The sequence below is a fragment of the Pelmatolapia mariae genome, linkage group LG3_W, assembly GCF_036321145.2.
Source record: "Pelmatolapia mariae isolate MD_Pm_ZW linkage group LG3_W, Pm_UMD_F_2, whole genome shotgun sequence".
NCBI lineage: Eukaryota > Metazoa > Chordata > Actinopteri > Cichliformes > Cichlidae > Pelmatolapia > Pelmatolapia mariae.
The window spans coordinates 15,384,500-15,456,588 of NC_086229.1; the positions used below are offsets into that span (position 1 = coordinate 15,384,500).

Consider the following 72,089-nt stretch of genomic DNA (forward strand, 5'->3'; position numbering starts at 1 on the left):
TTACAATTATATTAGCATGACAATTATGCAAATTAGGCAATGACATCATTCAGTGGCTTCTAGCGACTTTTAGGACAGCCAATAGCGTCGTGGGCTTTCTCACACCCGCCCTCATACTTTCACAAACACAGTCGCGCTGTGTGAATCAAACCGCGGATTCACAATATGTTCAAACAGCGCTCAGAGTCAGTGTGTTACCCTTCATGAGGAGCAGGAACAGCGGAAACAGCTTCATCCTCCTGTAAACACGCAGAAAACCGTCCTCACGCCCCGTTAAATCCACGGCGAAGAGGCCAGAAGAGACCGTCCGCACTGCTGTGTGTGCAGAGGAAGCCCCCAATGGTGAATCACCATTGGTGATGTGTCGGTCGTGAACGAAATGGCTCTTAGAGCCGGGTCTTTGACGTGAACGACGCGAGCCGGCTCCTTATCGCGAGCCGTGGGGTTTTTCTTTTCCTTCTCTCGCTCTCTCTCTCGCACTTTTTTCCGCTTCAATAAAAATTAATTAAAGCAACAAAACAACCTGAAGAGCCCCCCAGACACCTGTTTGCTCAGCTGTTCTTTTTAAGTGTGTGTGTGAAATAGAATACAATGTATTTGATAAGTTTCGTTCATATCCACTCATGCGTTGTTTCACAGCCACACTGTGACTGAAGGAGAAAGCAGCACATTAAAGATTATAAATGTCCCAAATTGTCAAATACAAATATAAAACAGCTAAGCTGGAGTGACTAAAGGAAGTGTCTCGTGTCCACGGACTCATCCAGTGTGTCTCTTTCTGAACATGTGTGCACATCAGTCTGTAAAGCAGTCTTTCAGGATTGTACTAATAAACAAATATGAATTACTATTAAACAGCGTAGTGATTGTCAGAGTTATTGTAGGGTTATTCATGTCCTGCATTTGAAAATGCAAAAAAGTAGAAAGATTTATAACCATGACAATTCGACTCAAATTCATCTGAAACAGAATTTTATTGGTAAAAACATGTTGCATTTTATAACTTTATATACACGTCATCCATAATAGATTTGTTGCAGATTCACCGTTTATAATTTGTATCAGACAACTGGATGAAATTCACAGCAAGTGCAGTTGTTTGCTTCTTTTATTTTCATTATTTTCTGCAAACCAGCGTGGCGCAGTGCAGACATCTTCATGTTTACTATGAAGGCACACACAGGCCTGAGGAGAGGAAGCAAGCAAGGGGGAAAGATGGATGTGAGGAAATAAACTAGGACAAATAAAACAGAATAAATACAAATACACTCACACACAGGAACAGCCAGCTGTCTGTACCAGAGATCAAACTCTGAGTATTACTCTGATCTCTGACATGAATAACTTTGAAACCTTTAACTGTGTTTGTTTTTGAACAGCTGTCTAAAAGCTACAGGGTCTAAAATGCAAAGCCTGATCATCACATTGTTTTTTATTTATAATATTTCATCTATATCGGTCTGAGTGGATCTACCCAGACAGCAGAAACACCAAACCCAGAACTGATCAGCAAACCGGGTCTGTACCAGATTCCACCTGCAGAGCAGGATCCAGAAGAGTTAAAGATGACAGATTCAGGCCACATCAGGTCTGCATCCCATTCAGATATTTAACTTATACTATTAACACAGAAACATATTTGCTGTAAGAGAGACATTACCCATTGGTGAAGGCTGATGTTACTTAAATCTACCAGTTGTTGCAGTGGAGAATCACCAAATCTCCATTCAAACTAATGAACTCAATATGATAGAAATAAAGAACAACATTACAAACTAACATTATAAAACTAAACAAAAGCAGAAATGAATAAAAACAAAAACAAAACTCAAAAATGGCACAAGACCCAGTATGAAGTCAAAAGACATACAAACAACACGTCACATGGAGGTAAAGTAAAATCACTGGTCTGCTTTGTGTGAGACTGACCTTTAAAGAGAAACATGTGGAGAGATCCTTTAATACTACAATGATGTGTTGTTGATTTATTGCTTTACTTCAAACATAAAAACAAAACAAAAAAATGACATAAATGTTCTGTTTCATTCTGCATCCATGGTGAAAAAAAAAAAAAACAGAGTGACAGTTTCCTGTATCTGAGAACTCTGACTTTAAGGACACCTGCAAACCCATTAATCTGACTTTGTACTTATACCATTCTGGTCATGTGATCATGTGGTTTGTACGAACGCTCCTCTTCCTCAGAGGATCCACCTGTGCTTCCTCTCCTCTCTCCTCCACCTGTTACAGTGAGGGAACGTCCTCCATGATGGAGGAGCTGCTGGAAAGTGCTGAGAGTTTCCTCCAGAGTGAGACCTCTGTCACAGTTCAGAGGATCTACGGCAGCAGAGACCTTCATGGACACTAAAAGTCTCAAACACACAACAACAACATCACACTGACTCCACTCTGACATCACTGATCAATAATCAAAGAACACACAGATCAAACTGATTGATCAGCCATCAGAGGAGTCGGATCAATGGAGCTGCTTCTGTTCCTGATGTCCCCTGTTTGATCCTGGACCTGAACTCTCCCTGCAGAGGAGACACAACACAGTCAGAGACACACACACACACACAAATATCATCTCTGACAACTGAGGAAGTTTGGGGTCTCTCCAGTGATCCCCGGAACTTTCTATGCAGGCGCTGTGGAGAGCATCCTGACACAGAACATCACATCCTGGTATGGGAACAGGCATGTTAAGGACCAAAAAGCTCTTCAGAGAGTGATCCGTACAGCAGAACGCTGCTGCAGGACTGCCTCCCTACAGGACATCTACACCAGTAGATGCTGGACTAAAGTAGCCCTGATTGAAGGACCTGTCACATCCCAGCAAAAAACTGTTCTAAGGTTCTTCACCGTCTGCGCAAAAACAGAGAAACTCAACAGTAGCTTCTATCCTTGGGCCATCTGTGTGTTACATCAGGACATAGAACTGTGCACATGACAACTAAAGAATCTTGCATCTTGAATCTTGAAATATGAACATGAAGACAGAGACAGACAGATACCTTTGACTTTAAGTGGGATTATTTTGTATTGGATGATACTGCTGCTGTTGACCATACACTTATACACTCCACTGTCTCTCTCTGTGGGCTGTTTCAGGGTCAGACTGAGGTCTCCAGTTCTTAGCAGGTCTTCATTCATCTCTGTTCGTCCTCTGTAATCCTGGTCCTGTTCTTCAAGCTGATCAGCGCTATTCTTATATACGTGGACCTTCCTGTCATCACTGTCCCTCCACACCACTACAGCATCTTCAGGCAGGTTTTCTGTGGTTTTGAAGGGCAGCTGGAAAGACTCCACCCCCTCATCCACCTCCACCTGACAGACTGAGAGGACAACAAACAAAAGATGAGCTGTACAGACAGCAGCAGCAAGTTTTCAGAGTTGTAGAGAAAGATGAAGGACAGAAGCAGATCAGAGCAGAAGGTAACAGGACAGAAAGTTAAAGGAACTTTTTGAGCTGTTGGAGATGCTGAACAAATGTATGAAGAGGATTTGTTAGTTTGTCTGTGGTTTCTTTGGGGAACATTTGTGTTCCAGACAAAGTTAAAGAGACTGAGCGAGAAATGTTCCCTTGAAACACTGTGGGAGAATATATGGACTCTACTGATAAACTGTTTTTGAGGAAGAGGGAATTTGAGTAATACTGTTAATTTTGCCCTGCTGACTGTAAAGGATTGTATTGTATATACAGTGGCTTGCAAAAGTATTCGGCCTCCTTGAACTTTTTCAAATTTTGTCACATTACAGCCACAAACATGAATCAATTTTATTGGAATTCCATGTGAAAGAACAATACAAGGTGGTGTACACGTGAGAAGTGGAACGAAAATCATACATGATTCCAAACATTTTTTACAAATAAATTACTAAAAAGTGAGGTGTGCGCAATTATTCAGCCCCCTGAGTCAATACTTTGTAGAACCACCTTTTGCTGCAATTGAAGCTGCCAGTCTTTTAGGGTATGTCTCTACCAGCTTTGCACATCTAGAGGCTGAAATCTTTGCCCAAACAGCTCCAGCTCAGTCAGATTAGATGGACAGCGCTTGTGAACAACAGTTTTCAGATCTTGCCACAGATTCCCGATTGGATTTAGATCTGGACTTTGACTGGGCCATTCTAACACATGGATATGTTTTGTTTTAAACCATTCCATTGTTGCCCTGGCTTTATGTTTAGGGTCGTTGTCCTGCTGGAAGGTGAACGTCCGCCCCAGTCTCGAGTCTTTTGCAGACTCCAAGAGGTTTTCTTCCAAGATTGCCCTGTATTTGGCTCCATCCATCTTCCCATCAACTCGGACCAGCTTCCCTGTCCCTGCTGAAGAGAAGCACCCCCAGAGCATGATGCTGCCACCACCATGTTTGACAGTGGGGATGGTGTGTTCAGAGTGATGTGCAGTGTTAGTTTTCCGCCACACATAGCGTTTTGCATTTTGGCCAAAAAGTTCCATTTTGGTCTTATCTGACCAGAGCACCTTCTTCCACATGTTTGCTGTGTCCTCCACATGGCTTGTGGCAAACTGCAAACAGGACTTCTTATGGTTTTCTGTTAACAATGGCTTTCTTCTTGCCACTCTTCCATAAAGGCCAACTTTGTGCAGTGCACGACTAATAGTTGTCCTATGGACAGATTCCCCCACCTGAGCTGTAGATCTCTGCAGCTCGTCCAGAGTCACCATGGGCCTCTTTGCTGCATTTCTGATCAGCGCTCTCCTTGTTCGGCCTGTGAGTTTAGGTGGACGGCCTTGTCTTGGTAGGTTTACAGTTGTTCCATACTCCTTCCATTTCTGAATGATGGCTTGAACAGTGCTCTGTGGGATGTTCAAGGCTTGGGAAATCTTTTTGTAGCCTAAGCCTGCTTTAAATTTCTCAATAACTTTATCCCTGACCTGTCTGGTGTCTAAATCCAAATCAAGAATCTGTGGCAAGATCTGAAAACCGCTGTTCACAAACGCTGTCCATCTAATCTGACTGAGCTGGAGCTGTTTTGCAAAGAAGAATGGGCAAGGATTTCAGTCTCTAGATGTGCAAAGCTGGTAGAGACATACCCTAAAAGACTGGCAGCTGTAATTGCAGCAAAAGGTGGTTCTACAAAGTATTGACTCAGGGGGCTGAATAATTACGCACATCCCACTTTGCAGTTATTTATTTGTAAAAAATGTTTGGAATCATGTATGATTTTCGTTCTCACGTGTACACCACTTTGTGTTGGTCTTTCACGTGGAATTCCAATAAAATTGATTCATGTTTGTGGCTGTAATGTGACAAAATGTGGAAAAGTTCAAGGGGGCCGAATACTTTTATAAGCCACTGTAATTGAAGACAGTTTGACTGCACACAAACTTCATGTTGTCAGTGAATTCACTGTGCAGTGGGAGTGACTGAAGTGACACCTGCAGATTCAGATTATAGCAGGCTGCAGACAGAGGTGGGAAGTGACAAGGTACAAGTACTTTGTTACTGTACTTAATTACAATTTTCAGCTATCTGTACTTTACTTGAGTAGCTTTTTTTCTGACTACTTTTTACTTCTACTCACTACATTTTTAAACAAATATTAGCAAACACACAAACTGTGTGTTTGTCTCGCAGAGCATTGCAGCTAAAGGTGGAGCTGCTGGACTTCACAGGGAGATAAAAGAAAGAGAGCTAACTTCACTCAGAGAGGAAGAAAGAGAAGAAAGACAGGAGAGGAAGAAGAGAGCTTAGATTTAAAGATAAGGACTGCTCATTTAAAGCTTACATGTAAGTCCTCATGTTTTTAAATCAGATCTTCGGTCTGTACATGTCACATTGTGTTTTTAAAAATAAAGAACAGTGTGTGCTTGGTGCACAGTGACCGTGGTTTCATGCTCACAGTTAGCTTACATCAAGTGTAGTAGAGATTCATATGAATTTTAGCTGATGATGCTGAGATTCATTCACTGATTTCCACCTGCATACCAAGTTTGTATTGTCTAATATAAAGACTATAAACAGTGTAGTGTCAGTGTAGAGGATGAAATCAGCCAGGACAGGCATGAAACATCTGCTGACATCTGGTTGAATTCAGTTGTGTACATCCACAGAGAGCAGCAGGTCAGCTGATCACAGCCTGCACAATAAAAAAATCTACTGGAGCTCTCAATAGAAATTAATGTGAGTTATGATTCTTTTCCAGACACTGAGACATTACAACCAATTTTAAAATTACGCCACCTGCTGAATCCACTTCAACCCCTGACTGTACATATTTTCTGTTTAGAGGCAAAGTCACCCCCTACAATGTAGCAACAGGAAATACAAATATATTTTTTTATTTTGCTTTGCAACCAAATAATAATAATAATAATAATAATAATAATAATAATAATAATAACGATTTCAAAGGACATTGTCAGAGTCAAAATTCACACTGACAATGTTTGAAACTTTGCATGTCAAAATTTTTTTTAAAGAATTTGTTAGAAAAATCTAAATAATTTCAGTTGGTGATTAAATGCCTAAACGTACCTGTGTTCTGTAAGCAGCATTTAACGGTTTGGAGTGTTCAAACATGTAAACAAATGCAATAATAATGTAATAATAATGTAATAATAATGCATGAATGATAAACATATATGTGGAGGACCATGAAGAAGACAGAAGGGAAGATTTGACTTTGTGTCATTCACCATTATTCTTAAACTGTGCAGTCACAATGACACAAATGTGCTGCCCTGAAACTGTTTTAAAGCACTATATCTTAAAATTGGGACTTCAAATCTGGCTGATAGTAAACTAAATGGAGCATTACAATTTGAAAATTAGTGTTGCCATTTTACTGTTTGGGTGACGTTAATTTTATTTTAATTTTATCATGATACTTAGGTAATATACTTATGCTTGCCTAGTAGAGATCATTCTGATCTCAGTCTGTGATATAGCATGACATGGTCGATTCATCATTTCACTCATGAAGAATAGATAATGCTTTTTGATTTTACTGCACTAGAAGGATTGTGTGGGATCATTCTCCTCCTGACAAGACGTAAGGCTGTTTAATGATGTCACTCATTGCTCAACAGCCTAGTGATGATTTTAAATTGATTACCACAAAAAACACAAGCCACAGCCTGTCTATCAATCCAGCTTAGATTTGTTTGCATACAGCATGAAAAGGCTTTACTCTAATCCTGCAGAGTAGTTTCTAGAATAAATAAAATGAAGTCATTCAGGAGGACAGCTCAAGTCCACCATTCCCAGTGTTTCCAATCTCTTCCCCTGGCCTTGATTCCTGAGCATTGCACCAGCAGCCAAACTGCTACTCCACATGTCTCTGGTTCCCTCCCCAGTCATACCAGGGTTGATATGTTTAGCTTGCTGACTGTCTGAGGGGTGTCCAAAAATGTGGGCTTTATAGATAATTGACAAACTTTCTGGAGGAAGCCTGGTCTTGTTAGGAGAGACGGCATTCATTCCACTTTGGATGGAGCAGCTCTCATTTCTAAAAATCTGGTCAAATACATGAAAACCTCTGAGAACATGCCCCAAAAGGTTGATTCTGTTCATCTGGACGCAGCGTTTTCAGTGGGAGAAACATTTAGTCACTCATCCAACTGACGTCTTCAGTCTCAGCTGACTTGTTTCCCCAATCTTGTAAACATTTGCACTGAAACGAGCCCACTGAATGACTGTGAGGTCAGTTCCTTGATCATTAATATGCCACTGTATAACGATTGATCAAAGACCACTGATCAATGATCAATGGATGTGTACATCCTCATCCTTGAAAGAGTGTCCACTGGCCTGTAGGTGTGAACAGACTGCAGAGTCCTGGCCTCACGAGGTAGCTCTTCTGTGTTGTGCCAGCTGCTTGGCCAGAGGTCGTTTAGTTTCCCCGATGTATAAACCATGACAATCCTCCTGGAGTGTTGGGGATATATTCGCACATGAACACTCGTGCACAAGGAATCCTGTTACCTCTATAATACTCCACACTGATTTGGGTCTAATGTGAAGATCTCCACATTAACTACCTGAAAACAGCGTGTTTGGTTTCACACTGCAAGGACCTAAATCATGGTCTTTCTTCCCCACTAATTACTTTCTGCAGAAGAAGTAATTCCCCAGCTGCTGTTTAAAACCACCAGTGTTTCCACTCATTATCATATTTCTGTGTGTCCTCAAAGCTTTGAGCTACTGCTGTCGGTGTGTCCTGTGTTCTCCACCTAAAGGAAACACTCGCCTGGCATGTTCAGCAAAGAAATGCTGCACTAACTCCATAAGATTCACTCTGACTCCAAACTCAAAGAGGCACTTTTGAATTTGAAGCCACTTTTACCTTCAATCAGCTTCTCATTAGCTGCCTGGAAACAGAAACAAAGTCAGAGGTCTGCAGCACTGACCTCTGAATTTCAGCTCCACTTGTTTCTTGAGGATGTTTCCCTCCCTGCTGCAGACGGTGCAGGTGTAGGTGGAGTTGTCTCCATCTGTGGGGTGTTTCAGGGTCAGACTGAGGTCTTCAGGGTGGTTGTTCCCCGTTGCCCCTGGTGAATCTATCTCATCGCTGTCTGAGTGGGTGGGGGTTAGGTGGTGTTAATTCTATCTTTCCAAATTATACTTTAAAAAGACTAATCTTGAAAATCTGCTGACAATTTTATACATTAATACAGTGTCACATATAACCATTTATGCACAAAATAAGATAAAAAAATAATATAAGTGTTTTTATGTAATTTCAAAATCAGCTGTTACATCTACAGGCACCTCAGAGTCACTAATTGGTCTAAACATGTGATTAGCTTAATTAGACAGTTGACAGTGTGAATAAATGTGGCTTGATGATGGACAGAAACACAGTGTCAGTGTTGCTCTTTGTTGGTCGGCCAATAAAGTAGCAGAACGTTGTTTAGTTTTTGGCTGAGAAGTGTACGAGGCAACTCAAACTGTAGCTTCTCAGAAGGAAACAGTTTTAATTTAACTGAAATGATCCATAAAATTTTAACATTTAAGAAAATAACAAATGTGTTATATATGGTCACAAATTGAGTTCCGGCATAGTCATGTACTAACCTTCAGTTTTCAGTTTTATTTGTCATATGCAAGTTAGCACAGGGTCAACATCGCAATGAAATGTGTTTGACGAGCAGCGGTCTCTCAGCAGCATGATACAGTAGGAAAAAAATATAATAAAATATAATATAATAAAATAAAATTAAAATAGAAAAATAGTAAAGAGCAAAATATTAGAGAGACATGGTAAAAGAGAAAAGATGACTAAATATATATGTTGACCTGAAGCAGTACTTTTTTTTCATTCCTAACTTCCTGTTTGAATCATCTGTCTGTAGTTCCTCTGAATGTTGGAGGTTCATCAAAAGTCCAAAGTCCAATATGTGTTCACAGAGCAGCTCCGATCAGAGCTCACTGTCTAAGTGCTAATTATGGAAATCTCAGAGGGGGACCACTATCTGGTTTTGTCCTGGAGGTCAAAGTTCAGCAGGTGTTTGTTTAGTCACACAGAACTTCTCATTTTACCCTCTGATCCTTAAGCACCCAGAAGGAGCTTTATCAAGCAAACAGCTGAAATAAAGATAAATCTTCCTGATTCAGTGGAAATCAGACTGAAAGGAAGGGTTAACCAGCTTCAACCTGTTAGCAGGTCTCTGTCCCAGGAAGCAGGATTAGATAAATCCTCTGAGTCAGTGTAAAAGTTCAAAGCAAAATAACTTAACTATGGAAATTTATATTTTTACAAACACTGAGATTCCAGTTAGAAGTTCATTTATTTTGTAATCAACATGGCTACTTTCATAACCCAACAGTGCTTAGGATGGAGAAATAAATTAGACATGCATTCATTTATTACAAAGCAGGCGCTGTTCTTTACTTAGCTGTTGATTTGTCAATTCTGAAGCTCGACTGATGATGGCTTTCTTGCTGTAAGCGTGAGTTTTCAGGAACATTGGTGTTCCACACAAAGTGTGAGCCAGACTCAGTGAGAAATGTTTCCTCCAAACTATGAAGGAGGAGAACAAAACTCTGGAGGCAGCAGATCCAAACTGTTCCTCTGCTGACTTCATGAAATACCAACATGTTTGCTTTCACACTGAAGGAATTTCAGTGCTATTGTTTCTTTCTGATCAGTCTGTCAGCTGCTCAAAACTTCTCTCTACAGAAGAATAAATTCTCCAACTGCTTTTTAAAACCACAAATGTTTCTTATGATCAGTGGAAAACCACTTTTACCTACGACTTAACTAAGACTTAACTTTGACCTGTGTCTGCAGCACTGACCTCTGACTTCCAGCTCCACTTGTTTCTTCATCAGGATGTTTCCCTCCCTGTTGTAGACGGTGCAGGTGTAGGTGTCTGTGTCTCTGTCTGTGGGGTGTTTCAGGGTCAGACTGAGGTCTCCAGTTTTCAGCAGGTCTTCATTCATCTTCGTTCGGTCTCTGTAAACCTGGTCCTGTTCTTCAGGCTGGTCAGAGCCGTTCTCATACACGTGGACTTTACTGTCGTATTTGTCCATCACCTCAACTTTAGCATCTTGAGGCAAGTGAGCTCTCGTTTTGCAAGGCAGCTGGACAGACTCTGCCCCTGAATCCACCATCACCTGGTAAACTGGACAACAAAAAACAACATGATGATATGAACAGCAGATGGGACGAGTCGCGACTTCCCAAAATGGGCTCGTTGAACGCAGCACGGATGAGAACTTCGAGGCTGTGGTGAGGACTCAGACTTTGCTCTTTGAGCGCAAAGTTGATAACATCTTTGAGAAGCTCACGGCTCTTAAAAGGGAGAATGAGAGATCAGTGACGGACTGTTAGATCGGCTGTGAAACTGACATGCAGTTGTTCACACTAAAGGAAAACCACCATCATTGACTGCAGCTGTAAACATTGCATGTGACAAATAAAAGGATTGATTGATTGAGCTGTGATGGTCACATGACCTCCCTGTCCCCTCCTTGTCTTCTAGTCTCAGTCAGATTGTGTCTCAGTTTGTTCCTGATGTGTTCCTGACTCGTTCTTTGGTAACTAGTCTGCAGCGTCCTGTAAAGTGCTGCAGACATGTTGGATGAAGAGCAGAAGAACAGACAGACTGAGCCTCCACAGTCGGCCATGTCTCACACACATCAGCACAGAGACCATAAAGATCTCATGTGTCTGCTCTGAACATCTGAAGCTCTCCACCACATGACTGAGCACAACTCAAGGAGGAACATTTACTGAAGCTGCTGCAACATTTACTGTCAGCACATGTTTCCATGTCAGCCTGCTGTTTACCACCACAGAAGAAGAACAGCTTGTCCACATGCAGCCTCTGTGTCAGATCAATGCAGTGAAGCACACACACTGTTTAGTAAAGTCATGTTGTGGAGCTGTTTCACTGATCAATGACTGAGTCTGAAGGAGGTTTTCTGACTGACAGGAACAAACCTGGAAGTTTCTCTTCAGCTCTCTGTATCAGCTGTTTGTAACTCTCAACTCTTTCAGCTTCTGGAACAAGTTTGTGTGAGCCACAGTCAAGGAGCCACCAGAGGACACTTGCTAACCATCGGCATTATGGGTAGTGTAGTAGGAGACGCTCACCTGACATGAAAAAGTGCCGGAAATGATATAAAAGACCTCCAGAAACCACAACAAGAACCAGGAGAACAAGGAGAGCCACTAGAACTTTGGCCCAAGATCGTTCTAAGAAGAAACAATAAAACAAGAAATTGAACTGTTACGCTCTTACTTGTAGCAGCGACCTCTGACCTGCATTTACTACACTGACCTTTGACCTGCAGCACTACTTTCTGTCTCAGGATGTCTTTGTCCCTGTAGATGGTGCAAACGTATCCTCCACTGTCTCCATCTGTGGGGTATTTCAGGGTCAGACTGAGGTCTCCAGTTCTCAGCGGGTCTTCATTCATCATCGTTCGGACTCTGTAAAAGCCATCCTGTTCCCTGATGGTGTTACGTGTCTTTGAGTACACGTGGACCAACATGAAGTCTACATCAGAGCGAGTCCACTCAACCGTGGCATCCTGTGAGAGGTCAGCTGTCGTTCTGCAGGGCAAGATGGCAGACTGCGACCCTTCTACCACCTTCACAATCACCTGCTGGTCTGAGAGGACAAGGAACAAAAATGATGACATATAGAAGCAGCAGCCATTAGCACAACACTGAACTACACTGTTATGTAGTATTTACATTCCTCTCCTCTGACTCTATCCTTCCAGTAGTGTTAATAAAGTATATAAATATCCTTTGTGTGGCCATTATCAGTCGATAGTGTGCTGAGCCTCGTGGAGTGGTGCACTGACACTTTTACATGTTTATTCACTGCAAAAAATAATACAAAATCACTCATTTGAAACTTTTACATTTTTTTGCATGCTAAATCGAGCACTCAGATGAAACAAACCTTGCACCCTCCTGATGAACTAACGGGTGAGAAAAACATATCAGGGTTTTCAAACTGTGCTAAAGAGCCAGCAACATGTGGCTAGCTTATCTAGGATTATTGTCCCAGACAAGGTGCCAGCTCAGAGTTCAGCTTCACGTTAAACCAGGTCAGTGGAATGAATGAATGTTTTGTTCAATGCTGGTGTTCTGACAAACCATCCTACTTTGACAAAATGTCCTACCGTAAGCAGTTTATGCACATTCCTGATGTCACAGAGTAATTCCAGCACAAATGTAAGTAGGAATGACGGTTTGCCACTTAACATTGCCCATCAGAATATGCTTGTAGCTCATATTCATAAAGCCAGGATGGTTTGCTACTTCATTTTACCCGTTAAAGTATGTTTCTCGCTCTTAATAACAAAGGTAGGATGATTTGCCACTGAATTTTATCTGTTAAAGTATGTTTATAGGTCACATTCATAAAGGTAGGACGGTTCGCCCTTTAATTTCGTGTTGTGCGCATACATAGAAACAACAGGTAGGATGGTTTGTCAGGTAGGATGGATTCCCAGAACACCGGTAAAACCTTTACTGCATTTTTATTGGGCCTCAGTGGGCCCAGAGTTACAGTGCAGAACAATAACTGGAATGTTTATGTAAGTAGGCAATTTTTTTAAACGAATCAATCAGGGTTAGTTGCTGACCTTTGACCTCCAGCTCTATGTCTGTCAGTCTACGTTCTACTCCATGGTTTCTATAACTGAGGGTGCAGGTGTAGTTGCCGCTGTCATACATAGTAATTTAGGAAATACCTTTCTTCAGTTAATCTCTGACATTTTTCTCCAGAACTGACTTATGACCAGTAATTACAACATTTGTTGCAGTTTTTCTGCTAACCTTTGACCTTCAGCTGGATGTCTATGACTCTCCGTTCCTCTCTTCCATCACTGATGGAGCAGCTGTAGTTGCTGCTGTCAGTCTTTGTTGGTTTTCTCAGAGTGAGGCTGAAGTCTCCAGTGTCCAGAGCGTCAGACCTCATTGATGTGCGTCTGCTGTAACGCTGGTTTTGTCCTGTCAGATCATCTCCTCCTTCTCCTCGTAGGTGAACAGATTTCAGATCAAGATCGTTGCGAGTCCACGTCACAGTGGGTTTTGTCTCAGGTATGATCCCGGAGTACTGACAGGGCAGCAGGACATAGTCTTCCCCCTCATTCACCTCCACCACCAGAGCCAGGGCATGCTGGGAAACTGTGATGAACACACAAACAGAAACACAGATTAACTGCTTGCCTTCAGTTTAGCACCGTACTGACATTTATCTGCAGGCATGAAAGAGACAACTTTTACAGTTAGTCTCTCCATGAAAAAACAGATTCAATCAGAGACGCTGGTGGTCAAAGAAATTACAGAACGAACTCTTAAAGTGTGACCTCATCACACATCTGTGCAGTACTCTAAGACTCATTTAATATCAAACTAAGAGATATTATTATAAACTACAGATCTAAGATTAAACAGCTGGAAATGCTAAAGTGATGAACACATTAAGTTGTTTATAAATGCTTGAAATACACTGTTGTAGCATTGCAGTACAAGTACAAACCTACACAAAATAAACACCTGATACTTTAATTGTATTCAAACTATTGTAAAAAATAATCAGAGTTTACTAGACTTCCTGATCCACTCATGAGAATATTAATGTCCACAGACGATGGGAGGCACAGAGCTACACAACAACACACAGCAGTCGTAGTACAAATACAAACTTAAGCAAAACAAACTAACAGTTTGCACGTTTCCAGGAATCTGATTTATTCATAGGAAAGTACAACAAACACAGGAAGCAAACACAAAAACACACACAGCAGCTGATTGTAACATGAGCTCATCTGAAAGCCACCAAGAAGAATCCAGTGATTTGAAAGTTGCTGCTTTGGATTGTTAGTTTGATCTGAATCAGAATCCAGTGTTTGATGGAAATCTCCTCCTGCTGCACTTCAACACATTAAAGAGAGAGAGGTGATGATGAGAGCAGAGAGAGGAAGGTGTACTTACCGTGCAGGAGGATCACAAACACCACAAACATCTTCATGTTCCTGTCAAACTCAGAGACTCTTTAAAAGCCCTTCAGGACATCAGCTCACAGCAGCTCTCACTTTCCTCTGCTGATCATCTACTGACACTCTCACACTGCTCACACTGTCACAGAGTTCAGCTTCACACTTTGTTAAAGCACATCTGTGGAAACAAGTCCAGATGCGCACGGATCACTTCTGAGGAAAGAGGAAGACGTTCAGTTTCCTCATAGTTTCACACCTGAGCGCTCTGGTTGGAGGCGGCTGCTGCGGCCTCACCCTGACACACACAAAGCTCCACTTTCAGTCCTGACACTGAAACATGCACTGAGGGAAGGCCTGAAGCTCAGCCAATCACAGAAGAGAATCAGGAAAGGTCTTGATCAGCTGAGAGCAGAGACAGTGATTTGAGGTTCAGCTGTCAGAGTGAGGCTACCTCACTGCTGAAAACAGTGGACCTGAACTCCTTTCCTTGTGTAACCTCCCATCAGTTCACAATAGGCAGTTCTCTTTGGGTCCTCACAAAAGCAAAGACCTCTAGAGCAAAGGTGAGGTATTCTTCCTCCCTGCATGTGACATACAAAGAAACAGCAGACAGTCCTTCGCCTGTACGTGTGTGTCATGGTCCTCCAGGCCTGCTGTGTCACTGCCATTTCTCTCTCAGTATGAATATGTAGTGTTTTGTGTTTGTTTCTTTACTCAGACCTGCTGGATCCAGGATCCAGGACCTTCACCCTCCTCCTCTAACCATGCTAGTGAACCAGCTCCCATCTGTAAGTCTCTTTGCTGTTGTTGCCTCTAAGTTTACTCATTTGTCATCTCCTCTGTGCAGCAGCCCTGGTGTTGTTTCCCTACAGAGAGAGAGCGAGCTGTGGAGTAGTGCTGGTAGAAGTGCATCGAGGCTTCGAAACGACCTGAAACCGTCTCCACAGTGACACCTGCTGGACAATTTGGCTATCACCACATCTTGATGATGATATTCTGTGAAACAGTAACACAGAGAGGAAAGACTGCAGCGTTCCCTGTAATAACCATGTGTTTGGGTCACTTTAGGTTTTCTGGGAGTTCATGTTATCAGGTTTGTTTAACACACTGTCAAGCAAAGCTAGAGGCTGACATAGCATTAGGTTGTTTTTAATGAATTAAAAATCACACTGCTGTGGATGTTTTATCCTGTAACACTGGCATGTTGTTTTACTGAGTCTGTGAACCTTCATTACTTCTGTTGTTTATGATAAATTCACAGCAGAAGCTTCAGTGGGAATGAAAATGGGAAAAGAAAAAAACTAATTTGCCATGAAAACAGATAAGAAGTAGATCACCTGTATTTAATGGATGTGTTTTTTAAACTTTTCTTTTTACAGATTATTTTCTTTCTGGCGGTGCAGTGTGTGAGTGTCAGGTTACAGAGAGGATGACGTCACTGTTTTATTTCCTTCCTGAAAGCAGAGAGCAGGTTTTTATTGAGATACTGAAATCAGTTTACAGCAGTGTTGCCTCCTCTCTCTCTCTCTGCTGATAGGAGTGAATGGAGCTCTCGCCCTGAGTGAGCACTTGCTGACATGAGGCCTGGGACTTTCTTCTCCTTTCAAGAGACTGAAAGGAAGCTCAGTCATGTGAAAGCCTGGCTTTCAACATCCCATTACTCCTGTCAACCTTCTTTATCTCTTCGACCGTTTAACCCTTGGCTCTACCTTCAGTTTTTTCAGTTCAAGTTCAGATGGTTCAACTTTAGACCTGAGAGGAAAACGATACTTCTGAACCAAACAAAGGACTAAACTTTAGGATGGAAATACAGGATTTTACACACTAATGAAATGAATGGGACTAGATGAGAGGAGAATTTAATGCAGCTCAAGTTCAGAATCATGAGGCCAGATTAATGGCATGGTTAGTTTTCCCTGTGGTCTCTTTTTTCTGCCTGCCTGTAAGATCAATCTTTAACATCCTTTGTCCAGTGTATCCACTGTCCCTCCCGTGCACATGTCCACACCGTCTCAGTCTTGTCTTTCTAACTTTGCAGCGAGTGCACTTCCTTTACCAGCCTTAGTCCTTGTGTTTAAAGTCTCTACTCTCACCTCCACAGTCCTGTCCTTCCTTCTGTCTTGCAGCCTCTGAACAGCTTTCCTCGTCTCTTCCTTTGTTCAGTTTCCATTAACACCCTGTTGGTCAACAGCACCAGAGGCCATCATCATAAACCTGGGCCCTGACTGATTCAGTACGTTTATGATCCGCATGTTTGATTTTCAGAGATTTTATGCCTTTCCTGATTTTACCTTCCCTATTCAGACACAGTCAGATGCTGCTCTGGTTCCTCTGCTTCCTCAGATCTGCTCCCAGCTGCTAACAAGAGTTCAAACTGTCTCACTGACATCGTTTCATATGTATGAATGCGTGATACAGTTTCTACTCCTGGATCAAACTATAATGTTCTCCATGCCAACGTCACTTTTTTTCTTCACTGTGCAGTTTTTGAGGACTTTTTGCAAAAATGTAACACATTTGGTGTGTATATAGGCTACATGGCAAGTTCTGATTAGTAAAATAACACAGTGTGTAACATCCTTCAGCATCAATTTAAATCTCTGGAACGCTTGATGTAACCCAACTCTGACGATGAACACCTCAGTCTCACCTCAGCTGTGCACCAGTCCAACACTGTGTTCTTTACTGTGTATTCACCACAGAGAGGCAAGCTAGCCTAGTTCTGCCCTGAACTGCTATTTTTATGCAACCTTTAAATAAGACAAAGTTAGTACACCTCCGATTGTTATGCAGGAGCATTCACAATATGAACAAAATATATAACTTCACATCATATCCTGTCAAGATTTATTCTAAAAGACACTTCTTCAGCTGAGAGTCAGAGAGTGAAGACACACACGCTGCAGATTTGACTTGCGTTCACAGAGCGCTCACATCAGAGTGGGGCCCTGTGAAGAGCGCGCTCTGTTCTTGCACTTGTCTTTATTTATACACAAGAAAAATGAAAACATTTGTTCAGTGGAATGTTGATACGTGAGCATGTGCGTATGTGATTGTATGTGATTGTGTGTGTGTGTGTGTGTGTGTGTGTGCGAGGTCAGAACTGCTTGTTCAGCTTCTTACTATCGCTGTGGGAAGATTCAGATAAAAATATCAGAACACGTTTTATAAAGAACAATCAGTTCTAAGCAAGGAAAAGGCCATCATGCAGTAATCTATCACATGTAAACTTATATCATTAAAAGCTTATACTGACTACTAAGTACAATTTTCCATTGACACAAAGTTTGAAGATGCAGAACATGATGTTCCATCATCAGACTGTAAACAAACATCCACCAGGCTTCTTTGCTGGCAGAGGTGATGATTCTCCCATCAGGGATCAGTAGAGTGTATTAACCTGTGGTATAAGCAGCAGTCAGTGAAATATTACTGTTTCAGATAAGAAATCTAGCACATAAAAGCCAGGGTGGGAGGGATCTCTGCAAACTGACTCACGTCTGCAAGTGTGAGGCTCAACAAAGATCTGACTCTGCAGTCACAGACAAACAAAAACCTGCAGCTGGGAGATAGAAAACGCTGTCTGGGTCTTGCTGGATGTTGCTGGTCAGAGTCCCACATTAGCAGAGTGCTGCTTGGTCCCACTGACCCATGTGGACAGCGACTGTGGAGAACTGTTCAGGAAAACAGAAAAGAGAATTAAAATGACAAAAAGCCAAACAGGATTTCCACAAAGACTATCTTGGAATCAGCAATCAGAAAATCATTGGTTCATATTACAATTAAATATGACCCGGCTCCTTAAATGTAAGCAGTTCAGATCTGATCTGATTTACATCCTTCACACAGCACATGTGTCCAGGCTGTCAGGTAAACATAGAATTAATCTCAGGTAACATGACTCAGAGTAGAGATTCAGTAAGAAAGATTGCCAGCTCTAATATTATTACCACACCAACAGCTCAGATTTCTAGAAGTATTTAAACAAATGTCTTCTGAATATTCAATTCATGTTCACAGTGGGAGGGTAAATAAAGTCTGCAACACAGAAAGAGCTGTGATCAAGCTATTTATTACTGCACGCAGGAGAGCCAACACACATCAAACATCACAGTTCAGTCATGTCAGCTCTGCCACAGAAGTCGTGCTCCTACTCCTTTATGCATTCCAAGGAAGAGGGAGGAAGTTACGAACTGATCATACCACACTTCACACGCCTCGCTATGAAACCTAACGGATCAATGGTTACGCTGTTTTGTACCCTTGGCGTTATCAGCACCTTTAAAGGGAGTTGTTTTCTCAAACTGCTGACGCTGAAGTAAGTTCATCTAGTTTTAGAAACTTTCACTGAACAGTCTATAACAGTGTCACAACTAACCATATGCATAAGCACTTAAATACTTTAAATGAGAATAATAGAAAATGTCTATTACAGGAGCCAGAGCCTGTCCCAGTAGTCACAGGTAGAGCACACCTGGACAGGTACCAGTCTGTCTGCAACCCGTTCTCACTCCCGAGGCGTAAAATACTGACGATTTGTCACGTCCCTTAACTTCTCATGCTGACGCTAAAGGTACCCTTCCACGTTTTTATGTGACGCTGTGGGTTGTCAATTCATTCCAATATGATCCCGCTCGCGGCGATCAGAGACGCTTCAAGCAGAGGCTCCAGCCATCCATTTACACCAAATAATAACCCCGTCACGGCGAAACATGACGCCGTGAAGCACAATCTAACTATAGAACCGGGGACCCTCTCCGCGAACGGGTTTTTCTCCCGAATTTAATGCTTTCTTTTAATGACATCGTTAACATTTCTCAACAAAAACACATGAAAGTATCACTGATAATTCAACAATAAAATCGATTCATGTTGTGGCCATCACAGTGTTTTCCAAAGTGATTCACGATCTGACAGTGCGATCTGTTAGTTTTGGATGCGCTCGGCTCCAACCAATCAGACCAATTTATGCAGACAGCGCACTAATCCCGTAACTGCACACTACCCATAATCCTCAACCGCCGTTGCTATGGAAATGAAGATAACAACAGCTTGGTGCTACCCGTTATTCCTTTATTTACTCTAAAATAATAACCATTGATAATGCGAAAATAAACTGGCCCAGTGTTTAATTATGTAATTACAAATTGCAAATTTATTTTTATTTATTTTATTTTTTACAAATTGCAATATTTATCTACAGCGCGCCTTTAGCGACACGTCAACAGATCTTAAGCAAGGCGATTGGATGGTTTTTACTGCAATGCATCTTGGGAGTCGTAGTAAATGTATCTTTCAACTCACGGTCCTGCAGGAATTTTCCGACTCGACACAGATCTTAGCTAGGTAAGTTGTGATAAACTGTGGGTAATTTGCATGTTCACTGAAATATTAATCAGCTGATATTAAACTTGAATTTTTTTCACAGAGCAGTCTGTGTACCAAGAGAACTACTTCTGCAAAAGTTTATTTAATTTTTCTTTGTGATGTATTCCCATGTGTAAGACACTTGCTTAGCCACCCAGCTAATGTTAGTACTGCTCTATTTTAGCAATGTATCTTTTCTTTAATCAATTCAGTTTTTTTTTAACCCTATTCACGTAATTAACTCAATATTAACGACTTTAATCTCTAATCGATTTTTTTTTCTAAATATGGTGTAATAATGCCTCGTAATATAAGTTATTTCTTTGGTCATAAATTATTTTTGTAATCATTTAACCAAAGCAGACCTGCAATAATCCCTACATGTTACATTTTCATTTGCAGACATGACAAAACCAAAAACCAAACCATGCCCTTCCTGTCAGGCTCCAAACACCTGCAACAGGAAGACATGCAGTGGATGCCTGGGCAGCCTGAACGTAAAGGAGGGATTGAAAAAAAAACAAGAACAGTTTAAAAACATTAACTGGGCTGCCTCTGTTAAGAAAAACAGAAATGCGAGCAGGGTGGTTAATTCAGCCCAGTTGTCAGTAAGTTTAAAAGTTCTGATCTAATAAGTGGTTGGTCTGCTAGACAATTCTTTATTAATCACAGTTGTCAATGTTTTCTTGTATATCACGAAGTAAGAAACTAACAAGACAGGTATATACACATAAAAGAGCATAAATAAAAAAGTTATTCATATCAGAATAACATGATCACACTAAAGACATCAAACTACGAAAAACTTGTTAAAAACTATTTTTATTTAGGCTACTTCTGAATTTTAATTTAATCGGCTATTAACTGAGAGACAAAACATTTCAAGATGGATTTTATCATACATTTACAGGTTTGGTCACCATAAATACTTTTTAACTATCTACAACAATAAAACAACAAAGATGTGAAACTTAAACATCAATTTGCTTACAGACTGGCTGCATATGTTTTTCTTTGTTGTTCTTGCAGGTTTCCAAACTTCATGCCCTGGGCTACCAGCCTATTCTGTTTCTTGGACAGTTTGACCGTAAGGGCCGTATAGTAGGGGACGTGATCACTCAGATCGAACCAGCGGAAGGTGCTGCACGTGACATCCTCATGAAGATGAGGAAGCTTTATGAACACCTTCTGAGAAGTAAGATATGCTTTGTCCATTATCTGTAACCAGGTGTCCTTATCAGGTAGCCCATCCTCATAGGTACACCCTAGATAAGAAAGCAGATCATCACGGGGTACACAGAGACAAACAAGATGGTGAGGATGAGGATAGTTAACAGTCACCAGCTATTCTATTTTACTCTACTCTATTCTGTCCTATTCTATTCTATTATTCAGCCAAGGTTCAGACCAGTAACCGTCTTGCTGTGAGGTGACAGCTGCTCTACATGTCCTGTTGCTAACATGAAAATAGTGTTATATATGCCTTATTACCTCCCCATGTGGCGTTCACATCACCAAAGCTAGCCATCCTGAACCTCTGGTGTTACCCACCTGAACAATTTTGTATGTGTGTGTGTGTGTATAGTATGGTCTTTCACACTCATGTATATACAAATGTAATTTTAAAAATCTTCACGAAAACCAGACCTGATAATTCTCTTCGAGACTTTCTAGTATAACAAATGTTATATAAAGTTACCAATATGAACACCATTATTCTTAAATAACTTATATACTTCTTAAGAGGTTACCTGATTACCTTCCTTAGGTAGTTAGCATCACCATTGTACAAAACTCTTAAGTCACAGCACTAGCTTTAAGTGTCAAATGTTATGCACTACAAATTCAGATAAGTAGTGTCATCAGAGGAAAAAAATCATTAGCTATCTGGATTTATAGTCACACTCATTAATTTATTCATGTACAATGTAGAAAAGCACTACAGATGTCACACTACCCCCGAGGGCACTTGTACTGAATGATTTGGGTCAGTGAGAGTGTGTGAGATGACTTATTTGATGCCAATATTTACAAGTTGTAACTTTAGTAAAAACCTAACTGAAAACATGCAAAACACTACTTATTATGTGTTTATGTGTACTGTACATTTTTTCAACCCATTTTAATGAATGTGTAATATTTAAAATTTTGCAGAATTACAAGCTTCACCTCCTGCTGAAAGTTCTACACCAGCAGCTGGACCATCCTCTGCTGACAGTGTCGATGCTGGACCAGTCCCAGACCCAGAGGCTCTAAACGAGGAATTTATTCTTCATTTAGAGCCTGTACCAACATCTTCCCTCTGTCAGCCTCCTGCATCCTCCTCTCTGTCTCTGCTTCCTCCTGCATCTTCCTCTCTGTCTCTGCTTCCTCCTGCATCTTCCTCTCTGTCTCTGCTTCCTCCTGCATCTTCCTCTCCGTCTCTGCTTCCTCCTGCATCTTCCTCTCTGTCTCTGCTTCCTCCTGCATCCTCCTCTCCATCTCCACATCCTGCATCTCCCTCAATTTCTACGGTGTACACCTCTGATGTCCCAAACAAAAAAAGGACAAGGAAAGGTTAGACGTTATGGTATTGTAAATGTACGAAACACATGACAGGTTCGTTAACTTTGTTAAGATTTCTTTTTCTTAATGTTTGCATTATCTCCAGTTTTACAGACCTCATGTAAATATTTCATTTGTTATTTTTCAGAATGCCGAAAACACCGTACGCAGAAAATTTTCAAATATGAAGAGATAGTAGACAGGAGAGTTGTAAATGTAAGTAATTTAGCCTGCTGTTGTGCAGATTTGTTTGCATCTTTGGACTTCCTGGACTTGAACTGTGCCTGACTGACTATCCATGAGCTTTTGTGTTTGTTGAATCTACATTAATTTAGCCACTGAGTCTGTATTTTGCTCCAAATAGGACATTAAATAAGAACATACCATCTGATATGACCTGGTCGTGCTGCCTTCCTGGTGTTTACGTTCTTTAAAGTCCTCCTGACATCATGCTCAGAAGGAGTGATTGATGTGGAGGTGCTCCTTCCCATTCAGTAACATCTGCTTCAGTTAGTTTTGCTTGTGAGCCACAATGTAAGCAGTGTTGCTTTGCTGACATGCACTCGATGCTGGCAGTACAAGCATTGTAGTGGTTCTTATGTTTTTGTAAACTAATTGTATAATATATTGAGCCATTCAATAGTACATAAATGTTTATAAGCTCCTTTTTGTATCCAACTTGCATGTCTTTCTTAATTAACTGTTTGTTTATACCATGTTTTTCAGGAAAAAGAAGAAGTTAAAGTCAAGTGGAAGCCCTGCTTAACATGGTATGTAGTAACAACGGGAACAGACATTCATATTGTTGATAAATAGTTCTCAACTCAATTTGAATTCATGTATTTGAACTACAGTAAATTGAGAGCTTTTAGCAATCAAGCTGCTCTTCTGTGAGGAGCTTGATAGCAGTCCACCTCCAAAGTTCATTATGAGATTTGGAGGTGGACATGGTCAACACTTTTAAGAGTAGGCATAAGACTTTACTTCTTTATAGAGCTTATAGTTAGGGCTGGTTCAGGTCAGCCTTTAGTTATGCTGTCATAGGACCAGACTGCTGTGGGTTAGTGTCCCCCCCCCTCTGTCTGTCTCTTTCAGGGTTATGCAGGCTCACTATTGGTTGAAGATGCAGTCACGTCTCCTTTTACTAAAAACTCTCCCCCTCTCCCTCACCATCTGTAAGCATACATGTCTCAGTAATGCAGTTCATGCATGTTACTAACTAAACTTCTTCCCTGGAGTTTCTGTGCTCTCTCATCCAGCAGGTTCCGATGGCTCGTGGCTGCTGCTGTGGTCCTGCTTGACATCTACTACATATATTATTACTCTCTGACTTGATTTGATTAATTTATATTACAATAAAGGTGTATAAAGTATGACATGAATATAGAAGATATTTCATCCTAAAAAATTGTTATATGTCACAACCTAAATTATCCTATTTTGTGTGTGGTTGTGGTTGTTGTTTGTTATGTTTTTCTCCTGACAGTGGCAAAGTATGGGATGACACATGGGAACCGGCGCAGTTTTACACAGAGTAAACCAGGCACCACAGGTCGCAGAGATGGCACAGTTCACAGTTTGTAGTTCAGCATAAAAGTTCAAAATAAAATATTTTCTATACATTTCAACCAGTGCCAGTCTCTGTTTCACTCTCTAAGTGGCTTTTGTACCTAACACATTCATGAATCTGATCGATCAATAATATCTTCCCTGCACTCAATATCTCATAGTTTTACATATCAGCCAACATTATTGTCTACATTCTCATAAATATAGAAGTGACTTGCTTATTATAACATATTACAAGTTAAAGTAAATAACACCTACTGTGTATGGGAGCATAAAGCAAAGTTAACTGCACCAGTACCAGCTTCAGAACATATTGTATATTATATGTTTCTACCTTTTGCAATATGTCATGTTTAGATGCAGTGACAATTGCACATTTGGAGTTGTGGTCATATGTGGTTTTTATATACAGGGTATTAGAAAAGAAATTGACATTTTTTGCTATTTTTCTTGTTTGTTTGCAAATTATTATTGTGTACATATTACATATGTAACATTATTGTTAATATTATTAGATATCAAAGATACAATTTGATTAAGGGTTTTCCTGTCATAATTTCAATAAAAATGCAATTACACAAGTAAACAATAGGATCAAAATAAACTTTTAAAAAGTCTATTGATCTATTGAAAATGCTGATTTTCAAAACATTCTAGAGGAAAAAAGAGATAAAATAATCTGAATAGTAACAGTGATCTTGGATGATGATGGAGGCTTGAATGGATTATTCTGTTTCAATCAATAGGTTTGTATCTATGACAATAATTTGATAAGTTTAACAGGTTGGTTTAGGCCTGGCAATACAGCAAATATTCACAAACTTTGGTTTTTGACGAATGTTTATCTTTTTGGGGATGAATCTATCTGGCAAAATGATACAACCCTTTTAACCTCATCTTTATGTCTATCATGTGGCTATGATACTGGATTTTGGTTTGATGCATATGCAGGTTACAGCTGGGGAATGGCAGTATGTTGTGGGTTGATTTGGCATGTTCAACCATTGTTACACCAAACTCTCTCACTTATAACATGATCAAGGCCTCTTACTCAGTGTCATGGATTTTCTAGACTTTTGGGGACACAGGGCCAAAGTCTGAGGCAATAAGTCAGATCAAAGAAGGCAATGATTCTAAAATGGGAGTTTTACTTATGTCATTATATATATCCAGGAATATGTGCCTGAGGATAGTTGTCATGAAATCAATATTAAATCAAAGTATTACTTAATTACCACAGCTGACACGAGTTCTCCATAGCTGCCTGCTGTCTCAGGATCTGTCTCCAAAAAGGACCAGGGAGCGCTAACATGTTATGTTCTAAACCAGGGCTGCCCAATCCCAGTCCTCGAGAGCTACTATCCTGCAGCTTTTAGATGAATCCCTACTCCAACACAGCTGAATCAAATGGTTTGATTACCTCTTCAGCATGCCATCATGTTTGGCAAAGGCCTGATAGCAAGCCATTCACTTGATTCGGGTGTGTGGGAACAAGGATGCATCTAAAAGCTGCAGGACGGTAGCTCTCGAGGACCGGGATTGGGCACCCCTGAACTGATGAAGAAAATGCACATTAAAGATAATATAAACTTACTGAGTGAAGTAATATCAAGAGGATTCCTTTAGCTCCTATTGGGTTGGTTCCTTAATCAATGCAATACAGAATCATTAATCTGGTTTTATGTAATGTCCTTAAAACATGTCAAAATGAGGCTCACTAGTCTGTGTGGCCTCCACATGCCTGTATGACCTCCCTACAACACCTGGGCATGCTCCTGATGAAGTGGCAGATGCTCTCCTGAGGGATCTCCTCCCAGACTCCTGGACATTTTGTGGTGCAGTTGGTGGATGGAGCGAGACATGATGTCCCAGATGTCCTCAATTGGATTCAGGTCTGGGGAATGGGCGGGCCAGTCCACAGCATCAATGCCTTCGTCTTGCAGGAACTGCTGACACACTCCAGCCATATGAGGTCTAGCATTGTCTTGCATTAGGAGGCACCCGGGGCCAACCGCACCAGCATATGGTCTCACAAGGGGTCTGAGCATCTCATCTCAGTACCTAATGGCAGTCAGGCTACCTCTGCCTGACTGCCATTAGGTTGTCTTTCTAGATAAGCAATTTCATTTGCTCTGGGGCGAGTCAGTGGCTCGGGTGCATTCGGGGACTGTCAGCTCACCAGTGTGCTGGCATGCTTCTTAACAAACACACCGCTACAGCAAACATATCAATTGTACTTGCTGATTTCTTCGACAAAACACTGAACAAAAAAATTTACTTGTGAGTGTGCTGCCTCGTGCTTTTAAATTTTGTGATAATTTTGAGCAGCCCAGAAAGCATCCCATGAATTAAATTATGTTAGTCTATCTGAACATGTACACTAGTCATTAAATTACATGGGAAAGCATGATTATGGGTAAACAACTGCACCAAGGAAATTTCATTTTTCTTCTCAAAATGTAAAATGTCTGTTGAAAAATCACATTAAACAGAGATGTGATTAACTTTTTATTTTACCAAAAATAACATCAAGGATGACACAATCAGTCTTCATCAGAAGTGCTCAAATCACTCTCAGTGGCATCATCTGGAATGTCCTCCTCCTCCGAGTCCATTTCCAGGAGTGGTTGGTGGCTGAGGATTCTCTTGTACGTGTCCTTTACTTTTAGCATTTCAGCTTTCAGTTCACTTTGTTTTTTTAAAACCAGGCTATGGAGTCCCTTCTGTGCATCCTCCGACATGCCAACAAGGGAGGCTGTAAAAAGAACAAAACAAATAAATATGAGTGAAGTCAGAAAAACAAACAAAAAAAACAACAAAAACCCTCACCTCATAAACACAAGGAATTAGGATCCTGTAATTAAACTTTTTTTAAAGGGAGAAGGCAGTGTTAGCTAGCAATCTAGATATAGGTAAAAGATCCAGTAAGACTTTAGCATCTGCTGTTATTTTCAATCGATTTGTCAAAAAATGAATAAATAAAAGATGTGCTTACAGTCTGAGGAGATTGTCCCCAACACCACAGATCGCATTCGCAACACTGTCCAGTGATGCCGCATCTCCCTGCAAAGGATCATCTCCTCCTCTCTCAGGCGCCTCACAGCCATCACCTTCTCAAAGACCTTTCTCTTTGTCTGGAGGTCTGCAGCAGCTACAGTTTAACAACATCAGATGGGAAAACATAGTAGCACGTTATGACTCAAGAACAAAACATTCAACTACTGCTCAGATACTGGGAGTTTATTTAAAAAGGATATTTATAAATCAAGAGCTTACGTTCACTTGTGCTCTGCCAGGGCCAAATGTCGGTCTGGATGAGGGCATCACTGGATACGATTTGCTTTGTTGGTTCAGCAAGCTTGTTGTAGTCGTCAACAGCAGCCGCCAAGCGTTTCTTCTCATCTAAGATGACCTTGCGAATTCTGTGTCGCCTCTTGTTGCTATCTGTAAATAATCATAAAAAAATTCACACCTTCACATAATGTTTATATTTACATTTTAATCTACACTCATCAATTTGTTTGCTAGAACACGCATCACATCCAGCTTAAACAAACCTGGATCTGATTTTATTCTGTTTACAAAGTAGCTGTACAAGCTGTACAAATTAAGTATCAAACGGTCCATTTCAAAGAAACTGGGACGTACCATTTTGTCTGTAAAGACTTTGTGTTCGCACTCTGATGATGATGACAAGCTCCTCTATTCGTGCCTGCAACGCTCCAAGGCTGCCATCAGTTTGATCAGTTTCTAAGTGAGAGGAATATTAATCAGAATACAGGATGAGTAACAGTCACCAAACTACAGTGGACTCTGTAATCACTGACTTGATGATATTCATTATAAGACATCTGTAGCCTTCGTGTGCTGCATTATCATTAGATAACAAGTATGTCGGTGTTCAGGTTTATAAAACCAACTAGTACGACATCATTTCAACCCAGGTTCAATCCAATTTGATGAAACGCAACAACTCTGCCATAAATTCTGCTTGTACAAAACTTATTTTTCATTGTTTGTTGACACTGTCAGAAAGATATTAACTCTACCTTAAGTTCTTTAATGAGGCCATGGTGGGTCCTATGGTGCATTATATTGAGACTCACCTTCAGCCCATTTCTGCACATCGGCCACCCATTGCTGCAGTGTGTCGTCATCCACACCCAGCTCATTTTTGGTCGCATTCAGGCTCTCCACTTGTTCTCTAAGGATCCTTATGATCTAAGAATACATTAATAAATGTCATTCACATTGATGTTTTTAGAGTACAGGTGTTTTTCCCCCATTACCACACACATTTAAATGGTTTTTGAAAAAAAAAAAAAAAAAAAATCACCTTGAGATATCTCTGGCTCAAAGTGCGGCCCAGTTGTTCCACTTTCCTTTTGTTCCAACCCAAAGCCAGGAGGGTCAGCATGTCTGTTCGCCCTGCATTTCAATTAGTATACAAATAAGAATTAATGAGCAAGATACTGAGTGGAATCTCAGACACGAACACATACCTGCTTTAGACATGTACTTCGTTGTGATGGCCGCCCTAGACAGGAAACTGTTTACTTGTTCCACCTCTTCTCCAACTGTAGAACCGGCCCCATCCTGAAACGCACCTCCCCATTTGATCTATAGAAAGGAGGTCACAATACATGACTGCTGAATTCATTCAACCTTATAACAAAATGTCTCAAACTAATCCAAAACTACAAGCTGCAGTATACCTCGCATTTCCAAGTGTGAGCCTTTGCATGCATGACGGAGAGAAAAGGACGCATTGACAAGAGGTTCCTCAGCTCAGGGCACTGCTGAGCCACCTTGGTTAAATAGGGGAAATATTTACAGGCCACATCGGAGCAAAGGAACGTAATATGTCCTGGGACGTTAGCTGCCAACTTCCTCTGGAGAAAAAGGGGGTAAGCAAAGATCTCCCCTCGAAACATGTTCAATGCAGCTAAGAGGACTCCGTGGCGACAAAGAGCTATTTCCATGCCCTCTTCATCCAACTTCCCAGTGGACTTTTTGGACGACTCCTTTGCTGCAGTCCAAGATGAAGATCCGCACAACCCTTTCCCCGGGACCTATACACTCAAATATTTTAACATAAAAGACATGACATGATTAAGCCCTATCAGGGACAAACTTTTTCAAACAAATGCATAACAATTAGCTGAATTAGTGTTAAGCCACACAAGACCTCATATCTCCCCAGGACAGCACTGATAATACAAAATAAAAATCATGTTGTTTTTGTTTGATTTTTTAAATACACATGGTGACAAAAGAAAGTATACATTAAGATAAAGTAAAGTAAATAATATTACGACAACACCAAGAGTAAAATAAAATAAATATCCACCCATCCATATATGTATACACACACACACACACACACACACACACACACACACACACACACACACACGTGTATATGGTTATGGCATTAATGTCATTTTAACAAGATTAACGCTAACAGCACTAATATATATATGTGTATCTTACATGATTTGTGTGTCTCTGGATGTATTTCACAAACTCAGCAACGTCCTCATCTTTTTCAATGAAGACACCTTCAAAGTTCCCCTGCTCTGAAGTGCTGAACAAACACAGTGACAGTTGTTTGAAAAGAAACATTAAAATACATTTTTCTACAAATCCATATTTGATTTATGTACACAATGCATAACGTACCTTGCATTAGATTGAAAGCGATAAAGCTTACGGTTTCCATCAACTGAGACGGCAAGCATGTCTGGAGTGCAGGAAGGGCAGCTAAAGCATGGCTCCTTGCACATCCTGTCCACCTCAAACTTTACAGCACTCCACTCCAAGAAACTTCTACTGAAGGCATCAGCTGATATTCGGCCAGTCTTTTAATAGAGGGCATACAACAGAATATTCAAGGACAGTCATCATAAACATTGATTTGCACAATTTCCTTAAACTTGGCAAATTTAGAAACTCACCCTTCCAAAATGGGCTGTTCGTTCATCCAGCATTTTGACAAATGCCTTAAGTGACATCCCTGGTGCAGCCTTCTTAATGTCATAGAAAGACTGAAAGACATCCATTGAAAACAGGGTGCAGAAATTTAAGGTGCCAGGCCAATATCCACTACCCAGGATGTCCTTAACTGAGGGGGACCACATTAGGTCACAGCTGGAGCATCTCACCACTGGCAGTGCAAGGTTATAACAGCCTTTAGAAAGGATAAGGATAAATTCAGTCATGGCTCAAAGCATTCATTTTTTTTCATGTTGTGAAGATTTCATGTTTTCAAATTGATCTGGTAAATCCAAATGACCTTTGACAGGTGCCCACATACATACATACTGCGGGCCGAGGGCAATTCAAACCAAGATAGCAATGCACAATTTGCAATTAAACCTGCAAACACATCTATTGTGTATGTACTGTGTGACAAAAGGGCAACTTACCATTTATGGTTACAAGAGCCACAATTGAGCCGGGTGAAACCTCAACGTTACCTGCTGGGCAGTCACACACATGGTCTGGCCTTTGCACAGGCAACAGCCGAACTAACATTAAAACACACAATATATATATAAAAAGAATTGGAAATTAACCGATACACAATAAATATACAATAACAGCACCCACTCATAGTACATAGCAAGAAACGCATAAGACTTAAAAACCGTACCTATTGGCTTGTGAAACTCTGATGAAGGCTGCAAAAACCCTCCTGTTACTGCCTCTCTGTTGTGCAGGACAAAGCGTGTGTGAACTGCAATATCACACTCAGCACAAAGGAATGGAAGAGGAAGGCAGTCCAGACACCTCACAACTACTTGTTTGCCACACTGACACACATGGTGTGACTGTGGATCCAGAGTAGCTAACATATTGTCTATAAGACAAGGCCTGGCCTCTTTCCACTTTTGCGAGGACACCATATTTCTGATCGCCCAGTGAGTAGCAGCTGACTCAGACGACGTCTCACAAGTCATGGCTGCGTCCTCTTCTCCATCCTCCAACAACTGAAGGAGCTCCTGACGAAGCACCTCAGTTCCATACACTAACAGAAAAAAAAGAAAGAAAGGAAGAAACTCTTCCACATAGTGAAAAACACCCTAGGCAGTATGTTTCTTAGGACTGCACAAAAGCCCTGCCTAACTCAACTATAACAACAAATATAAAAGTAAACAGAAATCACAATATATACAAGAAGGTAAAGTACCTTTTGTTGGGTTGACACTGGTAACATAACTAGTTTCTTCACGTGGACATTGATGCTGATCTCTGGACACTGGGGGGAAAAAAGAGATTGAAGAATATTAATTACTGAAATTGTTTGGTGAAAACAAGTTGTGAGATAAAACCAATGGTTGTGTGAACACTGACCACGTGGCATGCAAGTAGTACTTCGACTGGTTGATGGTCTTTGAGGAATAAAATCTCCCTGTCTGTCACGTTTTTTCCAGCGCACTGGTCTTGGCTGAGGTTCACTCTGTGCATCATTCTACGCAATTAACAAGGAACAAAGGGAACACCTAAAATACAGTCTATGATTAAAGCAAAGATTATCAAACATCTTAAGTTAACCAACTTAATTTGACATAAACTTGTATATACACATATATAAAAATTTATTTAAAAAATTAATAATAAAATACAATTAAAATTAAATTAATAAAAATTAAAAATATAACGTTTACTTTACCTGCATATCTTGAAGGAGTTTGTCAGCAGCCTGAAGCTCTTCCTCCAGCTCGGGATCCTCTGAATCACTCATTTTCAAGCTAAAGAGGAAAGAGATTTTGCAGAACTCAGTGACATAAACACATAACTAACGCAACTCAAATGATTTTCAGTCTTGGTGCTCCGGTTAACGTTAGCAATTAACGTTAGCATCAGCCGTTTATAACGAGCTAGCAGAACTCTTAGCGCAAAAACTGCTTTACGCACCATGTGAGGGTATTTTGCAACACACAAGTCCTTTAACGTTTGTAATAGATTTAATCCATCGTTTGATTAAATGGCTAATGCTGCAGTAGCCACGTGTAGGTAGGTTACCTAGCAAGCATGCTGACGGTAGCTGTAGCCATTTTTAAATGCATTAAATCGTTTCCGAGATCAGTCACCTCTGTTTGTTTGAAGCTTTTACGAAAAACAAACTTTGAAACACACTTCAAGGTATTACTTTAAATATATGTATTTTTTACATACCTGCATTAGAATCAATCAGTTCCGCCTCATTTTCTTATTCTTATAAATGGGTCTCTCCGTTCTCCCATCATCCTTTGCTTACACCGGTTGCGTCTGATTGGTTGGAGCCGAGCGCATCCAAAACTAACAGGAGTGGTGAATTAATCTATAAATGTGTTTTACATGTGAAATGAAAATAATAAACCTAACAAAGGTTTATGTACGTTAAATCTGCGCACTTTCAGATCGTGAATCACTTTGGAAAACACTGTGTGATGGCCACAACATGAAGCGATTTTATTGTTGAATTATCAGTGATACTTTCATGTGTTTTTGTTGAGAAATGTTAACGATGTCATTAAAAGAAAGCATTAAATTCGGGAGAAAAACCCGTTCGCGGAGAGGGTTCGCCGTGACGGGGTTATTATTTGGTGTAAATGGATGGCTGGAGCCTCTGCTTGAAGCGTCTCTGATCGCCGCGAGCGGGATCATATTGGAATGAATTGACAACCCACAGCATCACATAAAAACGTGGAAGGGTACCTTTAGCGTCAGCATGAGAAGTTAAGGGACGTGACAAATCGTCAGTATTTTACGCCTCGGGAGTGAGAACAGAGGACTAACAGAGAGACAGACATCAGAGTAACAAATCGATTTAAAATTAATGTAAGCTTGCTGCAGCTGTATGTATGAACATGTGTTTCTGTGCTCACAGTCCACCTCTCAGGAACCTGCAGTTCATTTTAAGTCTACTTTAAACAGACCTCACAAAAGGCTGATGTGGCTGGATCAGTAGTCTGATTTAAGTACGATACCTTTGGCCAGGGATTAATCTGGTACATCTCTTCACTGCAGTCTTACGTATTTTCCCCACACCTGAATAAAAAATAATGATATTTACAAATAACACATTCAGCTGATGCAGCCTGACTCAATCCTAAATGTTCAGCACACACAGAGACACAGAGGGACTGTTTAAAGTTTAGTGTTAACCTGAGTCACTGATCATTTACAGTATTACAGAGTCTGTCAGTCTTTGCATGATGTCCACGTCACTGTAAGTTTCTAGCTGACTCTCAGGTGTGACAGGTGTGTGTTAAGGTTCAAAAATATAGGGAAGGAAACACAGGAGGAATGCAAGTAACCACACTGGTCCAAAGGGTAAAGACGATGATTTTAATGAAATGACACGCGTGGGAGAATGAGCGGACTCCGTAAGCAGACAGCCCCACAATCTCATCCTCCTAACATCAAAATACAGTTTTATATGCATCAGAGTATATTTAGTGACGCCCCCTCATTGCGTCATCACATACATCAGCTTCAAAACCACAAATGTTCTATTCGACAACCTAAGGCACAATTAAAAGTACACTGGCTTCCATCTTCTCCCCGGTGGTTTCCCGTAAGCCAGCTCAGCTCTCGCATCGTGCATCTACTGCTTCATCAGTCAACTCTCACCTACACCCTAACAGTGTGTGTGTATGTCTCTGCGCGTGCACAGAGTGTGCATCTGCTCTCTGCACCTTAGTTGACCTCACTTAGGCAACCAGGCTAAGGCCATCCTGTGTTGTGATGATCTTAACTTCTATGTAAAATGTATAAAACAAATATTTCAATCTACTACAACTACTTAAAACTTAATCAAAGCTTAATCAGACGTATAAATGCATAAAAGATGATAATAGCATCATCAAAACTCTGGTTTTGGTTTCACTTCCTGCAAAAGCATGTAACTTTTCGACTGAATAAATACCTGTCTTGTAACTCTGTGACCTGTAGATCTCCCTGTAACTTCAAAGACATATAACTTCCTGTCTTCTTTTAGCACAGAGTTACTCTTTCACCCTGCAGTCTGCATAAACATTAAAATTATACATTCCAAAGCACTTCGGGTTATAGATTCAACTCAACAGTTTAAAGTGGTTTTTTTACTGGACCTGTAATAAAGGCTAATATGATACCAATATGTTTGAACATCTGAATGCAATATCAATACCTCTTGTATCAATACTTCTTGTATACATATGCTTGCTACATGATTATGATGCAACAGTAATGACAGTAATAACAGAAATAACAAAATAATAAAAATAGAATTAACCAAAATAAAATAATAAATGGAAATAACAAAAATGACAAAAAATAATACTTCGTTCCCAACATGTGCCAGCAGGAAAGAGTAATAATAACCTGCATCCTGAGGTTTGTCCTGCAGGATTAAAGGAGCCAGGCTTTGTTCACACAGCTAGGATTGTATTTTACACTGACCCTGGGTCAGTCTAAGTATCATACAGTTTAAACGAAGCACTGAAACTTGCACACATTTATAACAGATGCATTGAAGCTAATCGGGATATTTACTGTCAATCTGTGGCTGCGATTAATCACTTTACTGGAAACTTTATTAACTAGTAACTTCATCAGTCATGACAGAAGCTAATATTTCTGTGCTAACATCGTTTAAACCAGTGGTTCCCAAACTTTTTTTGCTGGGTCCCCTTTGTTTTACAAGAAAAATTTGCCCGCCCCCCTCGTGCGCACAAACACATCCTCCAACCACACACACCTATGTTTTGCTCCATCGCGGTTTATTTCACACCTCAAACATTTAGTAAACAATTAAGCAAATACAAGTAATCTGCAGGTAGTAAGAAAATAAACTACTGACTCTTTTATGATGCATCCGCACCTACACGGGTATTTTTGAAAACGCAGCTGTTTCGTCCACACGTAAACGGCGTTTCGAATCACTGAAAACAATTTTTTTTTAAATCCTTTTTTGTGATATTTGAAAAAAAAGAAAACAGGATATAATCAGATTAGTTGTAGATATTTAGTAAAGGTGATCACAAGGGAATCCCACCGAGTAAAAAGCTATCAGTGCTGCTGTACATCTAATGCTACAATTGCATACCTGTGGGCGCAGCAGCAGGAGCTCAGGGACTGGGGAGCCAGGAGAAGCAACAGGGGATGCTCTGCTGCAGAATCAGTTGGTTCTATCAAGACAATATTAAATGTTAACAGGTTGAATACAATAATCATAGCGAAAGTATATACAGTGGTCCCTCATTTATTGCAGCAGGGGTTGTCAGAATAACTAGCCCCTCGCCACGCACTTTATACACTTTTTTCCCCACACACATGAACATTAGTCACAGTTCTCACAAGTTGATTCTCAAAGTGCAAACCTTTGTAGATTGCAAAACGTAAAAGTATTATTATGCTGCGTTTTGTCTTCATCTGCCTGCCACTTTCGTGCGCCTTTTTCCCTCGCGGTGCAGGTGTCTATTCCCGAATGAGGGTCATAGTTATGGGTGTTTTTGTGCTGTTTTATCTATTGGACGTGATGGTTATAAAAACAAAACATGATAAATTTGACAAGCGCAGGAGACACAGCACGGAGGAGATTTGTCAATCAGGCTGCAGAATGCAATGCTGTACTGTGCAAAAAAAATAAAAAACAGCGAAAAGCGAGGCAGTGACGGATGAGCGGGACCACTGTGTGCTGTTTATTAATAAACAAAATGTATTCCTATATGACAACATGCATAAAAGCAGAACGGTATTTGTACATCAGTAGGAAAATAGCGGTGGCTTGCTAGCTTTTGTGCGGCTTCCTCGGGTCAGTGAAAAATTTCAAAAGAGAAATGAATGAACTCACCAGGTTGCCCGATCTCTTCACATACAGTATCTTCCTCCAAGCTCGGTCCTTTTTATTCCTGTCTTGGTACAGAAAGCAGCTGGTGTCGTACAGCTCCGGGTTGTTTGATACAGCGTTGATTAGCCTTCCCTCAATTGAAGAATGAAGGGCTTTGGCTGGATCTGCCCCTTTGACCTAGGTCACAGCCACATCACCAGGCTCCTGATTGGTTGTCGCGGCGCGATTTGACGCTGGAGTTCAGATTTTTCCAACTCAAGTGGTAGAGGCGAAACACGCGTATGCACAAAATGCAACACAAAAACTGACGCGCGTGGTTTTATTCGCGAGCCAAAACGCGCCAGACGCGGTACACTGATGCCCGTTTCACGCGTTTTCGCGAGGCAAATCTGCTTCCGAATTTTCGCGGGACCCGCAATCGCGTGTCATCGCGCTTTTCCCACTGACTTTACATGTAAACCTGACGCTCTGTCCGCCTCTATCGCGTTCGGGGTGAACACACCGTAAGTGTTTAAGGTATGTGCTAACTAAAAATAAAGACAAGATGATAGTTCATTGAATTTAAATGAAATTTGCAGATTGTTTTGATGAAGTTTAATAAACTCAGCCATCTGCTCCTTGCTATCTAAAATATAACAGGACACCGGAGTATATTCTCGAGCATCTCACACTTCTGATAATCAGTTGTCTGCTTGACGTTTATTCATCCATCCATCCATCCATCTTCATCCGCTTTATCCTGGGCTGGGTCGCGGGGGAAGCAGCCCAAGCAGAGAAGCCCAGACCTCTCTCTCCCCTGCCACCTCCTCCAACTTATCCGGGGGAAAACCAAGGCATTCCCAGGCCAGCCGAGAGATATAATCTCTCCAGCGTGTCCTGGGTCTGCCCCGGGTGCTCCTTCCGGTGGGACATGCCCGGAACACCTCACCCAGGAGGCATCCTTTTCAGATGCCCGAACCACCTCAGCTGGCTCCTTTCAATGTGGAGGAGCAGCGGCTCTACTCTGAGCCCCTCCCGGATGGCTGAACTTCTCACCCTATCTCTAAGGGAGAGGCCAGCCACCCTTTGGAGGAAGCTCATTTCCACCGCTTGTATCCGCGATCTCGTTCTTTCGGTCACTACCCACAGCTCGTGGCCATAGGTGAGGGTAAGGCCGTAGATCAACCGGTAAATTGAGAGCTTCGCTTTTACACTCAGCTCCATCTTCACCCTGACAGACCAGTGCAGCATCCGCATCACTGCAGCTGCAGCACCAATCCATCTGTCGATCTCCGGCTCCCTTCTCCCATCACTCGCGAACAAGACCCCGAGATACTTGAACTCCTCCACTTGGGGCAGGAACTCATCCCCGACCTGGAGTGGGCACTCCACCCTTTTCAGGCTGAGAACCATGGCCTCAGATTTGGAGGTGCTGATCCTCATTCCCGCTATTTCACACTCGGCTGCGAACTATTCCAGTGCAAGCTGGAGGCCATCACCCGATGGAGCCAACAGAACCACATCATCCGCAAAAAGCAGAGATGACATTCTGAGGCCACCGAAGTGAAAGCCTTCCGCTACTTGGCTGCACCTAGAAATCCTGTCCATAAAAATTATGAACAGAATCGGTGACAAAGGGCAGCCCTGGCGGAGCCCATCACCCACCGGAAACGAGTCTGACTTATTGCAGGCTATGCAAACCAAGTTCAAACCAAGGGAACCTGTCATCCACCCATTCACACACACTGAAGACGTGTCAGTGGGATTAAGGATGTCCTCGAAGTATCCCTTCCACCGCCTGACAATTTTCCAGTTGAAGTCAGCACCGCTCCACCAGCACTATACACAGTGCAGGTAGAGCACCGCTTTCCCCTCCTGAGAAGCCTGACTGTTTGCCAGAATCTCTTCGAGGCAGTCTGAAAGTCTTTTTCCATGGCTTCTCCAAACTCCTCCCACACCTGAGTTTTTGCTTCAGCCACTGCCCAAGCCGCATTCCGCTTGGCCTGTCGATATCTGTCGGCTGCTTCCGGAGTCCCACAGGCTAACCAAGCCCAATAGGACTCCTTCTTCAGCCTGGTGGCTCCCTTCACCTCTGGTGTCCACTATTTGGTTCGGGGATTACCACCACGACAGGCACCAACCACCTTGCGGCCGCAGCTCAATGCAGCAGCTTCAGCAATGGAGATGCTGAACATGGTCCATTCAGACTCAATGTCCCCAGTCTCCCTCTGAATGCTGTTGAAGCTCTGCCGGAGGTGTGCGTTGAAGATCTTGCGGACTGGGGCCTCTGCTAGACGTTCCCAGCACATCCTCACTATACATTTAGGTGCACCGGGTCTGTCCAGCATCCTCCCTCGCCACCTAATCCAACTCACCACCAGGTGGTGATCAGTTGACAGCTCAGCCCCTCTCTTTACCCGAGTGTCCAGAACATATGGTCGCAGGTCTGGTGATACGATTACAAAATCCATCATCGACCTGAGCGTACTGGTGCCACGTGCACTTATGGACACTCTTATGTTCGAACAAGGTGTTCGTTATGGCCAAACTGTGATTTGCACAGAAGTCCAATAACAGGCCGTTCCTCCCAATCACGCCCCTCCAGGTCTCACTGTCATTACCCACATGAGCATTGAAGTCTCCCAGTAGAACAACAGAGTCTCCAGGTGGAGCACCTTCCAGCAACCCACCCAGGGACTCTAAGAAGGCTGGGTACTCTGAACTGCCACTTGGCGCATAAGCGCAGATGACAGTCAGGACCCGTTCCCCGACCCTAAGGCGCAGAGAACAAACCCTCTCATCCACCGGGAAGAACCCCAATGTACCGGCAGCAAGCTGAGAGGATATTAGAATACCCACCCCAGTTCTCCGCCTCTCACCAGGGGCAACTCCAGACTGAGACAGAGTCCAGCCCCTCTCCAGGAGACTGGTTCCATAGCCCAAGCCATGCGTAGAGGTGAGCCCGACTATATCTAGCCGGTACCTCTCAACCTCACGCACTAACTCAGGCTCCTTCCCCACCAGAGAGGTGACATTCCATGCCCCAATTGCCAGTCTTGGAAGCCGGGGATCAGTCCGCCAGGGCCTCCGCTCCTGGCCACTGCCCGGCACACAATGCACCCGACCCCTGTAGCACCTCCTGCAGGTGGTGGGCCTGCGGGAGAATGGGCCCATGTACCCTTTTCTGGTTGTGCCCGGCTGTGCCCCATGGACATGGTGTCACATCCGGTGTGGCAGACGTGTTGAGTTGAAGATAGGAGCCAAAATGTGGCAGCTCTGGTGCAGGTGAGTATTTATTGAACAAGAGATGATACGAACAGAAATGGCAGGTGAACATGAAACTGGAAAACCTAAACTGGGCAAAACTAACAAAACAAACCAGAAACGAAGATGCAGAGAGGAACTGGGAATACACAGAGAGACGGAGAGACACAGGAAGACCGAGAATAACACCGACGAACCAGCCACGAGGACGGGTGAACACACACTATAAATACACACACCAGTAATCAGGGGATGGGAAACAGGAGGGAAACACACCTGGGAGACATAACAGCTGACGAGGCAGGGGAAACGTAAACAGAACACACTGACATAAGACAGAGACCTTCAAAGTAAAACAGGAAACACATACACGTAATGACACAGACTCAGAGACGCGGACTAAACACAGAGACCTACTACACAAAGGGGATACACAAGCAGGGACGACACCAAACAGAGGGAACACAACTAAACCCTAGGAAACCCAAAACAACAGTCATAATACAAAAACTATCAAAAGTAAAAGTACACAACCCAAAACAATGGGTCACCGACCCAGGACCATGACACTAAGGCCCGGCCACCAGACGCTCACCTTCGGGAACCCTCCCTGGGCCTGGCTCCAGGGCGGGGCCCCGGTAACCTTATCCCGGGCAGGGTAAACTGTTCCCTCGATGTTTTTCTCATAAGGGTCTTCTGAATCGATCTTTGTCTGGTCCCTCACCCAGGACCAATTTGCCATGGGAGACCCTAACAGAGGGCAAAATCCCCCAGACAACATAGCCCCTGGGATCCCTGGGACACACAAACCCCTCCTCCACGATAAGGTAGCGTTTATTCAGCTGTGTAAAAACTATAACTTTAATCTCAGCCAAACCGATTTACTCAGGAACAAATAAAATACTGAAAAAAGCCAAACAATAACATTTTTAAGTTTTCTAAGTGACTTATATATCATGTTTAACCTGAGTATTGAAAGACGGCGGTGGGTTTGAAAACGATTTGCCGGGAGTCCGGTGTTCTCACCGGCTCTAGTGAGCCTTGAACCCCGGCTAGCTATCGAGCTGATGGGTAACAGACGTCTCCGAAAACGTCGGAGCGCTTTACAAAATATGATGTGTCTTGATAAACTGAGCAGATATTTGAATTTACACAGATGCATTCTCGCCTGAAAATATGTTAAACGTTTATTTTGTGACCCAGAAAGAATAATAAGAGTAATATTAAAACTAACTAGCTGCCGCCATTGTTGGAAACTGAGTAGGGCCGCATGGGCCGCGCTATGATTTCTGGGACACAGCTTCTTCTTCGGGAGTTTAACGGCAGCTGGCATCCTTGTACATGCAGTGCTGCCATCTTCTGTTTCAGTCCGTTATTACACTTTTAAATCCTACTACTTATTCTTTCATCTTTTGGGATCTTGCAAAGCTTCAAACGACACGTCGACTATTAGATTAGTCGGCAACGATTTTGATATTTGATGTAATCGTGACTGGTCGACTAATCGTGGCAGCCCTACTAGCATGTCTCCTGAACTTTTGATTTGGACTGACTAACTTTGAACTTGTATATAAATGTTAAAAAAAAGAAAAAAGAAAGACCCCTGGGCAGGTGAAACTCAGAACCTTCTAGCTGTGAGGTAACAGTGCTAATCATTGCACCATCGTGCTGAGGAAGTTGAGGTAAAACAGCTCCCTCAGCACGGGAAAACAACTGGACCTATCACTAGAAGTTGAATCTTTGGAGTTGCTAAACATGTTGAAATTCCACCCACTGTGGTGGTAGCAGCACATTACACATCCAACCAGGTGTAGTCAAAAAACAAAGAAAACTTCATAATGATTCAAATAGGGATGGCATGACACCACTTTTTAATCATACCGATATCTTAAATTTTGATATCTGCTGATACCGATATGAATGAGATACACTCTATTTTCTAATCAATAAAACAGTTTTTAATATCTTGGTGCCTCTTGTATAGGTTCATACCCAAATTTAAAAACAAAACAAAACACTGAAGCTATTCCGTTGTACTTGTATGCAGGAAATACACTGCACCCAAAATATGGCTCAGTTCAGCAGTACTGATCTTTTCCATTTAAACTTTTAGCACCGTTTAGCTTTCACCAGTATCGAACATCCATCCTGAAAGTGAGCAGCTTTATGCAGGACTAGTATTTAAGTAATATTACACTACTATAATAAAAGTAATTCAAAAATGCAATTTGATGCAAATGTCAAAAAGTCTGTGGGTCTGACAAATAAATGAAGCACAAAATAAGGTTTATATTCAACAACTTAAAAAACAAAAGCAATTGTAGAATCGACCGTTTTATACTTGTTGTTTCTATCACTTTTAACCTGAGATTGATATTTGTAATTTCTATACAAAACTTAACACAAATATGAAAAGTGTTTTCATAGTTTTTGAACCACAAAACTGTTTAGTCTGCAACACTGCTTTTTACAAAGTAAAGCTTGAGTCTATCCATTGTACAGTCAGATGATGGACAGACGTCCGAGCCCCAGATATCAGCTGTTAAGCTTAAAGTGGGAATACTTTACAAACACTCAGAGATGAACTTACACACTTGCTTGTAATTCTGTGGGATAGCTTGCTCTGAGATTAAATGCCAGTTTGGCAGCACGCAGCGAGACTCTGATACAATACTGTATCTGGGTTTCAGTCCATCACTAGATTCAAATATTGTAAAATCATGCCCATCTCTGGAGCTCGTAAACAAATTTTCATGATATCATGTTAAGACACTAAGAATGGTCATTAACATTTACCAGGTCTATGCTTTCACATGTTTTTTGTTCTATTATATATTTCTATGATTTTCTAATTAATATTATTCAATGATAACAAATCAAATGCAGTTTGATAAGGCAAAAATCACCACTACTCTGGTCAACAATAAGCTTGGTTGATTGAAGGAAAATATAGATTATAGAATATAGAATCTTTTTGTAGTATCAGTATTTTGACATTTCTGGTAACATTGCGTTCTTAAATATCATTTAACATTTTCAGTAAAACAGCCATATTTTCCTCACCGTTTGTGTCGAGCTCATTGTTTCCTCTGTAGTGACTCAGCTTAGTCCAGATGGCTGGAAATCTTCCTCTGCTCCTCATTCAGAGTCTTCTCCTCCTGCTGATCAGCTGGGACACAAAACAGATCTTTGTTAGGCTCCACACTGCAAGATTGACTTGTTCCAGCAGCTGCAGGATGGTTTCTACAGGCTGAAGAACAGCAGTCACTGCAGGAAACAACATCTGCACATTGACTTTCTATTAGTGTCACGGCCTGAGGGATCGGCGAGACGCTGATCGACCTCTTCTGTCTTTCTTTCTCTCTCGTGCTCTCTCTCTCTCTCTCCTCCTCTCTGTTGCCAGGGCGGAACTCATTGCGGGTTCACGCCCTCGGCCCATGCCCACGGAGATCAACACACCTGACGCCCATCAAGGTGAACAGCATTTAAGCCAGGAGAGGACTGCTGGTCTTTGCTGGATCGTTGTCTGCCACGCGTTAGTGAAAGTCGAACTTCAGCGCAAGATAAGTCAAGTGTTTTCTGTGAATATCGTTCTCATTCCTGTCTCCTATCTACAGACCCCCTGGACCCCTCTCGTGTGAATCTGTGTCAAGTGTGAAAGAAGAGGACAGCCGTCGGTATGTGGAGAGTTGGAGAACGAGTTTTTCCCCCCCTTGGATTTCCCTGGAGCCGGTCCCTCACATTTCTGTAAATAGCACTACCCCGCACTCTCTGTATATACACCTTGGTGACCTCTGTAAATAAATCCTTGTCTTCAGCTGATTCAGGAGTCCCGCGTTTGAGTCCCCTGCATTGAACCCTAACAATTAGAGGAACAAACAGGGCTGGACTGGGACAAAAAAAATTGGACCGGGCATTTTGAGTTGTGACCGGCCCACCAGGCATAATAGGAAAAGCCATAAAGCCTGTAAATGAAGACAAAAACTGTTGTGAGAGTGAATTTGTGATTTCATCAGCCACGCATGGGTAAAACAAATCCATCCATTCACCTTCAGTGATGTGTCGGTCGCGAACGAAACGGCTCTTATTGGGAGCCGTGTTTTTTCTTTTTCTTTTTTTTCCTTTCTCGCACTTTTTTTTCCCACTTTACTCCACACGTAAGCCTTAGTGATGGGATTTCCAGCTCTTTTTAGAGAACCAGCTCTTTCGGCTCAGCTCACTAAAAAGAGCCGGCTCTTGTTTTGTTGCTTTAATTTACTTTTAACAACAATATACAATTATGCACAAAAGAAATTACTAATGTAAAAAAACTTGTTTTATTTATATATGTTTATATATAAATATATGCTGTGGCCCCTAGAGACAAAGCTCGTACAAACTCAAAAACACATTTCTAGCGTTAACTGAACTTCCGAAACAGAGCTACCAAGATCACTTAAATTACACAATTTAAAGCATAAAAAAAAGTTCATTTACCTGTTACTACCACACACCAAATCCGGTCGTTGGTACTTCCTGGCCTGTGTAGCCACTAGGTAACAAAAGCTCAACACTGCCCCTAGCATCCTGGAGCACTTCTGTTGTGTTTTGTACGTGCTTCTGAGTTTTTACGTGTTCTGGAGTTTCGATGTGCTTCGGGCAACAAGCTTCAAATGATGATTTATACATATGCAAAAAATAATGCCCGTGACCTCAACACACATTTTGGAACAAATTCCAACCCTAATCATCAGAATCACAATACTTTATTAATCCCGAAGGAAATTATGGGTTACAGCAGGCAGCACGCTAATGGCGCATGCGCACTTACAAAGGAACCTTCTGACCAAAATTTACAGGATAGGATAGGAAAAAACAAAAAAAAATACATAACATAAGGTGAGAGGAGGAGGAAAAAAGCTCCACTCAGACTGAGCTCCTAATGGGAGAACAGTTTGAGAACAGAAAAAACCCCACCCCAGCACAAAAAGCACATGACTGTCAATACACCATAGAAACAGAAGACAAGCAACAGGGGTGGGTAAGGGTAAGAGAGAGCCGGTGTTGACAGCACATCCGGTCCTGCAGCATGTCTGCGCTGGTCCAGTCGACCCGCCATCTGCACTGGGAGGGAACAAGCATCGAAGGCGTTTGGAAAGGGAGGGGGGATGAGTGTGTATCAGTGTACGTGTGTGTCTGTGTCCTGAGTTTAGCTGATAGAGTGTCCTTGGCCCTGCCAGGCCAAGTAAACAGGCTTACAGCCAACCCAGGTGGCCTTGATAGGATAGGAAGAAACAGTCTATGCACAGTCCGTTATCAGGGTGTTTTGTTCGGCTCCAGCCTTGAGATCACAGCTGGCGCCGAAGTGGTAGCCGCATGAAGTGATGGCGGTTTTCACTTTAGTGCAAACAACTCGTGTGAATTTCAAAGATGTTCTAGCATTCCCGTTGGACAGCTGTTAGCCTCTCCACGATGTCATCCATCCATACCGAGATGTTATCCAGTGTGCTCATAGAGCATGAGTGTTCACGACAGTCGTGAGCCTCTCTGAGATGTTGTCAGATGTTGTCGGTCTCAGTACTCACAGCAGCCACAAGCTTCTCCAAGATGTCATCCGTACTGCGTAGAATGAACCCATTCTGAGAAGCCACAGCTCGCTCCATTGTTCCAATCAACATAGTGGGCAGCCTTGTGGGGATTTGAACAGCCGTTTCCGCTTTCTTTATTCTTTGATAAGCCAGGGCTAAGCCAGTGCCGATCAGCAAGAACCCTGTAATCATGGTTCCGAAAAGGTGTCTTCAATGTCTTACAGTCAGGCTCACCCGAGCCCAGGCTTCTCATTGAGAAGAGGGTGTCAATTGCATTCAGGGGCCAGTTGATCAAATCCATAATTTGTCTTTTAGGTTTTAGAGAACAGACTGTGAGAGAGTGTTCCAGGGAAAAAGTGAGAAAATACACGAGACTAGACAAGGACACAAGACGCTAAGCAGGGAAGATAAGGGAAGGGGGAGGAGAAAAGTGTGACTGCCTTCACCAAGAGAAAAAAAATGAATAAAATTTGGAAGCTTTCACTTAAATAAATGAGGGGAAAGTCATACCTTAATGTTCGGTGGTGACAACAACATAAAATCTGCTTCTGTTAAATCAATATTAAAAACAGATTAAAACAAACAAACAAACAAAAAAAAGCTTAAATCTTATGGATGTATCTAAAATTTTATTGTGATAATGAGGAAACATGACTACCAACACACAGTATTCCCCTGCAGGTTTATATTCAGCTTTCTTGGAATGCCATGTCTCCTCATTATCTAACCTGTCAGTTTAAAGGGACTCAACTCTGCCTGTGTCAGCATTTCTTTCAGCTCTTCTTTCACAAATTCCTCCATCAGTGAATCAGCTCTCACACACATAAAGTTTCACAGGTTAGAGAAAATGATCCAAATACTGTCATAAAACAACACTGACATGAAGGGCTCATCAATCAGGTACATGAATGAAATTCAACATATAGATAATATAGGAAGAAAACCCAGTTAGATACTTTTCACCTTAAGGTTGTTCAGTGTTTAAACAGCTGGAGCTGAAACATGAACTAAATGTTAAATAAAACTAAAATAAGTACAAAACACTGTGAACATCCTTTGATTCATTAGAACTACGACTGACCGTCACTTACAAATGAAACAGATGATGAAAGCTTATTTTTTCTTATAGTCTATATGTGAATGAAGTTTGATTAATGGTCATCATCATAAAGTTCACAGAGCTCTGAGAGATGCACGGATTGTTTCCATGGCAACCAAAGGTGACGTCACTTCCAAAGGTTCCAAAAGTGAAAAGCAGAATAAACACCAACTATTTAATGCACCACACATCACAGCTAGCCACATCCAACTTTTTCATCCAGACTAAAAAAGTACACACAGATAAAAAACTAAATACAACAACAAAAACAACATGACAGAAATATTAAATGAAGGAAGAAACATTGAAAAATATTACAAAATTAGCTACATTTACAATTCATAATGTCAGGATATCACACATACTTACTAGTGTCTTAAAGAAATATCCACACGCCACAACCAAGAGGGGGGTCGTACCCCGTACATATGGATTATATTATGCTGTGTAGAGATAGTCTCGATATGCTAGAGAACTTTAATATTTAATGTGCTAAACGAGGCCTGGTAAGTCTGACATGCAGCTCTATGGTTTGTTGCACCTTCTTTGAGGATTGCATGGTCTGAATTTGGGGAAAGTGGCAGCCGTCATTTCTTGTGAATAATTTCTCACTGTAAGTAACTAATGTGTATTTATATAGTGCTTTTGTTTTTCTGCCACTGTAAATAAGAATGCGCTCTTTCCTTGATTAGATAAAAGTTACTCTGACTCACTGCTCCACCTTGTGGCTGAAATTGCTATTACATAGAAGTGCAGCTAAGCCCCAGGTCCAACTTCTACTTTTTTAAAAAATTTGTTCATCTTTTGATAATTAAACTCTAATTACTTATGTCTGTAGTTGTAGATGGTTGGTGGTTATTAAACACAAGAAGTACTGCACTGACTTGAACATCCTGTCAGTCTTTTAAATATAAGATTACATTTTGCTGCTCTATAAGTTGTAATATAAAGTTGCAGAAATCTCTGTTATATTCAAGGATTACTAACAAATATATTTCCCCGGTGAACAAAAAGATTAAAATGTAACTGGGATAACACTTTAGAGTACTAAGATTCCTCACATCATGTTCACCAGGGAGGACAAAGGATAACTGTTTGCTGAGCTGAGCACTATATGCAGTCCGCCTTTGTTTTTGCGTCTTCGTTCACTTTGAAATAGTTCCACACAGCTCACTTGTTTCGCCTTCTCCCAGCTCCGAGCTGCAGCCGGGGCCTGGGGGCGGGCACTCGGCGCCTGTGATTGACCCCTTACATGCCACTCAAACATAGACAGGTCTCAGACCGTGGTATCAGTCCCCAGTATCGGGGGACTTTTAACGAGTACTTTAGAAAATGTGGTATCGAGGCCGATACCAGATACCAGTATCGATATCGGTGCATCCCTAGTGGTGACGTCAACAAAAAACACATTTCCTGTTTGTATACATTTTTTTTACAAATAAGATATTATGGGAGAAGGAGGGAGGAGTGTGCATAACACAGGATGAATGGACTCAAATATGGAAAGAACAATGGAAATGCACTACCTCACAAAGATGGAGGGAATTTGGATGGAAAATTTTGATTAGGTTCTTTATCACCACTTACCAAAAGATTTATTATGATGGGAATCCCCTGTATGCTGGAGAAAATATGGACACAGATGACTACACCTCTGATATTTGCAGGCAGAATTTTAAAGCTTGGGTGAAATGGGGTCAGTGCAGTTCTTAAGCATGCATGCAAATGTTCATTAGTCAGCTGTGAGCGAGTCTTTCCCATTCATCTTTAAATGCCAGATTTTCACTTCAGGAAGCACACAGCCCCACTCCACTGTTGGCCAATGCCCTCAACGACTTTTACTGCCGGTTTGATGAGACATCAAGCAGCTTTCACAACTCAATAGAGAATTCCCCAACAATAGAGACACTTTGGTCACTCATGGTAAATGGACTGATTCTTATATAGCGCTTTTCTACTCTCCCGGAGTATCAAAGCAACACGCCACATTCACCCAGTCACACCCATTCTCACAAGCAATATCTCTATACTGGGTGCTTTCTAACTACACTCACACACATTCATACTCCGATGGATGCATCGGAGAGCAACTTGGGGTTAGTATCTTGCCCAAGGATACTTGGCATGCAGACTGGAGGAGCCGGGGATCGAACCTCCAACCTTCCGATCAGTAGGTGACCTGCTCTACTTCCTGAGTTACAGCCACCCCATCCCCCCACAAAAGAGCAATTAATGCTATGAAAGACTTCACCCACAGGAGCAACCTCCTCACTTCACACCTATGAGGATTTCACACCACCTTCTCCCACTACAACCCTTCATATTCATGAAGCAGATGTGAGGAAGCAGTTTAACCCTTTAGAAATACTAAAGAACAAATTCAATTCAATTCAATTGTATCTATATAGCGCCAAATCACAAGAAAAGTAGCCTCAAGGCGCTTTATATTGTACAGTAGATACAGAGAAAAACCCAACAATCATATGACCCCCTACGAGCAAGCACTTTGGCGACAGTTCGAAGGAAAAACTCCCTTTTAACAGGAAGAAACCTCCGGCAGAACCAGGCTCAGGGAGGGGCGGGGCCATCTGCTGCGACCGGTTGGGGTGAGAGAAGGAAAACAGAATAAAGACATGATTTGGAAGAGAGACAGAGATTAATAACAGATATGATTCGATGCAGAGAGGTCTGTTAACACATAGTGAGTGAGAAAGGTGACTGGAAAGGAAAAACTCCTCGTGTGTCATAGTGGTCTGATCAGACAATATATTTACCCTTCTGTGCCATTTCATGTTTAGGTCAGTTATGTTTGTTTAGGTCAGTTATATTTCTTTGTGCAGTCATTTGGTTTGTTAAGTTTGCAGTTCTTTACCTGAGTTCAGTTTTGTTTCTTTGACATTTTTTATGAGCTTAACAATAATTACTTTTATAAATATAATATTTGGTTTAAATGAATGAAAACTTTGTTTTTCTAATAATTCTTGTGACTCCTTCTGCTTTTTCAACTTGGTTCATCACACAGCCCTAAATATTTGTTTAATGTCCTGGTCAAATATTACTCCAAGGTGTTACTGGAGGCCAAGGTAATGCCATCCAGAGCAAGTATCTGGTTAGATACCATATTTCTAGGTATTTTAGGGCCAAGTATAATCAGCAGCATAAAGTTAGTTGTCACCCAGGTCTTTATATCAAGCTTTGCTGTGTTCAAGCTATTAATTACTGCGCGCAGGAGAGCCAAAACACACATCAAACATTAAAGTTCAGTTATGCCAGCTTAACTTAACCTTGGGATGCCTCAGCTTCTCTTTTATATCCCCCACACTCAACTCTCTGCATCAGGAAGCTCCTGCCACTGGTCACCCTGGGAGTTTCGTCCTTCTACACCCTAACAGTTAGCAGATAATGTAGTGAAGCATCGCCAAGCAGTTTTCACAAGGTCATGCTGACACAAAATTTGACTCTGACTTTAAACACTGGTCACTTCAGGTGTTGCTCTGATATACAGGAAATGACATCACGGCTCAAACTCTTTGTCAGTAAACCATTTCTTTATTTAACATATAAAATTTTGGTTTAATTGTTGCAGGATTTCATTACACAAACAAGCTGAAAAAAACCCTGCAGAACACATGGATCAATGCATTCAATAAAAATATTACAGGAAACAGATTTCTTAATCAAACTGCTGGAACAAAGTGAACCACTCAACACAAACACTACAGTAGAACAGTTTAGAAAGCTTAAAATGTAACAAGAGGCACATTTTCATTCAGAGCTGCCTCATCAGATCTTTACAGAAGATTCCACCTGAACTCTGTGGAGCCTGATCTCAAGGGTTTAAGTCTGACCCTGAAACCAGAAGAGGATCTTTCTGTCTCTGCAGATTCACTGTGATCCAGAGATGGCAATGATTTCAGTCCTGCATCACGCTGATGTTTGCACAGAGAAGATAATTTAGTAAATGTTTTTGAACATTGGTAACAGTAAACTTCATAATCATTATGCAAATTTTTACTCTGCGAATGGTACTCATGGCCATTGACCAGTGGTTGTTGATCAATGCTCATAAGAATTTGCATATTAATGATGAAGAAATTGACCTCACAGCCCATTGTTCATTCATTGGGCCGGTTTCAGTCGTTATCCAAATGTACTGTTTACAAGATTAACGTAAAAGCAGGAATCAAGACGTAACAGTTTATTTGTAACATGGAATCGTTTCTGAGTGGAGTATGAACTGAGATTACTCAAACTCTTTCACAGATGAAGTTCTCTTTCATGTGTCTGCGTTCATGCTTAGTATGATCACATGATTGTGAAAAGGTTTTGTCACAGTGTCTGCACTTGTATGTTTCTCTCATGTGTGGACTCGTTTATGCTTTTCAAGCTGACGTGCACTGATGAAGGATGACCCACACTGATCGCAGACATGCTTTTTTTAACGCCACTGTGAAGGAGTTCATATTGTTTGAAGTCCTTTGAAGTGGTGAAGCCTCTCCCGCATTCTTTACAGTAGTTCATTTTGTCTCCAGTGTGTCTACGTTGATGTATTTTCAGAGTCCTTCAATGACTTAAAGTTTTTCCACAAAGGTCACAACAAAAGTCTTTCCCACAGCGATGACAGGGTTGAGAACTTGATCCATCTGTGTCGCTCTGCTTCTAAACAAAAACACAAAGACAGTGTAAGTCAGTCCTTCAACATTTTTATCCTGAACGTCACCTGGAATAAAGAGCATCTCTGCCAAAGTCCAATTACATTTTACTGTTTACATTATCACACTCAGCTCAATTTAATGTGCTATAAAAACGATAAGAGTAAAAACATTAAAGTAATACTAGTTTAATGCTACAATAACAGTAACACAATTCTCAAACAGTATCCCTAAAAACCTGTGATTAGAGTCTGAATAATCATTCAGAGGTGCCAGTAGAATTGCTAACATGCTAACACACTTTGATGAGCAGAGTTGTTTCAAACAGTCGGGCTGACAAGATAAAAATATAAATACATACCTCACAGTAACTGCACTTGTAGAGTCTTTCTGGTGTGGATCTGTTGGTGTGTTTTCAGGTAACATGGAGATTTAAAAGTCTTCTCACACAGGTCACATTTATAAGGTCGTTCCTCAGTGTGGGTAAACATGTGACGTCGTAACTCTGTGTTTGTAGTAAACTGTTTACCACACTGATCACAGCTGTACACATCATGTCTGGTGTGAATGCGTAGGTGTGTATTTCGGCTCCCTATCCGGCTGAAAGTTTTTCCACAGACGTCACAGCTGTACGCCTTAATTCCAGAGTGGGTAACTAGATGACTCTGTAAGCTGTTACTGTGAGTAAAAGCTCTGCCACACTGATCACAGGTGTACGCTTTAACTCCACTGTGGAGGAGTTGATGTGATTTTAAGTTTGAAATGTGCGTAAAAGACTTTCCACACTTGTCACAGATGAATGGTCTCTCTCCACTGTGGATGAGTTGGTGTGTTTTTAAGCTTCCAGACGTGGTAAAAGACTTTCCACAGTCTCCACAGCTGAACGGTCTCTCTCCACTGTGGATGAGTTGGTGTGTCTTTAAGCTTCCAGACGTGGTAAAAGACTTTCCACAGTCTCCACAGCTGAACGGTCTCTCTCCAGTGTGGATGAGTTTGTGTGTTTTTAAGCTTTCAGACTCGGTAAAAGACTTTCCACAGTCTCCACAGCTGAACGGTCTCTCTCCAGTGTGGATTAGTTGGTGTGTTTTTAAGCTTCGAGAGTGGGTAAAAGACTTTCCACACTCGTCACAGCTGAACAGTCTCTCTCCAGTGTGGATTAGTTGGTGTGTTTTTAAGTTTCCAGACCTGGTAAAAAACCTTCCACAGTCTCCACAGCTGAACGGTCTCTCTCCAGTGTGGATTAGTTGGTGTGTTTTTAAGCTTCGAGAGTGGGTAAAAGACTTTCCACAGTCGTCACAGCTGAACGGTCTCTCTCCAGTGTGGATTAGTTGGTGTGTTTTTAAGTTTCCAGACGTGGTAAAAGACTTTCCACAGTCTCCACAGCTGAATGGTCTCTCTCCGGTGTGGATGACCTGATGCATTTTTAGGGAAGCTTTCACAGTAAAATCTTTCCCAAACTCGTCACGGTTGTATTTTTTTCTTCCACTTCTTTCTTCAACAAAATTGTCGGCCTCCTGAGAGCGCTGACTTCTCGATCCACGTTGGTCCTGCAGTGACAGAGATACAAACAGAGGCAGTGATTTGTGGGAAATACATTATTCTAACCGGCCTTTTATTAGTGGTATTTTGTGAGCTTTTATTAAATAAGTATTTATACTTATTTTCATACACACATTGCAAATGTGCTCATGAGAGTTGGCATTCAGTCTTTTGAGGGTCAATGCTTGCTTGCTTACATGCTTACAGACACAGATAAATATTAGACTTGTTTCTAGGGCAAAGATTAGAGACATTTGGCTGTGCCTGTACGCCTGCTCAGTGAGATTAGCACAGAATGTACTCTGGATGTTTCAGAGACGTGTACGAGGAGAAAAAACAGCAGGAAACACAGAGTGTGAGACGGTGAGGACGGTTTTTAAGTGTTATAGAAGTCAAGTAACTGATGCATATTATGATATCTGCTTACGTATTGTGAGGCTGGACTTTAATATACAAAAGTAGTCTGATGTGTGCTTCCTAGTTGAGATCTCTGTAAGTGAGTGACGCTGCAGACCTCTCCCACGTACATGTAATCAATAAATCATTGTTTGACTGAACTTCTCTGGAGTGTTGGTTGTTTTTTCTCGAACTCAAATAAAAGGATCGGGACAGTGTGAAATGCAGTCGTGAAACAAACTGAACCTTCAAACTCCCTCCAGTAACACTAGTTTTAAACCCGAGGCTGGTAGTGATGTGAAGTTCATGAACAAGTTTGCTCTAAGAGTCGATTCTTTGTAGTGAAGGAGAAAAACTGGCTTCTGTCACAAGAAGTTAAATAACCTCCCCTACCCCACCCATTATATATATATATATATATATATATATATATATGTATATGTATATATATATATATATATATATATATATATATATATATATATATATATATACACAGATAGATAGATAGATAGATAGATTTAAAACCTACTGCTTATTCCTGCGTCTTTTGGGATCTTAAAAAGCTTCAAACGACGGGTCGACAATTAAATTAGTCGTTGACGACTTTGATTGTTGACGTAATCGTGACTAGTTGCCTAATCGTGGCAGCCCTAATATATACATCAATTTTTTTCAATACACGTGTCAATATTTATGTCTCCAGATTGTTTGTATAGTGAGCCATTAAGACTGTACTCTTGGTACAGTTTTTATTTTTGCTGCTTTTGTCTTACACTGTCAAACAAACACAGATTTGCAGCGTTTGTATGTGTGTGCAAAAGCAAATGTGCCAGGCCTCAAAGACAATGGGTGGTTTGCACAACAAAAGCAGGATGTGAATCGAGCATATGACCTGTACAAATCTCAGCAGGGGTGATTAACACCTCAGGACTTGCACCAGAAAATAAAAAAGTCAGTAATTCTAGTAGGTGTTGGTTTCAAGGGATTTCTGCAAATGTGCGCAGGGTTAGTAAATCTAGTGTTGAAGTTAGCTCGGTGCTTACCTTTAGATGAGCCCACAAACCGAGAGAAACTCCGTGATGAAGCTGGAACTCTTTCCTTTTTTTTTTATGGCCCCCCACCCCCTAGTGGGGGTGGGGGGCCATAGTTTGGTCCCACCTTCACTGTTGTGATTGGTGTGGGGGTAGGGACAGGCTTAGGGCGTCGGGGGGTTCCCCAGGAGCATCTTCCTTGGGGGGCTCAACCCGGGGTAGCGGTCATGGCCAATTAGGGGCTCTGTTGGCTCTTAGGTGACGGTTTCCTCGTGGCTGCGTGCAGCGGGGCTAGGGGAGGGTCTGTGCTGACGGACGTGGGTTACGGACCTGGTAGCCTGGCTGCCCCTGGGTGGGTCCGGGATGGGCGTGAGGTTCTGGGGGCGCTCCGTCTCTGGGCTGGGGCCCTGGCCGGGCCTCAGGGGCTTGGGTCCTGGTTGGTGTGTTGCCGAGGTTGTGGGCGGGTGGGTGTATGGGGGCCCGGCCCTGGCGCGGGGTGCCGCCGGTGCATCGAGCCACCTGGGGGGCTCTTCAACTGGTGGGGGAGGTTGTCACATCTTGCAGGAGCTTTCCTCTCTTCAGGAACTCTCTCTGCAGGAGGGGGAGATACAGGAGTGGTGGAGGAAGATCTCTGCCTGGGCGTCTATTGTCTTGTGTAGTCTGGAAGATGAGTGGATGATGGGGGGGGTGCAGTTTTCTCTGTGGTGGGGTCAGGTGAATTGTCCCGGGCTCTGTGGGGCCGGGGGGCGCTGCTGCACTGGGCCCCGGTCCGGATGGGCCTGGGCCCCCTTTCCCTGGCGGGTTGCACAGCATGGGGGTGCCTACTGGGGTCAGCGGGGGAGCTGGCCCCAGGGAGGGGTCACTTGCCCCTCCCTTCCTTCCCTCCCCATCTCCAGCGGCCTCCCTCTTCCCGCTCCACCACAATCACCCACACATGCAGGGCCTTGGGGTAGGGGTGTGTCACCAGGGTGCAGAGGAGACATCCCCCCCTCTGTCCCCTTCTGGCTGCCTCTGCCTCAATTTTATCCCACAACTTAGACATTCACATTACTCACACTCTCATTACACATACATATAGGATCTTGGAGGTGGGCACGCTACACGGATTCCAAACTACCATCAGGGTGTACACCTCACCCCTGGCGTCGTTGCCCACCTCTCAATTTTAAATACATGTAGACATTGAGGGCTAGCAGGAGGGGCTATATGCTTACCTGCTGCTCTGGCAGGTGGCCCCATGCCCTCCTGGGTTTTAAATACACCTTAGAACACACATACATCAACAGTACATATGAGCGGGTGGAGGGAGGTTTGGAGTCTTCCTACACCCCCGTTCTCTGCGGCCTGCTGGAGCAGGGGGGCTAGGAGGAGGAGTTGGCCGTCCGACTGGGGTCTGGTGTATGGGGCCTCCCTGCTGCTGCGGAGTCGGGGCGGTCTGCTTCTCCCCACCGCAGGGAAAAGGGTTACACCACCTGAGTCTGGGTGCAGTTTCCCCCTCCAGGGGCAAGGGTACCTAGACTCGGGGCTTAGAGTACGCTTGGGGAGTGTGATTGTGTGTACAGCGTCTCTCTATGTCTGTCTCCACGTTGGGTGAGTGTTGAGCAATTGTATATGAGAGCATGAGGGTGGGAATAGATGTTTGTATCTGTGTGTGCCTGTTTGTCTGTGTCTATATGTCAGGTTGGGTATCAGACGCCACCTCTCTGGGGACATCTCAGGACCTCCAAGGTTTGGAGGCCCATCTCCCCCCACCACTTCCCCTGCCGGTGGCGGACGCCCTCAGACATCGGTGCGTTGGTGGTTCTCTGTCTCCGGGGGTGGGCGCCCAGGTACCCACCGGCTCACTCCTTGGCGGCTGCTTATTGGGGCCTGGAGCCTGGGGCTCGCTCGGGCCACTTTGGGGATGGGGTGCCCTCGGCCTCACGGCCCGGGGCTCGGCCACTCAGGCACAGCTGGCTGCCGGCGGAGCTCACGGGCACGTCACTGCAACCCCCCCTGGCTTCTGCTCCGCGGCTGCTGAGTGACCCCTCATCTGGGACTCTCCTCAGCTCTTTCTGGGATAGTGGCGCAGCTGCCCCTCTGTTGGTCTTCCTTGGTCTCTTGTGTTCTGGGGGCCTCTGGATGTCTGGAGTCTTGATCTCCTCCATACCTGCTTCATGCCCTGGAGGTCGGGGCAGTGGCCCCCCACACCCTCTAGCAGATCATTACATGAAGGAACCTTTTAAAACAAGCGCGTTCATGCTCACAGGTGTACACACGGGTGATCACACACACAAATTACACCCTTTTTGGCTCCTACCTCAAAGCACACTGTGCGCTGTCGATCTCACGTGCTGCACAATAATGTTTAATATTTAGTATTTACTGTAAAAAAAAAAAAAATAATAATAATGTTTAACATTTAATATTTACTGCCATATTCCCATATATCATTGTGATGTTGTTTATTCTATTACCCTTGTTTTCTTCTGCTTGTTTTCTTTTTTCTTTCTCAACAGGTGATCCAGGTGATCGATATATGTATTTTTTTTGTCTGCTTACTCTGTTGGTTTTTGTTTTTTGCCCTTTTTCCCCGTCCCTCTTCTCAGCTGTTTTCCTTTCCCTCTTTCTTTCTCCCCTTTCTTTCCCCCAGTAAAGTCTGTCCCGCATTCAGCAAATGAAAAATAAAATAAACAATAAAAGGTGAATCAAATAGACCATTACGGCAAGGCTGGGATGGTCCGTTTGGTAAAGTAAATCCGTTGGGCATCTTTCTTTGCCTTTAGACAATAATTCTGATGGCAAAAGAGCCAAACGGGACAGGCAACAAAAAAAAAAAAAAAAAGCTGGAACTCTTTCCAAACAGGAAACAGGTCAGGGAGCAGAGACCCACGTGGTTCACGCTGATCTCAGCTACGATCCAGGAGACAAGGGTGTGCAGATCGATGCAGATATCGATCCAAACGTTGGTAGTGGTATATGATCGATACTTTAGTTTGTTTCTCTCCTGGAGGTTCACTATTTACTCGCTGTGGATGAAAAAGCAGCTCTGTCTGTGTGAACACCTCTTCTTATGCGGCAGACGCACTTTGCTCCGCCCCCTTCTTGCTGCCCTGCTGGGATTTGTTACTGTGCCGTCACGTGACTCAGATGCGCTCAGATGACGCATTTGGACTGCAGAGAGAGAGAAAGAGGAGCAACATGTGGAGATATTTTATGACTGTAAATGAAAATGCTGGAGAACAGCTGGAAGGCTGTCAAGCCACAGGGGACCACAACAAGCTGTAGAGTTCAGCTTATTTTTCACACCTCAGTTAAATGCTTTGACTGAAGTCTCACTGCACACACTCAAACTTAGTGTTTGTGTACACCTTGGTCATTATAACCTGACACTGATCAGTGCTGCTCTGACGACCACACTCACATCCATGTAATCATTTAACTGGGATGATCTGGATTTACTGCACAATGCTGAATGTGTCCTTACAGTACAGGGAATAACTCTCTCTGTGTTCCTGTAGAGAAACTCTGGGTTTGTGTGCTGACGAGCATCACTCACAGTATGATACAAAGGCTCACTCATACCTTTCCACACATGTGACAAATTCAAAAAGATGCTGAAACCTTTAGAACATCATAAACTACACATTGTTGTACTCTTTTAGGATGGAACAGCTTTCAGATTTATTTACTCTTAAAGGATAAAACATGTTTTTAAGAATTTTGCATTCAAGAGGAGAATGTTTAAATAAGTCATGTAAATGAGAATTTCAAAGTTGGTGGCTGCAGTATATACAAATTGGTGTATCTCAAAAATAAAACTATGAAGACACTCAAAATTAATTTGGAAACTGTTTTATGCAACTTTTTTACATTTACAATTTTCAGGGATGAACCTCTGAAATTACTTTAACTAGAAATTTGTGTAAAAATAACACTACTGCAATTTATGTAGTTACTGATGACTTAATGCATACATATGATTACAATTTGGGATATAATGGTTGTATTGATGTATAGCAACTTAAAATACTCCCAGAAATGGCACTACAACATGTAAAAATATAAAGATAAGCTCAGGCGGACTGGGTTCTTTAGTAGGTCTAAAGGGTCAAACTGCGTCCTCACATCATGAATATGAAGGGTTGTAGTGGGAGAAGGTGGTGTGAAATCCTCATAGCTGTGGAGTGAGGAGGGGGCTCCTGTGGGTGAAGTCTTTGATGGTGGTGATGGCTCTGTGCTGGTGGGAGTGGGGAGGTGGGGGGATGATGGACCAAAGTGTCTCTATTGTTGGGGAAGGTGGAGGTGTCAAGGCTGCTTGATGTCTCATCAAACCAGCAGTAAGAGTCGTTGAGGGTGTTGGCCAACAGCAGGTTGTCAGTGGAGTGGGGCTGTGTGCTTATATCCTTACTCTCATTTCCCTTAGCGTATCTGTAACATGCAACTTCTGTCGGTGCTGTGCTACTGGAAACTGAATTTCCATCACACTATATGTTGTGATGATCTCAGTTCAGTCATGGTGTGTTCTGCAATCCTGCTGAATTGTGTTCCAGTCCCATCGACTGTGTATGAGCGTACAAACAGGCGTATGGTGGGGATGAATCGGAATGTCTTGAGCCTCAGCATCACATCATCATAGTGGGTGTCAAAGTAATTCTCGGGCAATTCGGAGTCTGGCGAGTCTGAGAGGTCCCATGCTTGCATGTCTCCCTCTGAAAAATGAGAACAATAACAAGATGTTATATTTTGTTGCATAGATACTCACACACACACATCTAACCTACCATTTGGTTTATTTAGTTGTCAGACAGCCTTATGATTTTAGGTTTGCACAGGGTAGAATGCATGCCAGTCTTTGGACAAGTTGCAAAATCATCAAAAACAAGGCGTTTTCTAATACCCTCGTACGCAGTGTTGAGTCTATCCCTCTTGATGGTGTCGTCAATCTGGCTAAACAGACGCAGCATAGCTCTCCAGTCGCACCAATGTATAAAAAACATGTCCTTAAACCATGTAGCAGCCAGGCACCGTGTTCAAATAGCGCACTAAACTAAAAACTTCCATTTTTTTATTTCTATATGATAATTCTGCATTATTAAGTGATAAGAACAAGTAATCTGACGTCCTGTAATCATTATGAAGCTATAATTTGAGATACAATAAAACATACAGTAAAAAAATAGTATCGGTATCGGATCAGTATCGCCGATACCACCCTGAATTTTACTTGGTATTGGATCGGAAAGGAAAACAGTGGTGTCACACATCACTAGCCATTATGCAGTAATTGTATTTGGCCACATGATGGCGCCAAAGTTCCGTGTCAATGGTTAGTTCAGAGCCATTGCGGGGGGGGGGGGCGAAAAGGAAAAAAAAAACAAAACACTTGGACACTGCTAGCATAATGAACAGGTTTTTGACGGGGCGCCCACGCAAACGCAAAGCAGGAGATGAAGCATCGCTGAATATGTTTCCAAACCAACTTCGTTCTAAACCAAAGACTACAAAATATGGTGAAGCAAATCTTCCCTTTGGTTTCACCTGCACAAGTGCCGAGGTAGGTCTCCCTGCAGAATTGGTTTTCCCTTCCAAATTAAAGAGAAGCAGTATCCCACATACTTGATTTTTAGTTCACAAACACTTCTTATTAAGACTAATTACTCCTGACATTTTTGAGATGTTAGCTCTTTATACAGTAATGTTACAGTGGGATAATACCAGGCTGTTTCTCCCACGATTTGTTCCCCCGGTTCAAATCCCTTACAAACAGGATCCTACAGCTGTTTATGTTGTTGAACCCATTTTGCACAGAGAGGAATTTTTGAAAAATGTATTGATAGCAATGTTAAATATTATTACACAGGAAAAAAAACAACTACACATAAAATAATCACACCGTGACGCCTCTGCATTTCTAAATGGAGGGACAGTAACTGCGTGTGTGTGTGTAAGCGTGTAAAACCTGCAGATAGTCAGATTAACAGTATTTTGTCTCTATCTGCAATTCATCTCATGTAAACAATAACGTGGTGCACAGCGTGACTTGAAAAAAGGCACACACCTTTGACGTTGCGTGTTGAACTCTGTATTCCCGGTGCAGACATAAACGCAAAAAAGGAGCTTTAAAAAATCTCCGTTTTCGGTGACTTGAAATGCTGTTTACACGTGGACGAAAGGCTCAAACGCATAGAAACAGCTGCGTTTTCAAAAAGGTGTGGATGTAACATTTTTCTTGTAAAACAAAAGGGGGCAGAGTTAGAATAAATTATTATGTGTGCCTATGCCAAGAGGCACACATATTACTATTCGTCGGATTTATTATTATTATGTGTGCCTATGCCAAGAGGCACACATATTACTATTCCTCAGATTTATTATTATTATTATTATTATTATTATGTGTGCCTATGCCAAGAGGCACACATATTACTATTCCTCGGATTTATTATTATTATGTGTGCCTATGACAAGAGGCACACATATTACTATTCCTCGGATTTATTATTATTATTATTCTCCAGTTTTGAGACAAGCTTCATATATGTTACCTCATTTTGTGCGGCCGGATCTGGAATGGTGTGCTATGACTTTTGGTCTTTATGAATTTTATAGTTTTTTAAATATTAATATTTTAGTGAAAATGTTCCCGCGCTCCTCTGCCGAACAGTTTTGACATTAGGGTTACATATGTTAGATCATTTTGTGCGGCTGGAGCTGGACTATTATGTCATGACTTTTGGTGTTCATGACTTTTATAGTTTTTTAAATATTAATATTTTAGTGCAAATTTAGGCCAATTCATCTTTTGGCGCCAAATAAACAGACTTCATTTGTGGTGTGTTGGCTCTCTCTAGTGGTATGCCGGGAGTGGTACAGCCTGTCTACCCTTATTTGGATTACCGTAATGATGACAATTTCAACGGTGCGCACAGCGTCGCTGCTTTCAGGAGCCATTGGAATTTTTAAGGTTGCGCAAATCATTCAAAAGTTACGGTAATGCTTGGTGGAAAACTCAATATCCCACAATTCATAGCACACCTCTGCCGAGTTAAACAATGGCGGCCACCACTTCGTTTTATATGTCTTTTATTAGTGTTTCTAGGTCACAAAATAAACTTTTAAGATATTTTCAGGCGAGAATGTAGGTGTGTAAACTTCAAATATCTGCTTGTTTTATCAAGACATCCCATATTAGCGACAATGCTCTGACGACCTCGGTCCTGCCTGACAGCTAGCCGGCTACCTAGCTAGCTGCCGCACTTGGCTGCAAATGGACAGCGAGGGGACTCTCTCTCTCCTTTCACCTCCCCGGTCTCTCGCAAATGCTCACACAGAATCGGAGTTACAGCTGGATGTGGAAAAAATAACTGAGTTGTTTGGTGGTGCTATAATGCGGAGCTACAACAGTGGGCAGCTATCCACCGGTGTATGACAGAAAGGACATGCCGCGACCGCCGATCGACCGGTGTTTGCTAACGCGAAGGTCAATCGTGGATCAGGGAAAGCGAAGGGAGGAGCGTGAGGTGAACTGAATTTCAGGTAAGAAGTTATGACCTGCACTCTATTTGGGTCAGATATAAACCGAGTTTAGGTGTAGTTTATTTAGCAGCAGTTCTCTTATGTGTTGCTGATAGCCGGCTAGCTAGCTAGCGCCGCTAGCATAGTTAGCTCGCACCGCTAGCGACCCTTCGTGAAAAAGCACCCAGGCTTGGCTTATATTGAGGCGGGTGAAACTCGTGTCAGCACCCGGTCGCTCGCCGACAGTATGTGTTTTAGCTGGACTTATTTTTCGTTTATATGGGCCGATGATGCTGGAAACCGAAGGCAGGAGCGTGAGGTGAACTGAATTTCAGGTAAGAAGTTATGAACTGCACTCTATTTGGGTCAGATATAAACCGAGTTTAGGTGTAATTTATTTTCGTTGACCTTTTACAATCGTACTGCCACGGGAGTTTATATACAGCTGTGAGCGCACTAAGTTACTGACGTTGGACTTTATTTTATTCATTAGGGTTAGTTCATAGAGTTGCCGTGCCGTACAAACGGAATCGTCCCACATTCAGAGAAAACATTATGATTTATTCTGTCGTTACGAAGCCTCCCCTGTCATTCTCTCGCGTGTTGAAACGTCAATCATGAAACTGATCAATGATCGGCTGTTCGCTCTTATTTATCGCGCTAAACAACAGCAGCACGTTTAAGCTTGATCAGCTGTTGTTAGAATTCTTTTGATTTTAATTTCTAGTATCAGCTGATGTTTGCTGGAGCATGAAGATGAAATCAGGAGATGTCCTTACTGAATCATCAGAGCTGAACTGGTGATGGAGAAACAGGTTTACACTTTAGGTGACATGAATGAGTTGAAGGGAAGTTATGAGTTGTTTCTGAGAGACAAAGACCAAGCTCCTTTTTTGTGTAGCTGACAGCTGGTAACTGTGCAGGGGCGGATCTAGCAAAGCTTTTACGGGGGGGGGGCAGCTAGGGCATTAACAGAGAAAGGTGGACACAAAGATATACTTTTCTTTCTTACTCTCATATAAAATATTTAGCTTTTATTAAATAGTTATCTGAATCTCACAACCAAAGTTTGTATAATAATACACAAGATTGGCTGTAGACCATTGTTCATAATTCAGAACACTGTGTAAAAATAACAAAAAACAAAAAGTGAATGCATGTGTGAAAAGTGGTCCATAATGTAATGCTTCAAAGCGTGTTCATGCAAACATTGTCGGGTCTGCCGTGGTACAATGGGACTTCTGCTCATGAACCTGTGTGCACAGCGTCTGCAAATCGGCGCTGTACGAAGTAACTTCATCTTTACACAAAACTGTAAGCTGTCATCTGTGAAGCGTGAGCGGTGTTTGTTTTTACCATAGTTCATGGTGGAGAATGGCTGCTCTTCTGAGTTTTGCTCTCTGTAGCCGTATGAATGGCAACTACAGTGATTAGCAGCGGCATAGGCACACATAAAATTTCTTCTGAAATTTTCGCTTTCTAGTTCTGCTTATAGTACTGCATTGCCACTGTGCTTAACTTGAGTTATCATATATTAGGTCATGGATATATTTAGATGGATGTGTGGGTTTAATTCCGCAGATATTATCAGTTTATATAAGTTGAGCTGCTTCTCTGTGTATATATTTGGTCTCATGGCAATTTGTTTATTATTACTTTTTTTTTTTTTTTTTGTCTGTCCCATTTGGTTCTTTAGCCGTCAGAATTGTTGTCTGAAGACCAACAAGGATACCAAATGGATTTATTTTGCCAAATGGATCATCATGGCATTGCTGTATTGGTCCATTTGATCAAACTTTGTTGTTATTATTTATTTCATTTTCAGTTGTTACAGATGGGACAGACATGACTGGGGGATAGGAAAGGGAGAAAGAAAGAGAGGAAGGAAAAGAAAAACAGAAGGGAAAAGGGACAGTGAGAAAGGGCACTTACAAAGACAAAGAAAAAAAAATCTCCTGGATCACCTGTTGAGAGAAAAAGAAGAGAAAACAAGCAAAAAAACAAAAAAACAAAGCAACATACTAAACACAACACCATCACGTTAATCTAGCTAAGTGTGAACAGCAATAAATAATAAATATTGAATGTTGTTGTGCAGCATGCAGGACAGACAGCGCACAATGTGCTTTGAAGTAGCAGCTAAGAAAGGTGTAGTTTATGTCTATGAACAGTGAACACCCGTGTGCACACCTGTGTGGATCAGCGCGCTTGTATACAAAAGGTTTCCCCATGTAACGGTCTGCTAGAGGGTGTGGAGGGCCATAGCCCCGTCCCCCAGGGCATGAAGCAGGCATGGAGGAGATCCAGGCTCCAGACATCCAGAGGCCCCAGAGTGCGAGAGCCCAAGGAGTACCACCGGAGGGGCATCCGTGCCACCCTCCTGGGAAGGGCTGAGGAGATCCCCAGACGAGGGGGTCACCCAGTAGCCACGGAGCAGAAGCCAGAGGGGGCTGCACCGGCGTGCCCGCCGGCTCTGCCAGCAGCCAGCTGTGCCAGAGTGAACCGAGTCGCAGGCCCCGAGGCCGGAGGCCCGAGGGCCCCCTTTGCCCCGGAAGAGGCCTGACCGAGCGACAGGCACCAGGCCCCGCCAAGTAGCCACCGGGAGTGAGCTGGTGCATACCTGAGCGCCCAGCCCCGGACACCAAGAACCACCAATGCACCCAACCCCTGAGGGCATCAGTTACCAGCAGGGAGTGTGGTGAGGGGAGATAGGCCTCCACACTTGGAGGGCCTGGGAGTTCCCAGCGAGGTGGAGTCTAAGACCCGACCTGACATATAGACACAGACAAACAGGCACACACAGACACAAACATGCTTTCCCACCCTCATGCACACATATACAAACACTCAGCACTCACCCAACGTAGGGAAAGACATAAATCGACATGTACACACAATCGCACTCCCCAAACATACTCTGTACCCCGGGTCCAGGTACCCTCGTCCCCAGAGGGGGAAACGACATCCAGACCCAAGAGATGTGACCCTTTCCCCCAGGGTGGAGGCAAGCAGACCGCCCCAGGCTCCGCAGCAGCAGGGAGGCCAATCGGACAGCCAACACCTCCTCCCAGCCCCCCGCCCCGATGGCTAGTAGAGTACGGGGGTGTGTGAAGACCCCATACCTCCCTCCTCCCGCTCATGTGTAGTGTTGCTGCGTGTTGTTCTAAAGTGCATTTAAAAGAAGGGAGGGCATGGTGCTGCTGCCAGAGAGCAGCAGGTGTTAGCACGGCCCCTCCCGAGAACCCTCAATGTCCACATGGATTTAAAATTGAGAGGTGGGCACCGGCGCCAGAGGTAGGGTTGAATACACAGACCGTCCTCTGGATGCCGTTAACGTGGTCACCCTCAAGGCCCTATATATATGTGTGTGTTATGAGAGTGTGAATAATGTGGATGTCTAAGTTGTGGAATAAAATTGAGGCACAGGTGGCCAGAAGGGGACAGAGGGGGGGGGAATGCCTCCCCTGCACCCTGGTGACACACCCGCACCCCAAGGCCCTAGCTGTGTGGGTGTGGTGGAGCGGGAAGAGGGAGGCAGCTGGGGATCGGGAGGAAAAAAAGGGAGGGGCAAGATGCCTCTCCTTAGGGCCAGCTCCCCTGCTGACCCCAGTAGGCACCCCCGTCCTCTGGTACCCACCAAGGCAAGGGAGCCCAGGCCCATCCAGACCGGGGCCTACGGCTGCAGCACTGCCAAGCCCCACAGGACCTGGGGAAGCCCACCTTACCCCACCGCAGAGGAAACTATACCCACCCCAACATTCAATCATCTCCAGACTACACAAGACAAAAGACACCCAGGTTAGGTTTATTCTCCACCTCTCTTATGTCTCTCCCCCACCTGCAGAGTGGACTTCTGCAAGGATGGAACAACCTCCCTGCCAGTTGAAGAGCCCCCCAGTTAGGCCGATGCACCAGAGGCCCCCTGCGCCAGGGCTGAGCCGCCGTGCACTCACCCGCCCACAACCTCGGCGACACACCGACGAGGACCGAAGCCCCCAAGGCCCAGCCAGAGCCCCATCACGGAGACGAAGCACCCCCGAGCCCCAAGCCCCCACGCCTTCCCCGGATCCACTCAGGGGCAGCCAGGCTACCAGGCCAGTAACCTACGTCCACCAGTACAGACCATCCCCCAGCCCCGCTGCACGCAGCCATGAGGAGAACACCCTCTAAGAGCGACCAGAGCCACTGACCAGGTTATGACCACAACCCCCGGGTTGAGCCCTCCAGGGATAACGTCTCTAGGGGTTCTCCTGGCGCCCTAAGCCCATCCCAACCTCCACATCAACCACAATAGCGAAGGCAGGACCAAACCATGACCCCCCACCCCCACTAGGTGATGAAGCCGATCAAAGGAGCCCAAAGGGATTGATCAAATGTGGTGGCAGAGGCTGTATCAAGACTAATGTGATCTATTAGATGGTTTTTATATTGATTAGAATTAAGATTATTTTTATTTTTCCAGTTAAGGAGGACCGTTTTCTTGGCAATGCATAGGGCTGTAAAAACAATGTGGGCCATGTTCATTTCTGTGGTTACATCAGCCAAGTTGCTCAGCAAGCACACTAAAGGGGAGGCTGGAATGTTACATTTCAGACACTTTGATAAGTCTTCACATATCTCACGCCAAAACTTCTGCACTGGTGGACAGAACCAAAGAGCGTGGATGTAATTGTCTCGTGTATTGCCTTGACAGTGTGAGCAGTTGTTGGAAGATGTAAAGCCCATCTTGAACATCTGATGACCTGTATAGTGCACTCTATGTAGTAATTTGTATTGTATTAATTGCAGACTGGGATCTTTAATCAATTTAAAGGTTTTTAAGCAAATCTGAGACCAGAAGTTTTGGTCTAAGCTTACTGATAAATCTGCTTCCCACTTTGCAATATGAAGGAATATTGATTCATCTATTTTAGAAAGTGTTCTGTATATTTTAGATAATAATTTGGGGGCAGGGCAATTTAAGAGTAAGAAAGTGTACCGCACTTGGTGGTGGTTGTAATTCAGCTTGACTGAGGTAAAATTTCTTTTTTACTATGGATTTAATTTGTTGATATTCTAAAAATCTTTTCTTGTTGATCCCATATTGTGTAACTAGTCTGTCAAATGGAATAAATTCTGTTACCTCTAATATATGTTCTAAGTATTTAATTCCTTTACAACTCCATTCTGGAAAATTAATCAAATCAAATCAAATCACTTTTATTGTCACATCACATGTGCAGGTACACTGGTACAGTACGTGTGAGTGAAATTCTTGTGTGCGAGCTTCACAAGCAACAGAGGTGTGCAAAGTACAATAACATAAGAACAAGCAAATATAAGAATGGCTAAATCTGAGAATTATATGAATAAATATGTACAATATAAGAGTGTATGCATATTACTGAATGTGTATACTAAATATGTATGTCTACGTGTGTATATATGTGTGTGTGTGTATGTATACATATTTTACAAATTAAATAGAGTAAAAATAAAATAAATATATAACTACTACTCTCTGGAGAGCTTTGCGGTTGTAAGCGGTGCTGTTGCCATACCAGGTGGTGATGCATCCAGTGAGGATGCTCTCAATGGCACAGCAATAGAAGGTCCTGAGGATGCGGGGGCTCATGCCGAATCTTTTCAGTCTCCTGAGAAAGAAGAGGCGCTGCTGCGCCTTCTTCACTGTTTTGTTTGTGTGTACTGACCACGTAAGATCCTCAGCCAGATGTACACCAAGGAAGCGGAAGCTGCTCACTCTCTCCACAGGAGCGCCATTGATGGTGATGGGGGTGTGTACTTCTCTGCACCTCTGGAAGTCCACTATCAACTCCTTTGTCTTTGTGACGTTGAGGGTGAGATGGTTGTCTTGACACCAGTGGGTCAGGGCGCTGACCTCCTCCCTGTAGGCCGTCTCATCACCGTTGGTGATAAGACCCACCACTGTAGTGTCGTCCGCAAACTTCACAATGATGTTGGAGTTTCTAGTGGCCGTGCAGTTGTAGGTGTAGAGTGAGTACAGGAGAGGGCTCAGTACACACCCCTGTGGAGCACCAGTGTTCAGTGTGATGGGGGATGAGGTGATGCTGCCCAGTCTGACCACTTGGCGTCTGTCAGACAGGAAGTTAAGGATCCAGCTGCAGAGGGAGCTGCTCAGTCCTAGATCCTGCAGTTTCCTGTCCAGCTTCGAGGGAACGATGGTGTTGAATGCTGAACTGTAATCTACAAACAGCATTCTCACATACGTGTCTCTCTTCTCCAGGTGTGACAGGGCAGTATGTAGTGTCAGGGCTATGGCATCATCAGATAAGATAAGATAAGATAAGATAAGATAATTCTTTATTGTCATTGCACAGTCATACATAGTACAGTAGTACAATGAAATTGGAAAAACTGTCCTACGTCGGCACTACATATAACACAACACGACACGATATGACACATCACAACGCAACACAAACAACACTACACAGTATATTAACTTAGAAATAAAAAAGAAGAATAAGTGTTATGTGTATTGCACACTGTTATTATTGCACATTAATTATTATTGCACCTTGTTATAAATATAAATATTATTATTGTTATTGTTTTAAACATTGTTACCTCCCCCTAAAAAAAGTCCAGGCAGGTAGCCAATCAGGTCAGCTATTTGCATTGATTAGGGCTATTGCCCTGTTGTAAAAGCTGTCCTTGAGTCTGTTTGTTCGGGACCTCAGCAGCCTGAACCTCCTGCCAGACGGCAGCAGCTTAAACACCCGGTGTCCTGGGTGTGTACAGTCTCGTAGGATGCTGCGTGCCCTCTTGAGACAGCGAGTGCTGTACAGGTCCTTCAGGGAGGGAAGAGGATGTCCAGTGATTTTTTGGGCCATATTGATGACCCTCTGGAGTGCCTTTCTGTGTGCTGTGGTGCAGCTGGAGAACCACACACCGATGCAATATGTCAGCACACTTTCAATGGAGCAGCGGTAGAAGACGGTCAGCAGCTCCTTCTTCAGGTCCATTTTTCTGAGGATTCTCAGAAAGTGGAGACGCTGTTGGGCCTTCTTTAAGACCGCAGAGGTGTTAGAGCTCCATTGGAGGTCTGTGTCTATGTGCACACCCAGAAACTTGAAACTGGAGACCCTTTCCACACACTCCCCGTTGATGCTGACAGGCTGCAGCTCAGACTTCCTCCTTCTGAAGTCAACTACCAGTTCTTTTGTCTTGGTGGTATTGAGGTCCAGGTTGTTATCTACACACCAATCTGACAGCCTCTGAACTTCAGCTCTGTACGCTGTCTCATCTCCCCCTGAGATGAGCCCCACCACGGTGGTATCATCTGCAAACTTGATGACTGCGTTGTCTGGGTGGGTACTAACACAGTCATGTGTGTACAGAGTGTACAGTAGGGGACTCAGTACACAGCCTTGTGGAGAGCCGGTGTTGAGGCTGAGGGCTGAGGAAAGATGAGGCCCCACTCTAACTCTCTGTACACGGTCTGACAGGAAGTCTCTGATCCAGCGGCAGGTGGTAGAAGGAAGTCCGATTTCCAGCAGTTTAACTATTAGTCTGTCCGGGAGTATCGTATTGAAAGCAGAGCTAAAGTCAACAAAGAGCAGCCTGGCGTAACGGCCCTGCACTTCCAGGTGAGATATGGTGGTGTGGAGCGTTGTAGCAATGGCATCTTCAGTTGATCTGTTAGCTCTGTATGCGAACTGGAGTGAGTCGAGTGTGGGTGGCAGGCAGGACATGATGTGACGTCGGACCAGTTTCTCAAAGCACTTCATTATAACAGGTGTTAGAGCAACTGGTCGGTAGTCGTTGAGGCTGCTAATGTTAGTACGCTTTGGCAGTGGGACAATTGTGGCTGACTTTAGGCACGGCGGGATGCGGGACTGGGACAGTGAAGTGTTGAAGATCTTAGTGAAGACCCCAGCCAGCTGGTCTGCACACTCTTTTAGGACCTTTGCGGTTACCCCATCTGGTCCGGCGGCCTTCCTGGGGTTCACTGCCCTCAGTGTGCGCCTCACCTCATATTCCTGCACTATGAGGCTTGGGCTGCTGCTGCTGTCCGATGTTTTTGCTGCTGCTGCCTCTGGTCCCTTCACCTCAAAGCGTGCGAAGAAGTGGTTCAGCTCCTCCGCAAGCTCCGCATTGCCCTCAGTCAACGTGGTATTGCAAGGTTTGTAGTTGGTTAAGTGCTGAACTCCTTGCCATACCTGTCGTGAGTTGTTGGTGCTGAAGTGGTCTTCGATCCTTCTCTTGTATGCTGCCTTGGCTTCTCTGATGCCTCTTTTCAACTCAGATCTGGCTGCACTGTACTGCACACCATCACCGGATCTAAAAGCGGCGTCACGTTGCTTCAGCAGGACCTGGACCTCTTTAGTCATCCAGGGTTTCTGGTTGGAATACACCCGGAGACGTTTGTCCACAGTGACACTGTTGACACAGAAGTTAATATATGAGAGCACTGATGTTGTGTGCTCTTCGAGGTCCTGATGTTCAAACACGCTCCAGTCCGTGTTTTCAAAACAGTCCTGCAGCTGATGTGATGCACCTTCTGGCCAGGTTTTCACAGTTTTTGTGACTGGGGGGGGCTCTTCTCCTAATGGGAGTGTATGCAGGGATCAGCAGCACGGACATGTGGTCTGACAAACCTAGATGTGGTAGAGGGGTTGCTCTGTAGCCTTTTTGGATGTTGCTGTAGGCTTTATCCAATGTGTTTTTCCCCCTGGTTGCACATTTAATATGCTGTTCAAATCTGGGGAATACTGACCTTAAATCAGCATGGTTGAAGTCCCCAGCTATAATGTGCACTGCGTTTGGATGGGAGTTCATCAGTGGACCTGTTGTGGTGGTATGCAAATTGTAGAGGGTCCAGTGAGTCGGGTAGTGCAGAGCAGATGAAGTCCCTGACCAGCTTCTTGAAGCATTTGCTCACGATGGGGGTCAGGGCTACAGGTCGCCAGTCATTCAATGAGGAGATGGTGGAGGATTTGGGTACAGGGACGATGGTGGCCATTTTGAAGCAGGCTGGGACTACAGACAGAGAGAGGGAAAGGGGGGTTTTGTAATATGTCAGGGTTATTGCAGATAGGTGTACGTTTGCATGGGATTAATGAGGACTCTGTCATTTTTAGAAACTCCCACCATGCTGTCAGAGAAGAGCTGATGTTGATGCTTTTAAAGCATTCATGTCTTTTGATATTTGAGCTGATAAATAGTGGGTCTGAAATTTCTACATTATTACATAGTGCCTGTTCTACATCTAGCCAGGGCTCATCTAAGAAGCTGTGTTTAAACCATCTAGAGATGAATTGAAGCCTGTTGGTTAAAAAATAGTGATTAAAGTTAGGCAGATCTAATCCTCCTTTATCCTTGGTCCTTTGTAATGTTTTTAAGCTGATACGTGGGGGTTTGTCTTTCCAAAGGAATTTAGAAATACATGAGTCTAGAGATCTGAACCAGTCTTGTGATGGCTTATTTGGGATCATTGAAAACAAATAGTTTATTTTTGGCAAGACCATCATTTTTATAGCGGCGACCCTTCCCATGAGTGATATGGGTAGACATTTCCATCTAGCCAGATCGCTTTCTACTGTCTTTAAAAGCGGGATGTGGTTTAATTTAGTTAATTCTGAAAGCTTAGGAGAGACATTAATACCTAAATATTTTATATTTCCAGATTGCAGTGGTGTAGGAGAAGAATTATGGAAGGAGCAATTAATCGGAAGAACTGTAGATTTTGACCAGTTAATTGAATAATCTGAGACTCTTGAGAAAGAATTTATCAATGCAATCACCTCAGAGATATTGGTTTGTGAGTTTTGGAGAAAAAGTAACACATCATCCGCATAAAGGCTGATTTTATGTTCTACATTCTTACATTTTATGCTCTTAATTGTAGCCTGTCTAATTGCTGCTGCTAGTGGCTCAATAAAAATTGCAAACAGTGAAGGGGAGAGTGGGCATCCCTGCCTGGTGCCCCTCAGGAGACAGAAGCTGGAGGATGTCTGGTCATTTGTTCTGACACAAGGTGTTGGGGAATTATATAATATTTTTAACCAGTTTATGAAAGAGGATCCAAAACCAAATTTGTGTGAAGTTGCAAATAGAAATTTCCAGTTAACTCTGTCAAATGCTTTTTCTGCATCAAGAGACAATATTATGGTTTCAATGTTTTTACTGCATGAGTAGTCTGTTAAATTAAGTAATCTACGTGTATGTGTTGATGAGTGCCTACCTTTTATTAAACCAGTTTGGTCAGGATGAATTAAAAGGGGGGTCATTTTCTCTAATCTCTTTGAGAGAGCTTTGCAGATTATTTTAAGGTCTACATTAATAAGGGATATTGGACGATAGCTTGAGGCAAATACAGGGTCTTTGCCTGGTTTTAGTAAGAGACTGATATTTGCAGAGTTCATATTTGATGGTAGTCTACCATTTTCTTTGATTTCCTGCAACATTCTGTAAACAACTGGTGCTAGAATCGTCCAGAATTCTTTGTTTATTTGTTTATTATTACTGACCGATACAACATCTTCTTAGCTGCTAAACCTAATGAGCTAACCCTCACCTACTACTCCTCAACAATGAATTATAGTAGTCCAGCCCAGATCCAACAAATGCATGAACTAATTTTTCAGTGTCACTCTGAGTCAGAATATTTCTAATTTTAGAGATGTTGCACAAATGAGCAGCTCTACATATTTGTTTAATGTCCTGGTCAAAAATGACTCCAGGATTCTCACAGTGTTACTGGAGGCAAAGGTAATGCCATCTGCAGCAAGTATCTGGTTGGATACCATATTTCTATGAATTTTAGAGCCAAGTACAATTAGCAGCAGAAAGTTTGAGGTCATCCAGGTCAGTTTGATCAGAGAGAGGGTTTTCAGAAAAGTGTTAAATGTTCAGTTTCTATATAGATTCACATCATGGACGTCCAGCTGAAAAATCTGCAGCAAATGTGTGATGCTGTCATGTCAATATATACATCAACAACTTCTGAAGAGAGGCAGTGCCAACTATGGAAACGCTGATAAACACAAAATTAGATGTTTTAATAGCTACAGAAAGTTTGATCAAATATTAAAAAAAAATAAAGATCTTATTTTTCATGAATTTTAGGTCAGAGTTTGCAATAAGCTGCAGGAACCCTGTGAGAACTGCCAAGTCTCGTCCTCTGATAAACCTCAATCTGTGTCACTGAAAACACTTAATTTGACTCTGACTGTGAAGATGTTTCCATTCGTAACTTCAGTTTTTGCTCTGAAATACAGGAAATGACATCATGGCTCAAACTCTCTGTCATTAAATTATTTATTTATTTAAAATTTAAAAATTGTATTTAACTGTTGCAGGA

At 42.7% G+C, this 72,089-nt stretch overlaps 2 protein-coding genes and 1 long non-coding RNA gene across 3 annotated transcripts; all 3 read right to left on the reverse strand.

Annotated features, from left to right (window-relative positions):
- Positions 1 to 26,458: 26,458 nt before the first annotated feature.
- On the reverse strand, positions 26,459 to 28,494 carry LOC134620872 (uncharacterized). Its single transcript, XM_063467201.1, has 7 exons — positions 28,418 to 28,494; positions 28,252 to 28,343; positions 28,022 to 28,136; positions 27,564 to 27,665; positions 27,192 to 27,359; positions 26,911 to 27,066; positions 26,459 to 26,670 (listed from the first exon to the last, which is right to left on the reverse strand). Exons 1-7 carry the CDS (start codon positions 28,428 to 28,430, stop codon positions 26,459 to 26,461), a joined length of 858 nt encoding a protein of 285 aa, XP_063323271.1. The 5' UTR covers positions 28,431 to 28,494.
- A 391-nt stretch (positions 28,495 to 28,885) lies between these two features.
- On the reverse strand, positions 28,886 to 29,664 carry LOC135932454 (uncharacterized). Its single transcript, XR_010573534.1, has 3 exons — positions 29,598 to 29,664; positions 29,409 to 29,502; positions 28,886 to 28,987 (listed from the first exon to the last, which is right to left on the reverse strand). It is a non-coding gene; the product is annotated as an uncharacterized LOC135932454 (long non-coding RNA).
- A 20,424-nt stretch (positions 29,665 to 50,088) lies between these two features.
- LOC135932455 (gastrula zinc finger protein XlCGF8.2DB-like) lies at positions 50,089 to 53,328 on the reverse strand. Its single transcript, XM_065469944.1, has 3 exons — positions 53,279 to 53,328; positions 50,659 to 51,844; positions 50,089 to 50,301 (listed from the first exon to the last, which is right to left on the reverse strand). Exon 2 carries the CDS (start codon positions 51,716 to 51,718, stop codon positions 50,660 to 50,662), a length of 1,059 nt encoding a protein of 352 aa, XP_065326016.1. The 5' UTR covers positions 51,719 to 51,844; positions 53,279 to 53,328; the 3' UTR covers positions 50,089 to 50,301; position 50,659.
- Between the last annotated feature and the right edge of the window lie 18,761 nt (positions 53,329 to 72,089).

Coding starts and splice junctions, on each gene's coding strand:
- LOC134620872 (XM_063467201.1), bottom strand. Junction 27,067..27,191: donor CTGGCAGAGCACAAGTGAAC/GTAAGCTCTTGA, acceptor GTTAAACTGTAG/CTGCTGCAGACCTCCAGACA. Junction 26,671..26,910: donor GGGGACAATCTCCTCAGACT/GTAAGCACATCT, acceptor TTCTTTTTACAG/CCTCCCTTGTTGGCATGTCG.
- LOC135932455 (XM_065469944.1), bottom strand. CDS start 51,718: ATGCATCAGGTCATCCACACCGGAGAGAGACCATTCAGCTGTGGAGAC.